Source organism: Lipophrys pholis (genome assembly GCF_963383615.2).
Source record: "Lipophrys pholis genome assembly, chromosome: 9".
NCBI lineage: Eukaryota > Metazoa > Chordata > Actinopteri > Blenniiformes > Blenniidae > Lipophrys > Lipophrys pholis.
Genome location: NC_137639.1, coordinates 7,892,468 through 7,964,556, shown reverse-complemented (window position 1 = coordinate 7,964,556; position 72,089 = coordinate 7,892,468). Strand labels below are relative to the sequence as shown.

Sequence of the window (72,089 nt, the reverse complement as noted above, 5' to 3'; positions counted from 1 at the left end):
AAATAACATTTGTCAACGCGGAAAAAAAGGAATTTCCCCAAGGAGATTAATGAACTACGATTAGTTTAGTCTAACTACCCTACGACGGATGAAGATTTACCTTTAAACCAGCATCAGTTTTCAAAAGCATTACTTGTCCATAGCTGATCTGTAAACATGGCGTCTCTCAGTGAATTCAGACCAGCGCCGATATGATAATGTTGACATCAGGACTCAGTTGGAGGCCATACCATCTGCTGCGGTACACCTTGTCCTTCTTGTTCTTCATGAGCCTGCCTGGATGTTTGGGAAAGGTTCTGTGGCGCAGACTGATCAGACGCCTCATGGATGGCAGACGCGCTACAAAGACTTGATATGCGATGTGTTCTTTTTCAGCGATCGGTGGGAGGGCAGTCATGTTCATGGAGGTCAGTAAAAAAATGACTTGCATTGTGAAACACAGAATAGGGGATTGATGCAGACACACCAGTACGCCGCTAAGTTATGCAGTCATTGTAATAAAATCAATCTCAAGCAGCGTGCACCTTCCTGACGATTTCATGTCTAACTAAAGTTTTCAAAGAGAGACTGAACGGCCGAATTATAAACTACCAAGGGTGTTGATTGCATTATTGCTGTGTTTCTGAAGCAAATGAGGCCGTTTCAGTTATTTTCTCCCATGGCGACAACAGGTAAAGTGGCTCAAAAGCACACACACACACACACACAAACACAGACTCACATGTTCACACACCGACGCCCAGCATTCATCTCTCACTAATCTAACCACGGGGATCCCTCACAGTTATGGCCCCCAAATAGCAGGAGCTGTCAATATGGACAAGGTTAGTGAACCCAGGGTCATAACAAGCCAGACCTCTACCACCCACTACCATGCAAACACACACACGCACACACACACACTGCCTGGTTCTCCATCACATGCATAAACATTAGCAGTCAAAATAGCGACGAATGTGTGGACTGTACTCGCGTTTTAATGCACCTCGGACTGATACTAATTGAATTTTATCCGTAATACTCCAGGCTCCTTGGTGTTATAAGGCACAACATGGCAAATAATTAAGCTTTCATTCTTGGTGACATAATATTATATGGATGCTATCACGAGGCCTCAGCCAGGGGGATTGCATTGATGAACTCAATAAGCTCATCTGGAGCGAAAATCTGAACGTATAGAGAAAGTGCATGTCTGTCAACGATTTTCTCTGCCCATAATTGAGATTAAATTCCAATGAAATAAAAAAAAAAAAAAAGTCAAAAGAAGAGGAATCATCAAGCCGATAATAGGATTATTGTTTGTTGTTTGTTTGTTATGGATGGCGGATTAAAAAGAAAACCAGGGTTAAACGCGGGGAAGATTAGCACAGCCTGCGTAGTTATCGCCCTGCCGTTTCATAAAATTAGCAAACGCAACAGACTGAGAGCTCATTTGCATGAGGAGATAACGCTGGCATTGTTGTATGAGTGTTGCTGCTAATTAGAGGTTGTGCGAATACTGTTATGATGAATTAAACCCTTCATCATTAACACTGAGAAAACTCACAAATGATTGGACAGAGGGGGAATAGCTGAAACGGGAGCTTGAAAGAGTATTTACAGGGTGTCAACTTGACTGACACCCCACCGCCACCCCACCCCCCACCCCTAAAAAAAGCGTCTTGGGAGGGGCGGCTTTCGCTTTTCGAATATTATCAAAGTCAGTAAAGCCCCAGATTGAAATATTATGGGCTTTAATAAGACTTGGGGGGTGTGACCTGCTTCTGAGCAAGGGTTTTTTTTTTGTGTGCAAGTGTGTGCGCTGTCTGGATTGGCTTTCGTACGTGTGTGTGTGTGTGTGTGTGTGTGTGTGTGTGTGTGTGTGTGTGTGTGTGTGTGTGTGTGTGTGTGTGTGTGTGTGTGTGTGCGTTTCTGTACCATACTGTATGTGTGTTTGCTTTATCTAAAGTGGTTAATTAAATAGCAGAGTGGAATTGTCATTTAGTTTTAATTATGTGCCATAAATGAGGAGCGCGGCCGACTCGCTCTCCTCCTCTCTATGAACTGGTCCTTCAAAAACATCAGTGAATAAAAACCTAATATACGGTTCAGTTCCAAGTTATGCAATCTGACGAGAGTTGGGGAGGCGGGCGGGGGGGAAAGTGGCGAGTCGAGGCGGTGGGAGACGGTGGAGGGGGTGGGGGGGTGGGGGGGTGGGGGGGTGGGGGTGGGTAAAAAGGGAGATGGTGCTAATTAAAGTCAGCTCTCTGTCAGTTCTGGTGGATAAACACTTCAAGAAGCTTTGCAGATAGACGAGAGATGCCTTTGTGTCAGGGAAATCTCTCTTACGTGGAAACGTACTCCGCAAAGGGTGACAATCCCAGGGGAGGGAGCGTCTGATAAGGACCTTGTCTCCGTTTTTTAAAAAGCCTGAACAGGCCTCATTAAGGACCAAAGTCATATAGATATGCCCTCTTCCTACTCTCTATACCCGGGACTTTGAAAACAATGGAAACGCCACATGATGATCACCGTCTGATTTGATCAACTGTACAATATCATTGCTGCTTGTATAAATCTTTCTCCAACATGGCCCAAATGGGATTCTAACAATATTCTGAAGTCTCCCTCGAAACACTTTTACATTATGTTTGTTTCTTGCAACATCTTTCACTTTATAGGGAGGCACTCAGAAGCACGAGCAATGCCTGATAATTGCTTTACCAACTTGCACTGCGACAATACAGCTTGCTCACATTTAATTTGTTTGGTTCGTTCGACAGATTTCTTGAGGCAACGAGGAACGTGCCAGGAGAACCACTCCAAGAGCTCTGAGTCAAGGCTTGAATGACTGATTTGCTCACCGACACATAATCACAAATACCCGTGATGTCCTTGTATTTTTTTGACTCTTTCCCCGAGTCAGACAGACAGATGAGCGAGAAGCAGAACTTTAAAATGGGGATATGATCCATCTCACTGCTTAACTAAGTAGCAATCTGGCTACACTTATTTAAAAAAAAGAAAAAAGAAAGAAAGCACAGAGGGAATTGGCTTGGATTGACACAGCTGAGCAAAGAGATTTTTTTTTTAGCGTTAAATGAACAAGTGTAAGGATCCGGATAAAACTGCCAGTTTGATGGCGAGAGGATGGGAGCACAGCGTCTCCAACACTGGTGGTCAGTATCTCGCAAAACTGGTCCAACGAAAGACAACAAGAGAACAAGCATCGTTAGAGACCATGTCCATCCTTTCATAGAAACAACAGTAAAGTCTGGCAGGCATCCGTAATCTGCTGATTTCAGAGTCATGGAACATCTCTGGGATGTTTTTGGGCAAACGAGTCCGTTCCATGGCGGCCACAACTTCCCAACTTCCAAGACCTAAAGCATCTTCTGATGGCATCTTAGTGCCAGATACCACAGCACACCTTCAGAGGACTAATAGATCCTCTGCCTCGACAGTCCAGGACTGTCTCACCAGCAGAAGGGGGACCCACACTGAATTAGGCAGGTGGTTATAGTGATGTCTCTGACTGATGTATGTCACAGGCTACTAATACATTTGGACAAAACAAAACCACGTATCCTCCCGGAACTTAATGTGAAATCAGCAGTTAAGTGAATGAAGTCAAATAATTGACTGTTTGCGCAACAACACTTTCATCAAAATGCAAATTTGTGAAACAACTACTCCTGTGCATGTAAACGTAAAACTTTTCTGAAAATGAAAATGCTGTGTTTTTACATACAGTATTTCTATTCAAATATTAATACTATGTCCTTTCCGTCAATCCAATGCATTCAAACAATTAGCCCACAATAAATCAAACATGTTACCTTTTAATCCTTGGAGAGCAGCAGAAGCGTCAGTGTCACATATTTGTTTTTAAATGATTTTGGGATCACAACCATAAAGAAAGATAAGAATAAGTATTTTTGCATTTTACACTTACATATCAAGAGCATTGTGTGTCCCATCGTCTCTTTCCTTCTATTGAGGGGTTTTGGGGAAAAGCCAGTAAAAAGCAGCACTCACTACACAGATCCAGGCTGTGGGTATTTGCAGCACTTTATTTTGGTTGAACTATACGGCTTCACTGTGGTGAGCGTGAACTGTTATTTGGTTTATTGCATGTCACTACCTGTGAGACGACCTGTGACACCCTGAAGTGAAATCACTTAAGCAGAAAAGTGTGTTTTCCATGATAAAAACATTTTGCTTGTTACTTTTGACTGCACAGACACTTGTACTCTGATGTACATGTCCCCCCCCCCCCCCCCCCCAAATGTAGTTTTTCTGTATATTTTTCTGTCTGCTCATCTGTTTCAACATGGTAAAAACATTTTTTTTATTATAAATGATCATGATCTTATTCCAAAATATCATTGCTCATATGCATCTGTTACACTGACATTGTGTTATTCTAAATGCATTTTAATGAACATGCTGTTTTCTTTTGTGCACGATGTGCTTTTTATTTCAATAGAAGTTAAAACAAATGAAGTCATTGCATCTGAAAAGGCAAGTAAAGGAAACACTCAAAACAAAGTCCATGTAGTTTGAAAGGCTTTTGTGTTAATTTTTCACGATTAAAATTTTGAGTGATACAATCTTAATTTGATATTTAAAAAATAATGGTCGAAAAACAGTTATCATTCATGTGGAAGTAAATGTTCTACAGATATAAAGAACCGCCTATCAGATTTTAACTGGCACTTTTTGCAACAGCATCTTTTTCATAAACTGCAGTTCTAAAACGCAACTATTCCAGTCAAAGATCCAACATATAACACACCTCGCAACCCTCAAACTACACCGCATGGACTCTAGTTTCTTGCATTTTGGCCTTTTAAACGCAGCCAAATCTTTAGGTCAGACGTCATGAGCCGGCTCAGCAGCCCTGTCTGCCCAACAATTGTATTACTAGGCGATACTTCAGCATTACATCTACCTCCTCATTTAAAACTCGTTTCATTACGAGCAATGACCGAAAAAGACTACATTGCTCAATTGGAATGACAAAGGCAAGATATCCAAAACTCAATGGTTAAAGACTTCTTCCCGATCATTCAAACCTGCACAACACTAACAGCAGTCTCAAATAACAACCCTGAATCCTGTGAAAAAATAAATAAAAAATGTGAAACTGAGGTGTCAAGAAAAAACCAAGAACTAAAAGTACCAACAAGAGCTACTGAAAAATCAACGACCCCCCCCCCAAAAAGAAATAATTGATGCAAACATTTTTTTTAAAAAAGCAGCAGCAGACTGCAATATGGAAAAAATGAATAACGCTTTTATATGTGGTTGATTGCATTTTCATCATTTATGGCATCAATATGTAAATAACTGTACATATTGATTTATAAATTATAAATCGACCGTAGTCGCTTCCAGAGACTCAATGCACTGCATGTTTTAGATTCAACATGCCTTAACATATCTAATGTCTTTAATGTCATTTTATTTCTAATCTCTGAAGAAAGCCCAACAAGAAACCCCAATTATTGCAATGATGTGTGTTACAGCATAGAGACCTAAAATCTGCAAAACTGCACTTTTTGTTGGGATAATGAAAGAAAATGCAGTAGCTGTAAGTTTAAATTGGCAGATTACTTCAAGTTTACAACAAATACAGTGAACACACACACACACACACACACACACACACACACACACACACACACACACACAGGTACATAAATGACATTAGTTTTGGGTATGGTGAGGCCATTAGACTCAAAACAACAACTAAATAAAATTATGTTTGCTGACATACCTGCATTCTCAATCCAAACTGAAGCTTTCATCACTTCCTGGTCCTCCATTTAAAAAAGAAAGACAAAAAAACAACACCAGGAAAATCATGTGTCTAAAAACAGGAAGTTGCATAGATCCAGTGACCCACCTGCTCTGGTGCTCTGGGGTTGCCAGATCTGACTGTTTCCAGCTTAAATAAAACAAAACTCCTGCTCAACTAAAAAACAAACAAAAAAACAAACAAATCACAAACTCTTTAGAGACACGTTAACTTAAGTCTTCACAGTGAGCGCAGTCGTGCAACCAGACAGCCAACCCACATAGTTTCCACAAACATGGCATCATTGCAACCACAATTAGCGAGCCCATACCGTTATCAAAAGTCACTAACTAAACACCGGAATCCAGCTTTCACTAACTTCTCACACACATAGGCATGAAATGCAGATCCACCAACAGCCACGAATCAATTCAAGTCTATCAAATAAGAAGGAATCAGCCACAACTGTTAAATAACTCACAGCAGTACAACACAGAGTTCCATTGATAAAGACGCTTTTACCTGTTGCCTTCTCTTGGAATGTTGAAGATTTTAAGTTAAGTCACGGAAAGCAGGTTAATTACATTGTGGAATTAAAAAATGTACGTCTCAGCTCAGCCTGGTTGACCTCATGACTGATCAGACAGATTTTTCTCATTTCAAAGCGAAGAGACCCATTTTGCCAGATTTTGTCATTAAATGAGAAACATTTGGTTAATGTATTGCTTGCGGGGGGCCTCATGGTGATGCAGTGGTTAATGCTCTTGCCTCACAGCGAGAAGGTTGTCGGTTCAAATACCGACTGGGCCTTTCTATGTGGAGTTTGCATGTTCTCCCTGTGTGTGTGCAGGTTTTCTTCCACAGTCCGAACACGTGCATGTGAGGTTAATTGGTGAGCTCAAGTTGTCCATTGGGATCTGTGGATGGATGGATTATATGGAATATGTTCTGAAAAACCCAGCTGATGTTGTGAAAAACTGCCAAAGCGTTTTAACAACTTGCCCAATTTCTGTATTTTCTTCCTCAATGTGTTCCAGAAACGCCAAACTGAGGAGAAACTCAACCAATCTGGCAAGATTGCTCATCTGGTTACTTGTTTTCAACCAACTACCAGCATTACTCTTGTTTAAAAATGTACAATTTCTGTGAAACTTTTTTTATTAAATTCTTTTTCCTACACTGTATTCAGTAATTATTCAAAGTATTGAACAGTAGATTACAATGAATAGTATTGTAAGTGTGTAAAGCAATCTGCTAAATGGTGTTTTATCATCTAGTGTTACTGAATACTTTGCAAAACGCTGTAAATATCTATCCCAGGTTAACACAACATGACCTCCTTTACATCTCCCGACATTGAGTCTGTCCTCGTTTGTTTGATGTTATTGTGTTACTTCCTGGTCAGCTCATGAGCCAAGGCCTCAGTGCTGCAATATTTTGCTTTAAATGTGAAATCAGAGGTGGCTGTGGCTCTGATGGAGGGGAGGGGGGGGTTGGGGGGGGCCCCTCCCCGACGTGCCCGCAGGCAAAGCTGACCCCGTCGTCCTCCTCCGACTGTCTGCGATGAGGCGCCGATCCTCGCTCCAGGCTACAAACATACAAGAGGGGAATGGATGGATGAGGGAGGGGAGGGGATTGGGGGCTGTGCGAGGCTGCATGGGGGCAAAGGCTTAATTTGGCTGTTTTGTCACTAAATTCAAGAAGGGAGCTGCTTAGAAGTGTAACATTTTACACTGTGATTAATCCCACTCTGTCACAGCAAACAAGGGGCTAATGGGGAAAATCGGGGTGAGGGAGTCGGGGTGAGGGTGGAGGAGCGGGGGGGCGGGGGGGGGGGGGGGGGGGGGGGTGTGGTGGTGGTTTGCGTGAGCGTTTGCTGCCACATTCACCTGCGTTTACACCATGAACAAGCATATTCAGTTTAGAGTATATATGCTGATTATTCATGTTATAGATTTCATAAAAGCCACTGGTGACCAGAGTTGATGCTAAACTTATAACAATAGGGCAGAGGGATATATATGGTTAAAACAAAAGAAACAAATCACCTTTCTGAGAAAACAATGTAGGACATTATTACTCTGTGGCGTTTCAGATGAGATAACAGGATTATGAAAGCTTTTTTAAGACAACCATTGTAAAATTTTAGGCTATTTGGACATTTATAAATTGTGAAATGCAATTTTATTTTTGATAGTTTTATATAGGTTTTTTTATATGCTTTCATTAATTCTGACTCTAAAAAGTCACAATACATATATATATATATATATATATATATATATATATATATATATATATATATATATATATATATATATATATATATATATAAAGTATATATATGAAGTATATATATAAAGTATATCTTAAAATAATCTTTAGCAAACTTTCAATTTAGTTTCAGTATTGCTTCGTGTGAAAGACTTTCTAACAATATCATAAATTATCATCTGCACCCTTTTTTTTTTTTTTTCTTTTCTAACGCCACATGCAAAACTAGCCCGAAGCTGCATGTCGAAGTAAAGTGCAAAACCAAATGGTCTCAAAACAAACCTACAACTATTTCAATATCAGTCTGAAACTCCTTCAAGCCTTCTTGAATATTAATCCAAATCTTCTTCAGGTAAAGTCTAAATCTGATATAAAAGAATGTATAAACAAGACAGATCTGTGGGAAAATCAAGCGTAAAACTTACAACCTGCTCTTGATTCTTCCGCTTAGGATGAGAAATGTTGAACTCATCACTCATTTGGTGGAAAATTAAGGAGATTATTATGAGACACTTTATTGTTTTGTTTCTATCACTTCTTGTATTTACTATCACAGTATATACATAGAAGGGGAAAGCTCTGGATAATGAAGTGATCTAGTTTTCTAATAGCAATTTATGGCAAAAAATGTAATAGATGGACACATCACAACCAGAGGGTCATGGGTTCAAATCCCGGCCGTGCATTTCTGTGTGGAGTCTGCATGTTCTTCAACTGTGTAGCGGCTTCCTCCAGGTCCTCTGGTTTCCTCCAAAAAACATGAATATGAGGTTAAATAGTGATCATGAATGAATAGATGAAAAGTTTTTTTCAGACGTGGGCACAAATGAGATTATTCAAAACAATAACAACTAAATTGAGTAAAAGCACAAAAATGGAGAAAAAAAAAAAACATAACAGAGCAAAGCAAAGCCAAAAATAAGCAATTAAATATATAATTAAATAAATAATGACAAACCATATCCGAAAAGGAGTAGGACCAAGCATGAGCTTGTTTACTCCTACCCCTTCTCCACCTCAACAGTTAATCATCTCATTTCTCGCTGGCTGTGTTCATCATAAATTGACCTTAGGTGTGAATGTGAGTGTGTGTTGTTGTCTGTCTCCGTGTGTTTGTCCTGCGATGGACTGGCGGCCCGTCCAGGACGTGAACCGCTCTCGCCAATTGTTAGCTGATTGGATTCAATGCCCTGCGACGGACGGATGGATGGATGGATGGATGGATGGATGGATGGATGGATGGATGGACGGACGGACGGACGGACGGACGGACGGACGGACGGATGGATGGATGAATACAGCAGGAGGCCAAATGGTAGTTATTAATATAACTCTGTCTCATCAACACAACAAAAATCTTCTGAGGAACCTTCTTGTGCTCATAACAGGAACTCAAACTACACACATTAGAATTTGAATAAACTGCTTTTGGTTTCGATTTGACCCAAACCATCAGCGCTTGACTCACTTGAACAGTTAAGGTTGGTACTACAGTGAGCTTCCTATTGCTTCAGTAATTATTATTAATGTAGAATGTATTCCCGGTTTTATTTACTACTGTCCCCGTGGCTGTGAAGGGAAGTGATAGCAAACAAAAAGGTATTTGGTGAAGGGCCTTCTTTTGGAGCTCCAGCACATTTCTCTTTGAGTGACAGCCAGCAGTATTTTCAAGGCTTTCCTTCCTCGTGAAGCCCGGGCGACAAACTGCACATCACACGCCGGCCAAGATGGCATCCATCGCACAGCCCTGCCACTGATCTCACAGCCATCGGCCGCCAATCAGACTCATCACATAGCTGCCTTCTGCTTGCTGACAGCAGCCAGGGCCAAAAAAGTTAACTCTTGCACCACCGGTCTGGACAACAACGTCAACAACAACAACAACAACAAAACTACTAGAAAGTGTCTCTTTCTCTGTCTCCCGTTTCCCTTTGTTTCTGGTCAGATTTTATCTGCAGAGAACAGGATTGAACCACTGCAAGCGATCACTCTCTCCAGGATCCACCTCAGCCTCCTCACTGTCACCGGGACAGCTCTGCAGCTGCATTGCTTTCTTTCCTTTTCCATTTTTTTTCTTTTTTTTCTTTTTTTTTTTGCAGCTAGACCAGGCTTATCATCTCCGTTTGCATACACAACACTGTGCTGAATTTTTGTGTGAATGTGCATCGCGAACATTTCTAACTTAATTGGGAATATTGAATAGCAGATAATTAGATATTTGATGTGACACGTGGCGTCTAATGGGCTTGATGCAGTGGTCTCATGTTGTTCCCATAGCGAGAGGGATTTTTGATGTGTTGTCAGGCTCCAGTGTAAAAATAACTGAAGTGACAGCAGTGACTTGGTTGTCAGTGTTGTCGAGGCTGGTGCGGATTTTCACAGCCGTGGGTCCTGTGTGTGTATGTGTGTGTGTGTGTGTGTGTGTGTGTGTGTGTGTGTGTGTGTGTGTGTGTGTGTGTGTGTGTGTGTGTGTGTGTGTGTGTGTGTACGCCTGTGTATATGCGTGTTGTGTGTGTGTGTGTTTGTGCACAGCAATGTTGTGGGTGACAGTGCTGATCGTTGTGTGATGACAGCCTATCATTGTCGCTGTGCAAGAGTGAGAGTGGCAGGGGGGCCTTTTTGGCATGTGTTTTCTCCACGCCTTCATCTGTGTCTGTGGCACTCCGAGCTTGGCTTAACAAAGGAGAGGCAGGGTGGCGAGGTGGAGTGGGGTACTGGGTGCCGGATGCCGGGGACTGGGTGGGGCTACTGGCTGTTGAGAAAATGTGTTGGTAACACAGTCACATGGTGTCACTTCCATCCTCGGTTCAGGAAGAGGAAGCACAATCCACAGTATCCATGAGAAAAAGAAAAGGAAAAAAGTCTCCAAGGCAACTTGCTTTTCGGAAACTTTTCTGCTTGTACGTTACCATGTTTCTACAGCAAGAACAAATCCAAGTCATCAGTTACACACAACCACGTGAAGAGCATTTTGGCTGTATGTGCACATTGCCTTGCGTCAGCTGAAGGAAGATTTTGCAAGGCGAGATTTTCTTGCTATGAAAGCAAGCCGAAAGTAAAAACCTTTGATACGTTGTTATATTGGTTTCAAGTAATTTGAAGTGCCATTTCCACATTTTGTTCGGAAAAATTAAGATTAAATACACTTAAACGGTTAAATATTGAATCACACAGACACAAAAAATAAGAACAATCATACTTTCATCATAGATGATACATACTACCTTCATGTATATCTGCTTTACAACAGGGAAAGGTAACGCTTTTTAAAAACAACCATCATATTGTGACCAAAGGTGCAGTTTTAAGTTGAAAAGGCATTTAGACATTTGAACTCGTGGCCTTATCTCTGGTTACATGAGCGAAAACACATCAATGACTCGACTATTCAAGATTTAAATTGCTTAAAACTGTTGAAAATGCTGTTTTGGTGTGATGTGCTGGTGATATAACATTAAAAACAAATGTGGGGTGTATTTTTTTATTCAGAGGTAATACTTACAGCATGGTGGATTTTCAGTTCCCAAATCTAAGAATATCAACATTTTGTGCATGAACAGTTTGCCATTGTCAAGCGGTCTCAGTCCACCATCGTGATCAAAACTCAGCCACTACTACGTCACCGACAAACATGATGTTGTAGAAATTTCCAACAATTTAATTCAGCTGCATTTCAATAATGCTGGCAATAAACCTCTGAAGAACCAGACACGGGTGATGGTTTTCTTCCTGCACCGGTTATAGTTAGAAGACAGTATTGAGGACGGAGCAGAAACGAGAAGATGGAAACAGAAATGAATAGGTTGACATCAGACAGCAAGCTGACCAGCATCTGTCTTTCTATCTTCTATACCACTTATATCAGGGGCTCCTGGAATCAATCTCAACTAACTATGGGCGAGGGTGGACGGACGTTTTAGACGTGGGCGCTTCCTCCATGGACATTTCAGACGCGAGCCATATTCCAAAGTACTTTTATAATTCATTAAATAACACTTGCTTAGTTTGATGCCAGACTTTTTTTCATGCCATTACCCACAACCTACACAGTGGGAAGGTCAACATCTAGATCTAATAGCTTTCTTGTTCATATATTGTGTATTTTGTCTATTTAGTATGCATTTCTCTATGACACACTGCAATAATAAAGTGTGATACTGTAACAATGTCCCCGGTTGTACTTCCATGTCCAAAACGTCCTGCAATCATGGGTGAAGGCAGAGTACATCCTGAACACGTAGCAGGTCCATCACAGAGTAAACAATCACACACATCCACAATCACACTTAGGGTCACGGATTAACCTCACATGCACTTCCTGTTGAGTGAAAAAAAGAGAGACACTCACTGCAAAAAGTAGGTTCTGAAAGCAGTCTAAACCTAACTAAAGGTCCAAAGTGACCTGAGCCAGCCAGAACTGTAAGCTTCATAAAACAGGACAAGTGAAGCCTCATCTTGAAAGTCAGGTCTGTATTAACCGTCCTAACTTAAACTGGGAGATGATTCCACCACAGAGGAGCCTGATAACTGAACGCTCTATCTAACATTCTATTTTGAGAAACTCTAGAAATGCCCAATGAAGAGAAATCTGCTGCTGAAGTATTCTGATTGGACAATGTGGTACAAACAGCTCTGTAACATGTAGTGGAGCCTGCTTATTAAAAGCTTTCAATGCCAGGAGACGCGTTTTGAACTCTTTTCTAGACTGAGACTGGGAAGAGACCAGAAACATACGATCTGTCCATCTGGTTCCTGTCAGGATCCTCACATTAAAGCTTTTTAGGGCACTATGACCATAGGTGTTACAATAGTCTAGTCTAATGATTCCAAATCCATGACACAGTTTACTGCTGCGTTGCACTGGTCAAAAAAAAGTTTCAGGATGGGAATGAAGTTGTGTATAATTTTGCCTGAAGCCTTGATTCGCAGTGTGCTTTAAGGACACCAGTCACATGAGTCCATGTCAGAACAAAAGGCTGCAGGGGCTGCTTTGGAAACACTCCACAAATCCTTCGCCTCCCTATTGTTGGTACCGAGTTCATATTTGGGATGAATAAACCAAAATAGCATTCAGACAGGTAATAATGTGTCTCAACTCCTGAAGAGTACAAATATTCCCAGAGAGGTTGGCCTTGGAACCAGTCCAGTCCGTTGTGCACACAGTGCACGCACACAGTGGGTGAGGTAAAATTATCTGGGTGAAGTGACAGGGAAGTGACAGGCTGTCCATTAAATCAACACCTTGGAGCTGCAGGTTCCTGCCTTGGTACCGCCACGGTGATGCGTGGCCATTAAGTGGACTGTCTGCTCATCTGTTCTCCCCACACCAGCTCTCACTCATCTGCAAAATAAACTCCTCCAGAAGGAAAACGCTGTGAGATGAATCATTATTCGATCGGCTCTAATTGTTCTCTCGGGCTGACGCATACACTTACAAATTGCGTTAAATTTACGGCTTCCTGCCTGGTTATTTATACCGCGCAAACTGTGACAAAACCTGTCGTTCGGCGCTCTGATCAGGGAAGCAAACAAACTTTTTCCGTCGGCGACGAGCCGCCGAACGCTGCAGACTCGGGAGGATCGTGAGAAACGTGCGCTTCATAACTGTGGAGGCAGTTAACCTTTAATAAACAGATGGACAACTCCAACTGGTGCTGTGAAATTAACAGGCTTGAAATAACAACAGGACCATTACATGCAAGCTGCCTACAATGGCAGTCTGTTTCATTTTCGCTCCCTTTTACTTTTGTTTATTCAAATGACTACCACAGTGGTTGGCGGTGGCGGCCTCGCTGACGTCAGGAGGTTCAAAGGTTTCGCTGAGATAATATCAGTCTCGCTTGATTATTCCCACATCCATTTTCTATACGTGCTGCATTCAGGGGAGAAATGTGGGTGGCTGGAGCTAATCCCAGCTAACACCAGGCAAAACAGAGGGTGTGCACCCCACACAGATAAAGAGACAATCCCACCTGTGCAAAACAACAATTATCCCAACATTCATGCCTTTGGCTTGTGTGAGGAGGAAAGAGTAAATCCCAAGCACAGGGAGAACATGCAAACGTAGAACATAGAAAGGGCCCGGGCTGAACAACAGATCTGAATCAGGAGATTTGGGGGTGAAGAAGAGGTGGCGGCACGAACCGCTGCTACGATGTGCCACACCACCGAGCGCCCTCCACATCCATCCATTCATCATCCATCCTGTACACTGTACATCCTTTATTGAGAGGAGTGAAGGGTGGATGATGGAAACTCCAATGCAATTTGATAACAAGTACGGTACCTTTAAACTGAAAAGCTGAACATGTCATCCATCCAGCTTCTATTCTGCTTTATTTAACTTAGGCCCTGTTTACTCAACAATGTTTCCATGTGAGAATAGAAAACGTGCTTTTTGGGTGTCTGCAACCACTGAAAACAACATTTTTTGAAAACAGCTATAATAAATAAAAATAAATAATAAATAAAATAAAAAAACGTAGAATAATGCAAGTTTCACAAAATGCTGCTACTGCACATGGGGCCGTAGTAAATAGTTCTTCTGCACATTCGTGAGTAGATGGTCAATAATAACAATGGCGGCCTCCACAGTGTCATGACTCCCAATTCATATTCTCCTGGGACTTTTATAGTATAATAGTAGTCTAACTTCATCGTCTCTCCATACGTATAGACGTGTACTCGCTATTGTTAATGGTTATAGTTTACTGTTCTCTGTGTGCATGTGTGGATGGTTTCATGACAAAAACAACCAACAGCGCAAACACATGGCCTCGCATTCCAATGACGTAGTTTTCACCGTTTCGGTTGTAAACGGACATCAATTTCAAAGGTTTGCCCTGTAAATGCAGAATTTTTCTGAAACGAAAACACAAAAACAATGTAGTTTCACTTGAACTGTTGTCGTGTACGTGGAGTCTGTGGGGTGTAGAGGTTGGATCCGTAGCAGCTGAAGGCCGAATGTTCACTGAACAGGTCTCCAGTCAATGTAGTTTTACAAACAATTTGACAACAAATTTTAAGACAAAAGTCAACGACACGTTTCCGGATTAGTTAACATGTATTTTACCAAAAAATTTCCCAATAAATTTCAGAATAAAAGTCTAACATAAATCTTCAGACAAATTTTTAGATAAATGTAACATGTATTTTCCGAAATACTTTTAAACTAAATTCTGTCATCATCAACCACACATTCTTTTGGTCTTTGGGAGGAAACTGGATCATTCGAAGAAAACCCACACACACGTATACCGGGATAGCCAAAGGGAAAGAACCCACATGGGCACAGGGAGATCATGCAAACTTAATTGAAAAAAAAAATAATAATAAAAAGCATCTAGTTTTTAAGAGAGTGTTAACGCTACTCCACTGCGTCATCCTCCACCACAAACTGTTTTATTTAGAATTTTTTTTTGAAGTGCACATTCACATTAAATGCTTTCCTTCAGATTGTAGCGCTGAGTCATAGCTGGCGTGACTTTTTGAATTTTCGCCCACAAATTAACACTCGTTTACAGCTGACACATGGAATCATACATAACAACCGCGCCATTCATCCCAAACAAAAGCCCATATGCACTGCAATGAGCACGCTTCCCTTCATAGTCGTCCTTCTGTGGCTGTCCCCCCCCCCAAAAAAGCCCTGTCGGCACTTTTGACTACAAAAACTTGAACCAATAATGTTAATGGGGTGTCACAAGGGAGCAGTGATTGGGCTGGGAGTGGGTAACGCAGAGAAAAGGTTTCCAAGCAAACACATTGTCATCCTTCGAAAGAAAATAGAACTGAATGTACAATCCAGGCCCCTGAAGGTTAAATCCTCTGGGAAGTGATTGGTTTATATAAGTCTTGGAAACAGTACTCACTGTTTTTACAGGACATTAAGAATCTCTATTAAAATCCATTAAAAAAAAAAAAAAGAAAAGTTTTCTTTGCAGGTTTGGCAGGCTAAAAAAAGAAAAAAAGTCTCGCCTTTTAACTGGAACCGCCAATGTGGCCACTCGCCGTATCTTTAAGTCGTATTAACCAAAACATATTGACTAGTTGTGGTGAGCAGACAAACCGCCGGGCTGCAAAGCAGGTTAAATCGATTCAGGCCTGTCCTCTGCCAGTTCTTCCGAGGGTCCTCCTCAACATGAATGCTGGGTTGTCATTCCATGTTTCTCTCTTTTTTTCTTTTTTCTTTTTTCCTTTTTTTTGCAACACAAGAAAACTTGTATTTGTCGGGCACCTCACTGACATGCTGTATAAACAACGGGCAGCTTTGTAAACACAGGCCTGTTTGTAGCCCGTGAAAAGCCCACGGCTAATTTTCAAAATTCCAGCAAAATCTGACGGAAACAACCTTCCAATTGACAACATGGATTTTACTGCCTTTGAATTGCCACTAGTCGTAGACTTTAAGGGTTTCTCTTGAGAGATGGGGCCATTTAAATGTTCAGTTTGGAGAAATCAGTTTAAGAATTTCCACATTGTGACTCGTTCTGAGAACATTTTCTTTTTCCCACAGTGGTGAAAAAGACACTTTTCCTGGATGTGTTGTTTTCTCACATATTCCACAATTTAGGGTGAGATTAATGCTTTGGAAATGTTCAAATATTGTGCAATCACATGCTATTGGGTTGCTTTTTAGATAATGAAGCATTCATTTTTATTAAATGAATTAATTCAAATGTTCTTTATTTGGTTGTGTTTTTCTTAATCGTGATAATTTTTTGTCACAAAGGGACAAAGTTTGAAGTGTTGCGGTAAGATTAGTTAATATTTCACCTTTTTTGTTATCGCCTCTTTATTCTTCCAATTCATCACACTTCAGAGGGATTATCGCACTTATTTACAGCTTTAAGTATTTCTAATAAAGAATGAATCCAACACCGGCCAATCTGCTGCAACAGCAACATGTTGTGTGCACTAATGTTTTATAGATCCTGAAGAAAAAATGCCTTTTATTGTCAATAAATCAGGTCGATTTAGCAACTTTTTTTTCTCCGGTGCTTTTTCTTTTTTCATTTCTGCAGTCATCTTGTGTGTGTTGTGTGTCCTTTGACACATGCAGAGGGAGAACATGCAAACTCCGTAGAGAGTAGCCCGAGTGCTCACCGCTACACCCTTCTGGTTCATGGTCGTACAAGGTTGTTGTGGCCTATTAAACATCAAACCAACGGACGTAAACAAAACACCTGCTGGTTCACTGCTGTGATGGATATCTGCCAAATAACTTACATGACATGTTGAATTAATATTTTTTTCCCCCGCCACGAACTCAATGACAGTCAAGTATCAAGACTTCTTCATTTGTGCACTTCACAAACAATACATAAACAAACCTCCAGGTTTCCAGGGTAGGTTTCCAGGTAGTTTCAGGACTTCAGTCTGATCAAACCACCATCGCACTTAATCGTGCTTTTTAGAAAAACTTGGCACGCTTATTTGATGGGCCAGGATGGAAGCAGTCAGCTTCAATGAATGAACCACATAAACCCACCGATTGAACCATTTAGTATGAAAACGCCTTTAAATATCCATCAAGGATTCTGGTAATACAGCAGTGTACTCTCTGTGTGAAACCTACAAATAATCTTGACTGTACCAGCATGTTCAAATAATGGATGGAAGCATTTTTGGATGGACCACGTAGTACTGTAATGAATACATTTCTGGCATCAATAAGTTAGTTTTCTGACTTGATGATTTGAATCATGAGTATATCGCCTGCTTCAAGTGACACAATAAACAAGACTTCACCACAATCCTGCGGCGAGGGAGCAAATCAACCACAGTCTGGTTACACCCAGAAACTCACTGTTCAGAGACAGAAATGCCTGTAAGTACATTTTCAAAAGTGGCTACTGACTTGATGTGAGTCACACTCGTATTCGCCTTCGCTAATTAATTCTTGTTTAAGATTATCAATAACATGACAATTATTCTACAGGAAAAAGAACCTCTTCAAAATTGCTCATCATAAATCTGAACAGAACTACTTATGTATTCCCAAAATATAATGGAGGACTCAACCGTATCGATACGACTCAATACGATTCTTACAGCACACGCTCATTGTTTCGGTCGTTAGTCCTCGCTCTTATTCCTGGATAGCCCTTGGGGTTCGTCGCATCGGACTTGGCTGAAGTGAAATTAATATTTCCCATCAACCACCAGCATGAGTACAGTAATATCAGCAGACAGGTGACCTGCAGGACCTCCAGACCCCTCATCCATGCCTGCCCAGGATGAGTCCTGTCCAGAAGAGAAAAGGCCTCGAGGGCCCGTACTGTACCTCACAGTCATATCTAATCTGGTTACCGCGGCAACAGCAAGGATTAGCAGTGTGATGTGGGAGGGGCTCCTCTAACGAGACTGGTCATATGCATAATTCATGCAAACAAGCCCGGCTGGGGAGGGGAGGGCAGGGAGCTGATGAACAAACACACACACACACACACACACACACACACACACACACACATGACACAACAATTCACCAATAATACTAAAAGACAACCGTAACATAATTATGTATCTCAGTGCAAAACTGATAGTGGAGCACTATCACACTTGTATCTTCTCATATTCTACTTAAATCTATTGTAATCTGACGATATGCAGCTGTGTCAGTTCAAACTCTGGTTCTCTGACGTAATGAAAAACACAGTAGAAAAAAAAAAAAAAGAAGCAGCACAAACACAACTACAGGCTCATCCTCAAACGCTTTATTGAGTCACTGGAGCAAAAATCATGTGAGTCTGATGAGATGTGGTGTCAGCGGCGCTTTAACAACACGCTGCAGCCGAAGCCTGGAAAACAATCACATCCAAACAGAATGACACGGGGTCATTTCAACAGTATTAGTCATTTTCACTCATGAACAGATGTCTTAAGGGACAAGATTATGGCTGTGATTTCACTGTGACTCAACATGCATATCAGCAAAGCGTGAACGTGCACGTGCGTATGCGGGTGCGTGCGTGCGTGAGACAGAGCGCGACAGAGAGAGTCTTGGTGTCTGCATTAGTAATTTGAATGTGGTTGTTTATGTGTATGTTGCTTCTCAGTGGACATGACAAATGTGTCGCCCCTTCAGTGTGTGCTACAGCAAGAAACACCCACACACACACACACCCACACACACACACAGACACAGTCCCTGCCACCTCTTCGCCCCCACCCCACCCCACCCCACCTGCATAATAACCCCCCCCCACTCTACTTCCCCCCCCACTTCTGTCTTCCCTGCCAGAGCGCCCATGTCCAAACCAAACACAACAGATCAACAACTCGACATGCAGATCGTGTCACGGGATAAATTATGCGCGGCGTGTCAGCTTCATACGTGGGCTCTCGGCTGGCTGTCCGTGACATGTGTCAGGGTGCCCCTGCGTCTCCGCCGCGCCACGCTAATGACGGGATGCCGGGTTAGCCTCAGATTGCACCCCGCCCCGCCCCGCCACCCCAAACCCCTTCTTTCCCACCACACCAGCCCCTCCCTCCACCCATCACCAACCATGAGACAGTGTGTCACCTCCAGGAGGGCGGAAGATTTAAAAATTCTGGTTTTAAGGGCATAAAGATGGACACTCGTGTTTAAGGGGTCCGTGGTTGGATGACGGCCTTTTTACAGATGAGTTTGGATTTCTGAAGGTCAACAGTAGGAAGGGGAAGCTCTGCTAAACACAGGGGTCCATTCTGGTCTTTTTTTTTTCTTCTAAGTTTTCATCAACTTAATACTTATTTACAGAAGCGAGGAATGAAATTGAAGCCCAGCCATAATCCCATGATCATGTTGTCCAAGAACAACAACCTGAGCAGCAGCATCAATGGTGCATTGTCAATGCACATGCATGCATTTTTTTTTAAATTTATTTTGTTTTTGCATTAGGCGCATGCAACACAAAGCTAAATGCCAAAGGCTGCTATCAGGTCCGTATATCGGTCTAACCCTTTTATATACACAACATGACATGCAAGACCTTTTTAAAACAATTTACCGGTCTCCCCTTCCTCCCCCTCCCCACCCTCTCCTCTCAAATCTCTTCAGTCTTTTCCCTCTCAAGATGGTGCATTTTTTATTTATGCCCTCCTTTTTTTTTTTTCCTGTCTTTTTTTTTTTGTTTTTAGTCTTTGTATGCAAATCCTGTCTGACTTGTCTGAATTATGTGTGTCTGTCCGGGAGCTTCTGTGATTCGGAGTGACTGAGGATTGCACACACGGTGATTGCATCCACTGGGCCCACTCTGAGCCTTGCATAAGTAATTGAGATGTCAGTATGTGTTCTCATATTCCCACAACAAAACTGTAGGAAAACATGCACTGTTGAAGGTCATTTGAATAATTCCTTAATGGAAGGGAGGCCTTGTTTTTCGGGATGCATGAAAAAGCAAATGTCAATGATCAAGATCAAGCAGCATCATATCTCATGGAGGCAGCACTGATTCCTGGAGCACTTCACCCTCTATCTCCATCTCTTTCTCTCTGAAAAGATAGATAAGGGATAAGTGTCTTTGTGCATATCAAACACAGCACAAGCCACTATTTCTCAAGGGTCTTTTTGAAACACAAATTGGTTTTGAGACATTTTCTATGTTGACCTCTTTGATTTGAAATGGGAAATGACAGGAACATGGTCGTCATCACACTCCAAAAAAAAAATCCCTGAGAGGTCAATGATTAAATCATACATATCCACACACTGGATAATGGGAAAGATGTCATTAATCTTTAATATGCAGAGTATTATTGCGGCTATTGACATGTCCCCAGGTGAACAGGAAAATAGAGATAGATTAGATGCTACACAAAGAAGGTTGTGTATAGAAAAAAAACATGTAACAGATACAGCATGTCTGTGGCTCAAAGAGGAAAAACTGAAATGCATATTTCATAGAAAGGTGGATGGCTCATAATGTATATTTTAACAGAATTCAAAGACACGAAGGTTCACAAAACAAACATCTCCACTGTGCCCCAACTACATGAAAAGAGAAAATATGACAGGTTAAGAACAGAATGGATAGGTATAGTATCTTGTTTTGTAAAACCACATCACTCATCCACCAAGATGGAGGAAACATTTCATCCCCCCGTATGCTTTGTGTTTTGTCCGGGCTTGTGATGGATGAAGGGCCTGGCGACACACACCTGCAGATCTCATCCACCGCCACATCATAACTAAAGGCTTGGCAGACTGAGATGATCTCCTACATCCGTTAGCCTGCCGCTGTCAAATACCATCACTCTCCCAAGACAACTCTGTCACATCAACCCTCCCACCACCAAATAAACCCACCTTGATGAAAGAGTGCCGCGTGTCCATCAAAAAGGAAAAAAAAAAAGAAAAAGAAAATACAAATACTGAGAGTGACTGAGCTGCAGTGGCAAGAGAATCAAACTGTGCTGCCTGAGAGGTTGTGTCATGGTGTCAATAAGCAGAACAAAACATATTCCAAAGGTTTGTTTTTGACAATTAAATGAATGTGGTTCACCTGCGTGGCTATTCAAGACTAACCAAACATTCCATACAGTTTTTAGGTTTAAGGTCGCTTTTAATGAAAGAGGACAAGAAAAGCAAGAAAAGGGAACCACTGAATGAACGTGTGTGATCCTTAAAGACCCTTTGTGCTAATAAAGTGGCCTTTAACATTGTTCCTCTCTTACATGCTATAGCCTTGTGTTTCTTGAAGTGTCCACAGCCCCTCGACCTGCTCTTCTTTAACAGAGCAGTGTCGAGCACTGAACAAAACCCCTTTTGCTTCATGTACGCGGACCCTGCAGGAGTCACAGATCCTGTGTGTTATACAGAATGAAGCCTATAGCAACCTAATCGAATCACAAACCGACTAAGATGAACATAAAAATAGACCGAGGCAGGTACGCTCTGCAAAACGTGAATACTGATAACTCCTTCCCCGAACGCAATTTCCACAATGAGCCGTTTTATCAGGATCCAAACAGATTTCTGCGACTTTAGTTTCTGATCCAGCACAAAGGCTCTCAGCCGTCGTTGCTTTGTTTGTTGATTCTCTGTCAGACATTGTTTGCTTGGTTTGAGGTATTTTGGAAGGGTATTAAACCTTACGTTGGAGTTTCTGTGCAAAGTTGGAGGTGGTTTTTTTTTTTGTTTTGTTTTTTTTCCCCAGACTGCAGGCACACACACCGGGATCCTCAGCAGGAGCTTTGTCTTTTGTTTTGTGGCTGGCGATGATCTTCACGCCGCCGCCGTCGTTCACAAACCGTGGAGCGACGACCAGGAACATGCGACGCCAAACAAAGGGACTTGTCAGGAAAACCACAGGTGCGTTTCCCCTGAGCATACATACATTCTGAGGTAATGATATACCTTGAAGCTTCAGAGGTGAACCGCAGAGAAAAGATCAAACGTACCCTGACACCTTATCTCTTTTAGCCCTAAAACATAGCGACACCTCTCTATCATTGTCTTTAGCAGACCGAGAGAACTGACTGCTTCATGTGATGTACAGATTCTGGGTACGTACCTCTATGGAAACACCAAAATGCGCCTGTTCTATCAAGGCAGAGGCAGATGTGAGTTATGGAGGTTAATACTTCCTCCCCGTGTTCCCACCAGCCCAGGTAATTTTGTTATTCCGTTTGTGCCCTGTTTCTACACCCACCCCTGTCTGCTGTACATAATGGTCCCAGCCCTGGGAGGAAGCAGGCATTTACTTATACAAAACCTTGAGGAAATCCCTACCAATCCTCAGGGCTCACGTTCAGCAGCGCCCAAAACACAAAGGCTATGCAAATCTGCCCAGCCTGCGTTTATCTACCCTCGGTTTCCGTTTGCACCACGGGAACCAGCATTGTGCCGTGCGTGGCGATTATCGCATGTAATTTACATAGAATACGCACAGGAAACAGTGCACTGATCTCTAACAAAGCAGGAAAGAGTCTCTATCGGCTCAGGAGCTATCTGACGGCCCAGCAAAATTACAGGTTTAGCTGTGGGGTATTAAACCTACAAGGTGTTTTTTATTTCTGGTGTGCAGGGAACACTATCTCCTCCAAATGTTGCTTGTTTATCTGCCTTGTTTGTTTTATAACCCAACTCTAGCAGCCCCTTTCCGAGGAAGCTGCATCTTCAGCCGGGCTAATCTGCCCTCCGCCTGTGTTTCCTTTGTCACTGAATCCATGTATCAACACAGCGAGGTGCAGGCAGATCGAGGAGGTGTGTAATTGCACAAAGACACTCCATGTTAATATAGCTTGGAAGAGTGAGTGTGTGTGACTGACTCAGCTGACACGAGACATGTTGTGAGTGTGAGGAATGGAAGTCATAACACTGCAGCATGGCTTCATCCATACAAAAGCCGGTACAGTAAGTACTCTATCAGTAACTTGAGTCATGTGGGCGAGATGGGAGATCAAATTCCTGATGCAGACACTCGGCTGGCAGGAGAGCACGAGGAGCAAAAACCCCCACAACCTGGCGCTCACCTTCGGCCGAGGTCGCGTAGAGGTCACTGTGTGCGACGGGTAACTCTCAACCCTCGCGCCAGCTGAGCATATCATGGCAGCGGAGCACATTTAATGAGTTTAAATCTGCAACATAGCAGGAACAGAGCGGCACACAAAAGGTAAAAAGTGGCGTGAAAAAAGCCCGTGGCCAAAGTGCAACAAACTCGGTAGAACGAGTCTGACAGTGCAGAAGCTGTTTGATTAGTCCAAAAAGAAGAAGCCAAATTCTTCCGTCACGCTCTGCAAGTAACAATGCAAACATTCATTGAGAGGAGATGAAACCAGTCAACGAAGTGGAAAGAGAAATGGCAATGGCTTTCTGCAGCAAACGGCTCCATATTTGATTGACCTCAGACAGTCGGAGAGGAGTCCGTGGAAGTGAGCCAATAAAACCTACACGCACTGACAAATGACACTTCAGCCCGGAAAGACTTGCTTTATGTGCACAAATCAGCTAAATAGGAGTCCTGGAATAACATCTCCACCTGCACACATGCGTTCGTTATATTCGGTTGTGATGAATCTGACGATTAGTTTCTTAACTATCACACTTAAGTTATAAGTCACTTTTGATTATAGCCTCCCTGTTGCCAAGTTTCACTTAGGCAGAACAGACACCCATCTGATTTTGTTCCAAGAAGACAGGCAAAAGTACACTGCCGTCATTAATATAACACTGATTCTTTCAGAACGGCCCTCCGAAGGCCAGTCACAAGCCTAGCATGGGTTCCTCACAGCACAATAGGCACTCTTACAGGCTTATCAGCCCCATCATCTTCATCATTATAATAATCATTGGCGGTATGATGTGGCTCAGTCATCAGTTGTAAGTATGACACCAGTGACTGTTCTTTAGGCAAAGATAAAAAGCAGGCCTTCAAATGTGAACTAATAATAAAACATTTTGACTCTCACCTCTGCACACACGAGGAAATCCTGTTCCACGGGGTTAGGATTTCATACGGGTGTGAACAACGCTTTCATTTGCCACACAGCAAATTCTATGCAGACACACTTTACACATCTCGAGTTTGGTGATCCGACACGAAAGAATAAATAAATAAAGATGAAGAACACACCACCAGAAATATGTGACTGTTAACAACTGCTTTGGGGTTTATTTTACAGTTGAGAAAGAAATGAAACAAACTAATCGGTGCTAAAAAGTTTTTTTTTCTGTTTTCGTTTTTACAATATTGTCGATAAAACATTGAAATGTATAGTCATTGTGCATCGCTTACTTTATTTTCCACACCATTTCATGCATCAAATTGGATGCAAGTATAATTAAAATCATTTCTGTAAACCAAGCCAAAGAAGCTAAATTTGTATTTTCTTTAAAAAAGGACATTTTTGTAGCTCTACAGCATATATCTATATACATCATCTGTTTTTATTTTTTAGCATTTTTGTATATAAAATGACAATATAAAAGTTAGAGAATGCACACACCTTAAGATACAAAGAATGTTGAGCCGTTTCAAATGGTAAGATATGTCTTATGGAGTACTGACATTTCACTGGTAATCATTTACACATAACGGACTGTTCTCTTTACAGTTGAATAAAGCGACACAATTTAGAAAGAGAAAGTTGTAACAAACCATACAACTGGAAAATTGCTATAAGGTGATACTTCACAACAAGGAAAAGTTTTTTTTTTTTTTTTTTTGAGCAAACTTGCATACTGATGGCCATTCATTTTTCACTGATTGACTCAGAACCAGAAGCAGCATTTCAGTTTTTCCAAATGTTCACATGATCTCTTTTTTTCTAATACACTGACAGATTTAGGAGCAGGCCATTCATCATCAAAAACATTGCAGTGACAGAAACCCAAGAAGGAAGGAGGAGGGGCGGGATGATAATCCTTGATCTTTTAAAATCAGATTTTGACATATGCAAGATATTTCAAAACATGTCCTCTTTACAAATTCATAATTCAACTGTCTAAGGTGCTACTTCAGTCTTTCAGGGTATTCTTTCATTCGTTTGGTGTATACATTTAATTTTCACCTTCTTCATATCAAGTATTATACAGTTTTCTCCTCCGCCAGTTCTTTCCGCTCGCCACTTTTACCATTGAAGCAGTAGTTGTATTTGCCATGAAAAGATTAAAATCTTGTGTTTAACCTTGATTCACTAAAATACATGCACAGATCAGGACAAATAGCATATAAATATATTACAAAATAAGTGTAAAAAAGCTTGGCAGAACAAAAACAAATCAACATGAAAAGACATGGTCCAGTCAGGCAGTTATTACAACAAAAAATAATAAGACTGATTTCGTTTTTTTTTCTAGTGGCTCAGTTCGGCCCAGTGCAGTAACTGTGAACAACGTCTTTTTAGTGCAATGAAATTCTAGTCAGTTCCACAGCTGTCAGTCTTTACCCTCAGCTCAAGACACGGCCGCTTAAACCTTCTCCGTTTTGTCCAGCTTCTCCAGTTTCTCCAATGCAGTGACAAACACCAGGTGGTCCTCTGGAGACTTGCCATGGGTCTTGCTGAGGTGCAGTTTGACTGCGTGTTTGCTGACGAATGTCCGATTGCAAAGTCTGCACTGGTACACAGAGCCTGTGTCGTCCTCTGGCGTGGTCAAGGCTGACAGGGGGCTGCCGAATGTCATTTTGTCTGTGATCACCTTTGAGGCAGCCTGCTGCTCCCGTAGGTGCTCAGCTGACAGTTTGGACAGGTCCTTCATGCTGAAGCCCAGGTGAGACTCCAGGTGGCTGATGTAGGAGGAGGGAGTCCTGAACTGAGAGGCACAGTCACCACAGAGGAACACGGGCTGGCACGAGTCCATGTTCTTGAGAAACTTGGTGCCGCCAGTCCGTCTGAGCTGGTACTTGACATTAGCCAGCCAATGGGATATGGTAGTCATGGAGAGGCCTGTGAATTTACAGATGTGGACCCTTTCCTGAGGGCCCAGGTCAGTCATGGCGTAACGGCCCTCCGGGGTCTCCCTCAGACTGGAGGCAAACTGGGCCTGCAAGATGAGGAGGTGCTGAGGGTTCCAGTTGGATTGCCTCCCTTTCCTTTTCTGCACTGGTGAGAGGTCCTCGAGAGCGTCCTCGAACGCGCTGCCGTCGGCGTCCGACTTCTCTGAAATGGAGGATGGAGTCGAAGATTTGGGCGTCAGTCTTCCCGTGAGGTTCTTTACCATGTCTGAAATGTCCATCAGAGCATTCTCCCTCAGAGGGGAGGAGACGGAGTCAGGGAGGGAAATGAGGGGTTTGTTGCCATTCACACTGTTGTTGGTCAAAAGCACACCGCTATTGTTGTTATTGTTGTTGTTGTTGCTATTAATGTTGGCCTTATTTTTACTCAGGTCTATGGGCTGGTCATTGTTTTCATAGAGCTGAAAGTGGTTGACGGACTCAGCTGGCTTGCCCTGAGGAGTTGGGTTGAAAGCCGGCTTATCCATCATGCTGTTGCTGATTTTGTAAAGCATGGAGAGAGGATCTGCAGCTGGGCTCACCGGTTTGGAGGCCTTTCCCAGGTGCGTGTTCATGATTGACTGGAGTGCGCTAAGAGGGTTGATGAAGGGGCTTTCAGGTGAGTGATCAGTGATGATGCCAAGGCTGTTGCCATTAGTTACAGGTGATTGGCACGCCTCAGACCCATTCTTTGAATGGTTACTGTGGCCGTCTACCAGGCTCTCTTTGGGCTCCTTCTTGCAGATAAGCTCTGAGTCTACACTGCCTGGACTGCTACTCCTCATACCAGATGGTTTACCCACAGAAAGGTCATTGGGAGATACTAATTGCTCTCTCTGCTCTCTCAGTACAGGAGATGGGGATTTTACTAACGACGGGGGCCGGCATCTATCCTGACTAACCACCTTCTCCTCCTTTTCTTTCTTCACAGTGGCAGCTTTTCCTGTCACTTTCTCCACAAGCTCCTCCATGGCAGTGACGTTGCTTCTGAGCGGAGTAGGGGAGGAAGGACTCCGAGGTGAGTGAATGACTGAGTTGGGGTCACTCACAAGACCTCGTAGGCTACTGTTAAACATTGGCTGCATCTGGACACTCTGGACTGTCGGAGGAAGAATAGTAGATGAGCTCTTCATTGCGCCCTGTAGCTGGTAGGCTGCATGGATACTAGGGTAGCCCCCCCAAGTGGGTGTGCCTGTCTGGGCCTTGCTAATGGCACTAGAAACTGTATTCTCTAGGGATTTTAAAATATCTAAACCCTCTTTAGGTGTTTCTTCAAGATCTTCTTCTCTAAGGTATTTATACGATGTGGTGTCAGTCTCAGACTTCTCACCCGAGTCATCTCGCTCCTCCTTAATTTTCTTCTCCAACAGATCACCACCTTCAGCTTTCTCATCATCCCCTCCTTCCCTCTTTTCCTCTGAGCCAGAGGAGAGGGCGGGGGACACTGGCTGGGACTTAACACTATTGGGAACAGGGAGTCTGGTCGTGGTCGGGGGCAGTGGGATAGACTGAATCTTTTCTTCCACTATTGGATCAAAGACAAGCTGTTTGCCTTTTTTGGATGCAGAATTTGTGACCTTCAAAAAGTGACCCGTAACCATCATGTGGGCGGTCAGCTGTTGTAGTGTATCATGCGAGCTGCCACACTCCATGCATTTGAGGATTTGCGCTTTGCGAGCTTCGAACTGCCATGTGTAGCTGGCACCATTCTGATAGCCGTAACGGTTGTTTGGTGTAACGTAAGGGTTGGCTGCGGCTTTCATGTCTTTGCCAACATCCCCAAGAGATACACCTCCACCACCACTACCAGCATGGATCGAGTCTGGGGAGCAAGGAGAGATAATAGCGTCTTGGATAGCACGTTTTTTAGCTGAAGTGGATACCAGTTTTGTGGCCAAGGCTGGCACTGGTTCTTTGAGAGGCACTTTCTGGTAATGCTTGGTCTTGATCATATGAACGCTAAGATCTTGCAAAGACTCAAACGAGTGGCCACAGTACATGCACTTCAGCACTTTCTGTGCATCCTCTTTTCCCTCCATCTCCATCAAGGAACGCTTGCGTGGCTTGGACCAGCGTTTCCCGTGCTCTTCCTCCTTGTCCTTGTTGTCATCTCGGTAGTGGCCCGTCTCATTCATGTGGACTGTCAAACCCACCAGCGTGTCATAAGCCGCACTGCAATCTTTGCAGCGAAACTTGCTGGCACCGGTAAAAACGGAGCCGTACAGCTTGTTGTTCTGCCTGTAGAGCTGCACTGTGCTGAAGAGGCTGGGCTCTGGTAAAAGATGGTAGGGGGTCTGCTGAAGAGTTTTAGCAAGGGCAGCCTGGTGCCAGTCATACGCTACACCGCTACCATTGCTAGCACCACCAGGACCACTGCTGCCCCCACTGCTGCTGGTTGCACTGTGGCTGCTCACAGAGCTGGCTGCTGTGCCGTTTGTATTGCCACTTGCGCTGCTAGTGTGGTTGACAGTGGTGCTGGAGCTCCTGCCATTGTGGTGACTGCTAGCCAGGCTGACCACACTGCTCTTGTTTACAGTTGCAGTCGTGGAGACAGAGGCAGTAGAGACAGGCTCGGGAGTGGCGAGGGCACTGTTGACACTGCCAGCTGCAGCAGGCTTAGATTTCATAATGTCCATTGTGATGCTAGACCAAGAGGCATCTGAGATGAGATTTGCATAGACGGCTTTCATCTGGGCCAGGCTGTCCTGGAAAGAGAGGCCATTGTTCGGACGGAAGGGCAAAGCATTGCCTTCCCTCTCCTGGCCATCCCTGGAAGAGGTGCTCTTGAAGTCCGCAAGCCGGTCGCTGGCGTCGCTGAGAGGGGACCCGTATCCAGCGTCAGGGTTGGTGCCATTGCTGAGCGGAGAGTCTCTGTAGCTTGGCGGCTGCCCTCCATCCACGTCTTCCTCTTCCTCGTTGCACAGGAACTCGGTGTCCTGGCCATCTAATGAGAGGCCGTCATCCTGCAGGTGCTCTTCCTCATCGTGAGCGTCTGCCTTAAGCTCATCCTCGGGCATGTAGGCTGGAGAGCAGAGACAGAGAGAGGAGAAAAATGGGGGGGGGGGTGGAGAGGAGATAAAAAAAAAAAAGAGGTCAGCTCAGTGAAATTAAACATTTACAGCACACTAACAGGACCACTGTCAAAATAACATGGAATGAATACTCAGTGATGGGAAATGTAGGCTTTTATTCTCATCCAGTGTGTGTGTGTGTGTGTGTGTGTGTGTGTGTGTGTGTGTGTGTGTGTGTGTGTGTGTGTGTGTGTGTGTGTGTGTGTGTGTGTGTGTGTGTGTGTGTGTGTGTGTGTGCGTGCATGCATGCATGCATGCATGAGTTTGTGTGTACTTTACACACATGTGTCTCTGAAAGCCAGTGGTGAAAAAAGCCTCCAAGGGAAAAATAAATCACTGAGCTTCTGACAGTTGTCCTTTTCCCTCCCAACTATCTATTCCTCCACACATGCCTCATGTTCCCCAGGAAATGACTGGCTGTTTGGCCTTGTTAGCCAGCTGCATGCTTGCATGTTCATCTCCCCCTCTTTCCCTTTCATTCTTTCATTCTCCCTCCCTTCCCAAAGCTTTACAGAATCTCACACATGTAGTCTGTGAAGTTCGGCCCCTCACATGTTCAGGTTATGCAACTCATCGGGGAGAGTTACAGACATAACACTAATTTGGAGATATCACAGCTTTGCCGAACCCACTCTGATGAGCCGAAGGTCATTTTCATTTGCGCTAATAAGCAGGAACTGGCAAAACAATGGCACTCGGACTGAGAATGCTGCACTGATTGTTAGAGGAAGGAGTCTGCAGCAGACGGTTTACGAGTCTGCGCCACCGTCGCGCTGTGATCCACAACAGCATGGACAATGCAAACAAAAAAGAGACCGATTAAACAAGAAAAGTGAACAGATGATCAAAGGTAGAGGCCTGGGGAAAAGGAACTAAACAAGGCTGGGATGTAACAGGTTTACCAGTGAAACGTGTAAGGGCAAATGAGATGGAAGGTGAGACTATGTGGGTTCATATGCATGCTAGGAAGACACAGCGAGCATCAGTAAGTAGGAGAGACAGGAGGTGGTTCGGGGGGAGAACAAGTGAGTGAAAAGAAGATGTGGAGGAGAAAGAAAAAGTGAGCAGGAGGTGGTGGGCTTGTTAGGGGGGGGGGGTGGGGGGTGAAGGAGAAAAGAGAGAGAGGGATGAGAGAGGGAGAGAGAGGGTGAGGGAGGCAGGGAGACAGGAAAGACGGCCCCCTAGCTTCTTCCTTTATCTCCTTCCTGCATGGTGAGATGTGTGTCCTAGATGCCAGTATCAGTCTCTCCTGATGAAACAGATGTGCTGTCAACTTCAAACGGCACGCTAACCTGTCATATCATAATCTAAGTGGACATAATACCTGATATATATACACTGGCACCATTTACTGCTGCCTGAGAGGAGATGGGTGGAGGGGGCTGGGGGGTGGGGGAGGTGAGCAGCTGCACCATCAACTGTGACTGTGCGATGATGTGCATGCGTGTGCGTGTGAGTGCCGCGGTAAGTGCCTGTTTGCGAATGCCCGCACGCTCACCTTCCCGTGCCCGCGTGTGTACTTTATGCATTTTGCAGCTCATACACATTTGCTCTTGCGCTGGAAACCCACCGACCATAATATTGCCTATAAGTCTGAGTTCGCTGTGTGCTACAGATACACCCTTCTCCAAATGAGCAACATACTCCCCTAACGCCTGACAGGATTTCTGTGAAATGAGAGCACTACAGGAGAACCTGGCTGCGCTTCAATCCCACTGACAGACTGAGACCGAGACAGTTTCTAAAACTCCTGAAAATCCCTAACACAGCAGATTAGCATTATGTGCTGTACTCTCTACAACACATCTGCAGAGTGTCTTCTGTTACAGTGCCTTCTTCCTCACTAACCCGCTTCCAGAAGAGGAGGCTATCAATACGCATCAGCCATTTAATATACAAAGCATCCTGCAGAACGGCTATCCGTTCTCCACAGAGCAAAACATACAGTAGGAATTACCTATGTGAGTCACTCGTGTCAGCCATATCCAACAAATAGCTCTACCCCAATAGCTGTGGCAGTGTTTAACACCCACACACACACACACACACACACACACACACACACACACACACACACACACACACACACACACACACACACACACACACACACACACACACACACACACACACACACACACACACACACACACACACACACACACACACACACACACACACACACACACACACACACACACACAGAGAGAGAGCAGGAATGAGAGGCAGCAGATCAGAAATATTCCTGGGTGAGTGACAAAACACAGACTGCAGCAGGGAGGGGCTTCGAACGATGAGCAGGTCGCCAGGGAACCCTTTGACGATCCCTGTCAATCAATTCCTGTCCTGCCACGTTGTCATGGAAACAACAAAGAGGGAGATATCAAAGGCAACCAGACAAAAGACTGGCAGAGACAGACATCTGTAAAAATCACAGGCAGCTAGTGGACGTTTTCGCAAGCCATAAACGCACGGCATTAGTGATGAAATGTTGGCTAACGTGAGCCTGAAATAAAACGATCTGTCCATCTGCTTTTTCAGACGCCGCATCCATTCTGACAGGACGCTCAGAAAAAAAAAAATCTGAAGGGTGAGGAAGGAAAAGTATTAAGAGCTGCACGTCAACTCAGTCGGGGCAACTTGAAGATGTGTGATTCTGACTGGCGAGCAGATTAAGCTCCTTCTCCTGTCCTGGATGCACATATGCGGTGCAACACCGGCAGCGAAGGGGCGGGCTCCAGGAAGGGGTAGGGCAGGCGCGCCGTCCCTGGCGGTTTGGTTTGCCGAACGGGTGATGGCTGTGAGCAGGGCCATCTGCACGGGCGCCAAAGCGCCTGTCACTTTTGCTCGGGGACGTGCCGCCATCAAGGAGACAGGCGGCAGTGTGGCCGGGATAGGACTGCAGACTCACTGTCAAAAACAGCAGCGATCAAGCCCACCACCAGCCACGCCAGATCACCCACAACACACACCAGGAATTAGCATCTCGCTCATCTCCTCCTACCTCCACCCAGGGTAAATGTAATATAAATAAAAAGCAGTATAAAATATGTTAAGTGCCAAAATGGCTTTGTAGTATCCCCTTCTGGATGTTAAAAAGAGCTCCTTTAAAATGCATAATGCACAAATACACTGACATACACACTTAATAGAGCTGTAATGCATGTTATCAAAGGTTTTCCTGTCTCAGGCTAGCAAATATACTTAAAATAAGCGCTTACAGACCCTTATTTGATTAGAGATAAGAGCTTTAAAAGAGCTGGAGTGTGTGTTTTGCTCCTATCCGCCTCATTTATTACTATTCTTATTTAAATGAGAGGGCTTCTGAAGGACGACCCAACTAATGTACCCACGAAGCACCCTTGATCCCAACTTGTAGCTAATATTTTAAGATTACGGAGCACTATGTGTCATTGCAGTTTTTTGCATTAGGATTCTGCCCCTCACAGCAGCATTTAGAGGCCACACCAGAGGTGGGCGAGTGCAGTTTTGATATGTTTTGGTGGTATTTCTTTTGGTGAACGCCCCTCAACACACCGCCCGACCTCACAGCGGGATGACACGAGCACAGATCATGTCCAAAACATTCTCCCTCACACAGAGAACAAACTTTCTCAGGTTTTTTTTTTTTTTTTTTTTAAAGCAAATGATACTGAGTGAAATACAACCGGCAAACACGTCAGCGTTTTGGCAAAGAGCGCAGGAGAAACATATCACTCCTTTTCAAAACTTAGCTATCTTCCTCCACCCTTCCATCTTTTTTTTTTTTTTTTTTTTTTTTTCTTCGCCTTCTCCCTTTTCTTCACTGAGAGTCTGCTGGTTGTTAAATCAATAAAACTCTCTGTCAGGCTCGCAGAGCTTCACCATTTGGCCGCTGTCAAAGCCAAACAAACCAGATAAGAAAGGCAGAAAGGCGATGAAACGAGTGTGTGAAATAGAAGGAGAGAGAGAGAGAGAGAGAGAGAGAGAGAGAGAGAGAGAGAGAGAGAGAGAGAGAGAGAGAGAGGGACGAAAAAGAAGGGGATGAAACCAGTCAGCCTCCCCTCGCCGGCGCCCCCGGTTCCTCCAACACCCCTCCTTCTATTTATTTACACACATTTCTTTATTTATTTGATGTGAGTTTGGGAAGAGGGGCAATCACGGCAGTCATTTGCGGCACTAATGTCCAATCACGGGCCCCTTCACTCATGTGATTTAGGCAGTGCAGGAGTGGGTGAGTCGGTGGTGGCTGTTGGGGGGGGCACGGAGGCCGTTTAGGCCGGTCCCTAATAGGAAACTGGCAGTCTTATTCCTTCCCCAGATTCTGTTTGTCACCCTGCTCTCCATTACGTGCCTCTCAACCCTGATGGCTTTGGACAGGAGCTGATCAAAAAGCCATCGCTTGACCTACACGCCGTGGCAGAACGAGACTCGCACCCCGCACACGGCGAGGGGGAGATGAGACAGGGGGAGGAGGAGGAGGACGAAGAGGAGGAGGAAGAAGGGGGGGGGATATTGTCAGTGGATGGTGCAGAGAGGAGAAAGGAAAGGGGAGAGGAGGGGCGGGGGGGTGATAGCTCTCGGACCGGGACAAGAGGGCTGTAAATAAAATGACATTATTATTTCCTCTGTCCCGTCATGTAGAAAAGCCAATTATGGTAATGCTGCTGCCGGCGTGTCAGAGGGAATGCTGGGATGTGCTTCCCGTGAAGCGGCTAACATGAGAGCAATGCCCTGATCAGGAGCACGGGCCTCAGTTTGACGAGAGACTGAACAGATAGGAAGAAGAAACACAGGGAGGAGAGAGCGAGAGAGAGAGAGCGAGAGAGAGAGAGATATGATGCTAACAGCAGAGCCGTGTGTGGGCCTTGTTTCCTTAACAGATAAATGTTAAGCCACACAGTTTGCAGGGGAAGAGATTTCAGAGGTCAAAAAAGTTTGTTTCTCGTTGTCCTCTCACGGTTACTGTAGGTTAAAACATGGCGCGTGAGGAATTCTGCCCAACACACAACCTGCGAGGCAGAAAAGGTTATTATGTCAAGCTTCTTCTAATCACAAGACGCGACTCCAACGCTCTGGACCTGAGAAAGTTCATGAATTATACTCTCAGAATGTGACGAGATGAATTATGCAGAGACGAGTGCGAGCGAGCCGGATATTGAGGAGCGAAGGCGATCATTTGCTTTAGGAGCTAATTTGTTCTCATCTCATCGCAGGCTTTTCCCCGGTATCCCGTCCTCCAAATTCCTCCTTCGCTTGATAGAGGGGCTCTCCTTAAAATAATTCCTCAGCTACCTTGCTCAGTTGACTCCCCTCCATTACCCCCCCCTTCTCTCTTTTCTCCCACCTTCCTCCTCCTCCTCCTCCTCCTCTCCAGCCTTGCTCACACGCCCACATGGGCCCCTCCCAAGCGGAATAATGGGAGCATATGGCCTAGGCAGCACCTACAGGGCCTTAAATAACTGCTGCAGCATTCCAGCTCGCTGTACCAATTTATCTCCCACTCACACCGCTCCCCCCCCCCCCACCCCCCCACCACCACCACCGGCTCCGGCACCCCATTTCACAACACTCCCAGCCTCCGTCGAGCCCGGCAGACGGGACGCGCTCTCATTCAGATGCCCGGCTGCATAACGGGCTGACGTAGAGGAGCGCTGTGCAAACAGGATTAGCTCTGAAATTCGGGGTTTATTGGCCGATACGCAGACGGCGGACCCGCCGGGCTCCGTGCTCGGAGTCATGTTGAGTTACAGTAGCGCCGGGAACGTTATGCAAAGTCACTCCGCTGACGCTTTAAATAGCAGGTTGTGAGTTTTGTTTCGACTCCCGCGAAGCTACAACTGCTCAGGTTCAGTGTCTTCATCGGCGTCGGCTCCTATTTTAAAGAAGCCGTCAATGAGCGAACGCTACGGCTGAATTCTTAGATCACTGCCCTGTAAAATGAAGGTGGGGGTCAGAGGTCAGACAGGTAGCCCGCGCTAAGCTGGGCCAGGTCACGCTCCCATGTAAATATGTCGATAAGTCCCACAGACATCCTTCCTTTTGACCTTTAGGGAATGATGTATTGAGTGAGGGGCGACCTGGGAGGGAATATTTGTGCGTCCGAGCAGGTGTTAGATCCAAATGGCTTGTGTGTGTGTGTGTGTGTGTGTGTGTGTGTGTGTGTGTGTGTGTGTGTGTGTGTGTGTGTGTGTGTGTGTGTGAGTGTGTGTGTGTGAGAGAGAGAGAGAGAGAGAGAGAGAGAGAGAGTGTGAAAGGTGCTGCTGTTTTATTTATAGAGCGAGCGCTATTTATACCTAACTCAAAGATCAGTTCAGAGAAGCTGCTTGTGGGCCACAGCCAAGATCACTCTCCATTGCCGAGTATGCACAAAACCAATACACACACACACACACACACACACACACACACACACACACACACACACACACACACACACACACACACACACACACACACACACACACCACATACAGTGTGTATTTATATATACAAACACACATTCGCAGTTATGCATTCTGAGTTTGTGATCGTCTTTTTGACACATGCATCCTGAGACCAAGCCAGGTTAACTCCGTGTTGGCTGGTGAGAGCCGGGGGTCTGAGGGGATGAGGGCGTGCAGAGAGGGTGAACCCACACTGACTGAGTGTTCTTCATGGAGTACAGCAGACTTTAACATGCTGGCGGATCAATACAGTGAACCAGCGCCGATCGATTGCAATTCATCTGGCTTTTTTTTTTTTTTTTTTAATTTCATTCTCACCCACTCACACTGCACGGCGAACTGCTGCCGCTGTCCTGCGAGGCAACACATAAATAATCATACACACATTTGCATACACAAGAACACAATAACACACATGCGCACGCACGCACACACACACACACACACACACACCTGAGCGGCTGGAACGATTGCACCCTCCACGCAAAAGCGGGTTCAATAAACCCGTATGGAATTTATTTATTTTTATTGAGCATATCAGCCCATCCTGGTCCTTTCTGCATAACAAGGCCTGTATAATTAAACCATAAATTTCAGTGCGCTCCTTTAATTACCACAGACAATGTCAGGAGGCAGCAGAGTAAACAAATGGCTTTGAAGTGAGCAAGAAGAAAAAAAAGCTTCGACACAGCAATGGAGAAGCTGTTCATTTTGGTGGGGATGTTGTTGCACTTAAAAAGGATGAAATGTTCAAAAGAATGCACGTGTACGGGGAGTACAGTATGCATACTTCCCCTTGCGTGTTTTATTTTTTTCTTCTTCTTCTTCTTCTTCTTCTTTTTCTTCCCAGGAACGCATTTGAGGCACGAGATTTCGGAGTGAGAGGAGGAATAATCAGCGTATCGCTGCAAGCATGACGATGTGCAAATATGTATATTTGGATGAGCAGAGCACGCCTGCAACTACTAATAAGGTATGTACAGGAGTGTTAGTGTGTGTGTGTGTGTGTGTGTGTGTGTGTGTGTGTGTGTGTGTGTGTGTGTGTGTGTGTGTTTAAGCCTTTGTTTTCCCTGAACACACAGAAGACACAGAAGGTGCATTTGTGCTTGGATGTAATTTACAGGAGAGCCAGAGGTTCTTGTCCCTCTTGACCATGACTGGAGAACTGTGTCTCGTACAGTATATATATATATATATGGGAGTGTGTGTGTGTGTGTGTGTGTGTGTGTATGTGTGTGTGTGTGTGCTGACTGTGCACACGTGCGCGTTTCAGGTCAATGTCAACACGCGGGCCTGCTTCTCCGCAGCTTAGCTAATTACACAAGAGCCCTGAAGGCCACTTAGAACAGGTTAGCTAATTAACAAACAGGCTGATTGCAGATTAATTGAGAGGTGTTCCTAATCTTCACCCCGAAATGCAATGACAAATGCTAACTGGCGCTAATTAGGCCGGTATGGAGAGCCGAGAGTGGAGGTTGTATTTACAGTTTGCCGGCGCTCATATGGATGTGTGGCTCGGATCCAGCTGCTTCGCGCCGAGCTGCCAACAGGTTAAACAAATGGAACTACTGGGAAGTTAACGTGAAGTGGAAACAACCACATCTGCAGGCGGTGTTTACATTTCATTCATACTGTTTTTGTCTGCCAGGATTTTAGTAGCTCGATTATAATACGTTTACTTTTGTAATCAATATTATCATGACGATTAAGCAAACTAGTAAAACGTTATTATAATCCACTTTATGTTTATGCCCTACCGTTCATCACTTTTGCTAATTTTTGGGTCGTTTTAAGCGTCCTCCCTTTTAGAATCCTTTCCTGTCCCTTTTCTGCGTGTGTGTGTGTGTGTGTGTGTGTGTGTGTGTGTGTGTGTGTGTGTGTGTACCCGTCTGCAATGAATGGCCGTGCACGCTGAACACGCAACCTGAAACGGCATCCACACAAAGGGTTACGGTGGAGTACAATGGCCAAACGGAGAGAAAAAGACCCCTCAGTGGGGATCTGAACCAGCACCCATCTGTGGGCTATCACCTGCCAATAGAAAATCAACCCCCCTACACACACACACACACACACACACACACACACACACACACACACACACACACACACACACACACACACACACACACACACACACACACACACACACACAATCTTGCAATTTTCACAGCCACTAAAACTAGTCCCCGAGGCCCGACTTCTTCCAACGTCCATCTGCCTGGATAAATTTATCATACAGCGAGCCTGTCTATCACCACACACCTGTGCCTTTTAAACTGTCCACCCTCCCCATGAGCACGCACACACACACACACACACACACACACACACACACACACACACACACACACACACACACACACACACACACACACACACACACACACACACACACACACACACACACATTCTCAGATTCCACCTGGCCTTTTTCAACCTCTGACCCCACCCTCACCAAAGTCTCCCTCCTTCCTATAATCCTCTCCTCTATCCACTGACTCCATTCACTTCTGTCTTTCTTTGGCACCACCTGTGCTTTTAAATCCCTACATCAAGATCGACCATTTTACCTGAACACACACACGCGCACACACACACACACACACACACACACACACACACACACACACGCGCACGCACACACACACGCACACACACACACACATCCCAGGATACACACAAGAACATAAGTATGTACAAACACACACACACACATGCACTGGCCCTGACAAGACAACAGCCAGCAGCAGCTGCTTCCATCTCCTAGCAACAGCGAGCCTGATAGATGACCCAACGATGGATAATTACCGTAAATCACCGCGGCTCACACACTAAAGGGGAGAGAGGGGCGAGCGAGCTCCAGAAAGAGTGAAAAAAGAAAGCGAGGGAGACTGAAAGGGATCAGAACCGGAGGGCCGGGGCTTGGTCGTGTGTGTGCTAATGCACCTTGATGAGCTCAAATTCATCTGCCTTTTTAAGCGCACACAGAGTCGAGTGCATAAACACACTGTCTCAAGTATCAAAACACACACTCACATAACCATAATTCACATACACTGGTAGACACACACACACGCACACATAGAGCCCCCCCCCCCCCCCGCCGTTATGTGTGTACTCCTTTTTGTCGTGCAATCGGCACACAAACGCACACGTACGCACTGGCAGCGTTGCAGCTGTAAGCTGAAACCACAAGCCCCGCCCTCCCCGCGGAGGCGCTCGTCTATCACAGGTTCACGTCTTTCGCTCAGAGGCGCCAATCAAAGGTGAGAAGGTGCTGCAGGGTGAGTTCAGACACTTCCGTGGAAAACTAACACACTGATTTATAGAGACATTGTTAGGCCCTGTTTACGTGACAGTGCTCCAAGTGAAAACACATCATTCTCACGTTTTTTAAAAAGTTTTCAGTGACGCCGAGCAACGTCGTCGCGTAAACAGAACGCCAAAACGAAAAAGACCGCTTTGCGTTTCTCGCTCGTCGTGTAAACGGGACCTCAGTTTTGACCTCACCTTACCCACATCTTCACCTGAGGCGTCCCTTTGAGCGTCTCCGCCGTTTTCACTGTTTTACTGACTCGCTCGCTTGCTGACACAAAGTCAAGCCGCAATCTCCATTTCCATAAAATCTAAATTTAGCAACATGACAAACTAGCTCCAGAAGTTTGAAATAATTGCACTCTAAACAAAGTTTACTCCAAATTATCACCAGATCTTCGATATGCACACGCAGCTGCTCCATTTACTTCTCCTTCATTTTCAGCTCTCCCAGACATGCAATCTGTCCCTCTCCTTCCCCGTCTTTCCCCCCCGTCCCCCCCCTCCCCCCGCTCTCCCCTTCCCTGTGCGAGTCCTGGCTGCTGCAGACATTTGATCTGGCTGCCTTGTGATAGATTGACAGGTAATGAGGAGGTTGAAGGGGCGTTGGAGACAGGAGCAGGTGTTCAGCACAGTCTTTTTGGCCGGCGCTAAGCTGCCATGTCCTTCACTGCTGCACCGCACTCCGTTTCCACCCTTCTTCCCCCCCCCATCTCCTTCTTTTCCTCCTTCGTTCCTTCCTTCTCCCTCTGTGTCTTTTCCTCTTCCTAAGAGAAGAAGACCGCGCAATCCATCACACGGTGACACGGTCGGACATAGACTGTCTCTATATGGGGAGAAAACGCACGGGCCGTGGAAATAAATAGAGAAACGAACATCGAGTCCCACGCTGGCAGCAGCAAACTAGGGCTCGGACTGATCAGTCAAACTGTGTCGGGGAGACGAAGAGACTGATTTGGAACATCCTGAGTAAAATCGTGCTTTGAATACAGCAACGCTGAAGGTGACATAACTCCCCCAAAAAGTTGTGTGTTTTTCTGTAAAAGGCGATCTTAACAGCCTTGCAGCAACATTTGACCACACTTACATGATTCCTGAAGTCTTAATTGCATTACATCAAAAAAAAACGTGTCTTACAAGCTCCTGAGTCTAACCCTGCACCGATCCCAGTTCCTCCACATTTTGACCTGTTTCTGTCCTGCTGACACAGCAGAGCACCGCCGAGCATCACACCTCTCAAACTGAGGAGGGGGAAGGGGAAGAGGGGAGGATGATGGCAGGAATCTGAGGGCGAGGTGAAGAATTGCAGCAGTGATTGTTCCCTTTAGGTGTTTCTTTGATTAAATACTAGACCATCCAGAGAAAGCCAACAACGAAAAAGTAATTGTTTACCTAATTCATGGCAGGTTTAACCCAAAATGACCTCATTTCACTGTGGTTGAGTTCAGTTTCTCTCGCTTTCTGTGTGGAACGTGTCAAAGCGACAATATGGAAACTCAAAAAAGACGGAGCCTGGGCATTTTCAGAAAGTTGCATTATCGGTGTCTCCGACCACCGTTGTCATGTAAACGTACACCTAAAACGCAACAAAGGCTTTGCATCTTCACTTGAAAACGTTGCAGTGTAAATAGGCCTGAATTAGTCCCTTTGGCTTTATTTCAGAATTTGGATTAAAGGTGAGCTGAACCCTTAAATGCATCTTGCACAACTCTCACTTGACATTTGCACAACAGTGGCTCAAGAATTGCAAAATATTCACCAAATGGAATTATGATTTGTTGACGCTTGTGGTTTTTCTGAAAAAAAGAAAAAAAAAAGGCACTAAAGTTATGTGCGGTAATTGACAATTTATGACCAAATAAACTGGTCTTTTCCCAGTCCAGCGATCCTTTTTCTTCCATTGGACATCAAGAATGCAGAAGCTGCTGGTTGAGGTGTCCAGACTGTGAAGCTGAAGGCTTATTTCTTATTAATACCATCTTCAAATGGTAGAGTTTGAATAAAGGAGGGTTAGGGACAGGTCAGAGGTGAAGACTGTCACACTTTTTAACCCCTAAAAAAAACCAAAGAAAGTCATGCAGATTTTTTTATTTTTTTTCTGAATTACAAACTTATGTGAATGTTTTGACATATTTTGGAAAACTCTTTACAGTGTTTTGCAATTTGTTGGAAGAATGGAGTTTGAAGTCGTGTATCTTCAAACTCCATCTGTATCTGGCGGTGCGGCGAGGGGCGGACCTGGGACTGCCGTCATAGGAGCCGCCGGACACAGACAGCAAGAGGAAAAATAAGGCTTCAACCTATAAATCCACCCCTTCAGTTTACTACCCAACATTAAAAGACATGTCACCCTCCTAAATCAGCGCCAAGAGAGGAGACAGCCGGGCTAAAACAGGGAGCATTTACATGTTCCCTCAAACATTCCTGAGAGGTGAACGCACGCCGCTTGACCACCTTCCTCCAGTTGTATCAACATGGAAGCTCAAAGTATTTCAGATTACGCGCCGCATGATGGATCCCATTGGCTTGCCGCTACGACAGAGGTTTCTGAATCAAAGCGAAAGGGGAGAAAGTTACGAGTCGCGTTATCTCGGTATTTAGCAGCATTCCTACGAACGCTGAGATCCAGCACCTGGGCGGGTGTCCGCCCTCGTCTATTCTTTTTTTACATTTTTTTCTTAACTCATACGGGGCCACAAAAAACAGCCTCACCTGGACAGTCTCACACAGACAGTTTAATTATTTAAAATAACGCCAGATAAGAGAGTGTAGAATTAAAGAGGACGCCACCAAGCTTAAAATTAGCCTTTCCCAATTGTCACCCTACTCAAAGAGAACCTGTTTTCTGTGAGAAAAAAAAAAAGTCATTGACGTGCAATCACATTCAAACACACTCGCCTGTCAGTTTATAACTCTCTCACACACACACACACACACACACACACACACACACACACACACACACACACACACACACACACACACACACACACACACACACACACACACACACACACACACACACACACACACAGACTGCGCGACACACAAATAGACACCCACACGCATACACACTTTTTAAGCCCTCGCCTGGCATCAGCTGTCACACAACCTGTCTCGGAGAACTAAGCAGAGACAGACGCTGTCAACTTAGAGTGCCTCAAATGCCCACATCCAGCCAGGCAGAGGAGAAATCAAGCCTGTCTCCCAGTATAATTTGCGCTAATCCTTCATGGGAGATAGTAAAGTCTATGGCATATCTGCCTAATAGCATCAGTCACCGGCAGGTTCTAATCTCATATTTAGACCCATTTCCATCACGGACTGACGACAAAAGCAGCAGCACAAAGTGTGATTACCTTCTTATTTTTTTTACATTTCTGCATGGCTTGACTCCTGATAATGGTGGTGGAGGAGGAGAGAGAGGAGGAGGAGGAGGGAGGAAGAAGGGGAGCTGATTTTAAAAACACGAGGAGTGAAAACTTCGAGGTTCGAGGAAGAAGAAGAAGAAGAAGAAAGTCAATCCAGGCAACTCCAGAAGACAGGTGGGCAGGGAGAAAGGGAAGAGTAAAGTAAGTGTTGAACTGTATCAAGAGAGGAAAAAGTGGAGGTAAAGAGAGTGAAAAGCTTTCAGTCAAGAGCCTACACAGACTTACACGCTCACATTAACACATCCTCACGCACACACACACACACACACACACGCACACACACACAGGCGCGCGCACACACATACACAGTCCTTTTCAAAGCGTTTACAACCTGTGGTGTTTGTCCTGCTCTGCTGGCTGCTTTACCACGTGCATTTGAATGCCGACTGGAGTGCATCCCTCTCTTTCAGACAGCGCCATAAAAGAAGACACACACAATGAGGGCTCTTTTCAGCCGAGTGGGGCTGCCTGGGGGTAGGGAAGCACCTCCAAAAAAAAAATGCCACGGCACTTCAACTCTCAAGGCACAATGAGGTGCTAAGCCTTGATGAATAACGAGAGATTATTCTTAAAGATGACAAACACACCAACAGAAACAAACTATACAAAGTATAGTTGTGTGTGAGTGTGTGTGTGTGTGTGTGTGTGTGTGTGCGTTGATTTTCTGAGTGCAGGAGTGACCTGGCGAAAGGAAGGGGGCCAAGAAGAGAGGGGGGGCTCGAGCGGGGATCCTAATGAAGCTGTAAATCAGAGACCGATGAGAACAGACGCTGAAGGAGGATCACATCAGTGGAGATCAATGCAGACAGTTACACACACGCACGCACGCACGCACGCACGCACGCACGCACGCACGCACGCACGCACGCACGCACGCACGCACGCACGCACGCACGCACGCACGCACGCACGCACGCACGCACACACACACACACACACACACACACACACACACACACACACACACACACACACACACACACACACACACACAAGAATAGAGATGAGAAGCAGCCAGACACAAACATATGCCAGAGTTCCCCAAGTGGGGCAGACTTATGAAGGTAAAATCAAGTACATGAGCATTAGCACACCCCATTCATTTCCAAATACATACTAAGACATCACACACATACACACGCATTCATCTAAAATCTATTAAACTTTCCCCCATGCCGGCCCCCTCCCCACCTCTTCACCCCCCCCCCCCCCCCCCCCCCCCACAAGAACTCACCAATGGGCTCAGAGTCCCACCGCCTTGTTCAATCCTGCTCGTCTGAATAATATCTGCCGTGATGAATGGCGCCATAACTCTGATATCCACAATCAATCTCTGCTTTAAAGACACATCCATCTTCTGTAATGCTGAATTGTGAGGTGGGGTGGGGGTGGGGGCGTGGGGGGCGGGGGGGGTGGGTGGGGGCGTTGAACAGAGAGGGGTGGAAAAGGTGCTGGGGTGGCTGCCTGACCTCCTGGAGGAGAAGGGGAGCAATGGAGGGAGGGGCGAGGGCTGCAGGGTGCTGATGGAGGGGAAGAAGGAGAGCTGGGTGTGCGGGTGGGGGTATGGTGGGGGGCACTGAGTGATGTCTGTCAGCTCACATCTGGCTGCAAAAATAAATGAGGCTTATGAAGACAAATGAAAAGGGGCTGTCTTCCCGGTCTCAACCCTCCCCAACTCCCTGACGTGCGTGCGCGCACGCACACACACGCACCCACACACACACACACACACACACACACACACACAAAGACAGCCAAAAATGCAGCAAGCGGATGGAGAAAGGAGGTGAAAAGACAAAGGGAAGAGAGGAGGAGGCAGCTGAACAGGAGAGGTGACACCAGGCAGAGAATCAACAACCGTCTTCTTTCATTCTGGAGCTTGTTGATCCTCGGTTCGATTCCCCATTTTAAACTGAGACGTTGTCCAGGACTCAGGCCCTGTTTACACGACGACGTTTCAAGTGAAAACGCATAGTTTCTGTTTTCTTTACAGAAAAGGTTTGAAAACAATGACCATTGACACGGAAACGGTGGTACAACAGAAAATTATGTAGCGCATGTCAGGCCACGCGTTGGCGCTGTTGGTTGGTTTTGTAATTAAACCACACACACATGCACAGAGAAAATAATATGCTAAAACCATTAACAATGGCGAGAAAATGGACAATCATATGGACAGACGACCATGTTGGATTGCCATTCCCGGTGACTCTCAACTATCAAATTACAAAGTCTCAGGGGAATATCGACTGGGAGTCATGACACTGGAGGCCGCCATGTTTGTTATTGTCCATCTGTTCACACACGCACAGACAAACTATTTACTACAGTTGTGGTGCGCCTGTGCAGTAGCGCCGTTGGCACTGTCTACACGGAGACGGAGTCTAGCGTTTTGAGAAAGTTTTCGTTTCTCCCGTTTCCACGGAGATGAAGCATTTACAAAATGTTCCACCTGGGGTGCTGTTTTCGAAAAGTCTCGTGTCCAGTGGCTCCGAGCACGGCTGTTGTGCAAACGGACACCCAGAACGCAACAAAAGTTATGCATTTTCAAAGTCAGTCTGAGGCGAGCCGTCCACAGACATTATATACGCTTGAGAACTGCGGCAGAGCGACTTGATCATTTTCTCATCAATGTGCGTTCCAATCAGTTACAGGCTCCTGCGGCTGAATCTGCATTTAGTGAAGAAAAAAAAGAAACAAAGACGGTAAAATGGCCACTGTGTGGTTAGAAAGTCAAAGATTCACACCTATAGCTGAGTGCAGAGGAGTCACAGGGGGAGGAGGGGAGGTATTTAGTGGGCCGGCCGCTTTCAGAGGGTTGAACTATCCATGACCTGCGAGGAGGGTCACCCCTGGGTGACACTGCCACTGAATATTCTTCTTAATGATGTACCACGTCTTTTAACCCCCGCAGACAAAGCAAGGAAACATTAGACTGTCAGGAGGGCTCCCCCATGTCGTCTTGGGCTCTTTCCCTCTCGCTCCCATCCCTCCGTTTTCTCCCACCTCGTCCTGCCCCGAGTTGGATTTTTAATTATTTAAAAAAAAAAAAGAGAGAGAGAGAATCCCACCCAGGATTTCTGTTCTGCCAGGACCTGGCTGGATCGTGAGTGAAAATCCACTCCGTTTAGTCTGCTATTAGAAAGCAAAAGCACAGTTTTCAAGGAAAAACGTGTGCTTGCAAGATGCATCAAAACTGTCTGCGTTTGAAAAACCCCGAGCATAGTTGTTACCAACTATTAACCGCGGAATCGTTCTTACGTTTCATAAAGACAGCCAGTGAAAGCTGGTCGTCTCAGCTTCCTGTTAGCTCCAGAACAGGAAGCTATTATTCAGCACGATAAATGATTCTTTTAGCTCTACTTTAAGGACAAATTCGTGTCGGCATTCGTTTGAAAACTGGCTGTATTTGCACAGAAGGGTCCATCGAACAAGACGTCACTCAGAGGTGAGCAAACATAGCAACAATAGCCGGCGTTACGGCGTCTAAACACAGGTAAAGAGGCGGATTACAGCGGCGGAGCTGGAGCTTCTCAAAACGTCTAATCTGAGCGTGTTGGAGGAAGGGAAGGGCACCCAGGTGAGATAGTTTATTGATTCTGGAAGTGGCTGGAATGGAGTTAACCCTAGCCGAGGCTGATGATGGGGGTGGATGAAGGGCTGGGATGAAAGGTGAGCCGATGATGGATGAGAGGAAGCTGGAAATGGAGTGCATGCGGTGAGGTAAGACATTAACACAAAAAGCGGTAGATGGGCATGCCGCGACTGGACTGACACCACTCGCTATTGTAACCGACACATCGGTTACAACAGGCATTCCTACGTACGAGCCGTTCTGCAAAGTAATGCGTTCCCGAGCCGTGACCCCCCGCGGACCTCCGACTGGGGCCCGAGCAGCGAGGAACGCTGTAATCTCTCTGTCAAACAACTCCTCAGTAGCAGGTATGGAGTGTGTCCGCGTGTGCGCGTACACAATTCCAGACCACAAAGAAATAAAATGAAGAAGAATGATAAACGCAGCGTGCAAGGGACGTTTTGCTATGAGTCTACAGCCAAAGGTTTGTCATGAAATACATTAATAATGTTACAGAGAGCTTTATGAATGACTTGATTCATAATGAACAAACACTTTGAAGTTCTGGCTGTAAGGTACAGTCACTGCCGTTAACCCTGCATGCAGACACTGTGTGAGTGGGGTCGGGGGGTTTTGGGTGGGTGGGGGGGGGGGGGGGGGGGGGGGGGGGGGGTAGAAAACATTACAGAGCCCTTTTTTTTCGACACCAAGCAAAGTGAGCAGAGGGTGGAGGTGGTCGGGTGGAGGAGGAGGGGAGGGAGGAGAGAAAACGAGGAGGAGAGTGAACAGCGGGGGCGGGCTGAAGGAGTAGAGATGAGGGAGGGAGGGAGAGAAGGAGGGAGGGAGGGAGGGAGGGAGGGTTGAGCGTTGGAATGAACTCTCTCAGGCTTTGTGGTGCACGTTTCCCAAGGCCCCCGCCTGGCCCCTTTGATAAATGACACATGTCATTCTGTCAGCTTGTGACACTGCAGCTGGGAGGCCCTGTGATGTATGGCTCTGCTGAAAAAGGAAATCAACTTTTTTCCCTTCCCTCTCCCTCTCTCTCTCTCTCTCTCTCTCTCTCCCTCTGTTTCTGTCTCCCTCTCTCTTTCCGCCTCCCTCCCTCCCTCCTTTCCTCAGCCCAGGCTGAGTGCATGGCCTTTTTATATGAGGATTTAGGTTTCCTCTGGTCCAGTAAGCCCCCCCACCTTCTCCACACACACACACAGACACACACACACACACACACACACACACACACACACACACACACACACACACACACACACACACACACACACACACACACACACACACACACACACACACACACACACACACACACACACAGTCTCGGTGACGCAGCTATTATGATCGCGCTCAAAGCTGTAACCTGAGGAAAAGAGGGCAACGCCACCATCGGAGGTGGATCCAGGATTTATGGCTAAAAGCCGAGGAAGTAAACAAAGTACACACTTTTAATAGGCGAGCGGGGTGGGGGTGGGGGGGTGTGGGGGGGGTGGGTTGTATGGATGCAGGGGAGGAGAGGGAGGGGGTTAGTAAGATTCCGGTTGGGCAGGATGGCTTGTGTCTCCCACTGGGTCATCTGTCATCCATGTGTCTGACTCTGGTACGAGCACACACACACACACACACACACACACACACACACACACACACACACACACACACACACACACACACACACACACACACACACACACACACACACACACACACACACACACACACACACACACACACACACACGCACACGCACTCCCACAGGAACTGGGATGAACTGAGAAAAGTATGCCACACACACGCACACGCAGAGGTGCATGCAGGGTAATGTACATTGCGAGCAGATAAATATTCGCACACTCGAAAAGACTTTTCAGAGAAAATACACCGCACTATCAATCTTCAAACGGCGTTGGGAAAAAAAATACAGAAAATACAAAAAAAACAAAGACACGATGAGATTTTATTTCACAGGGCAAATGAGTCTAGCCAATGAGCTGCTCCCGCGAGGGCTGCCCTAACCCTCCCTTCCTGGCAGATTAGCCTATCACGGCATCCTATTGACCTCTCCACTCCACGCACCGCCCACGCAATGGATGAGCCGCTATAAAAAAGACCAATCTCTCCTTCTATCCCTTTTCTTTCTCCCTCTTGCATACACACTTTCTTACTCTCTCTCTAATCATATCCTGCTTCTCTCTCTCTATATCTCTCTCGCTCTCTCTTGCTCTACCCCTCCTCCCTCGTTTCTCTCTCAACGGCTGACCTGTTATCAGTGCACTGGAGATTTAACGGCCCAAAAAAAAAAAAAAAAGAGAGAGAGAGACAGCGTGAGTCAGGCGTGACGGAATGACGTTTTTCAATCTTCATGACCTCTCCCACACACACACACACACACACACACACACACACACACACACACACACACACACACACACATGATTCACAAGAAAAACACACTGATTCCAAATCAAGCAAAATGTACAAATATGTTCCCTGGTGGTCACAGTGTGCAGTCAGGTAAAAAAAAATAGAAACAAGAAAACAGATGATGAGAAGATGGTGCTGTTGGTATGAAATCACAGGAATGAGGAGCACGATTCAGGCCATTCAGCCGGCTGCATACACACTAATGAGTAAGAGTTCACTATGTGTTGCTATGGGGACTAGGGCTACTTTGAATAAAGGAAAAGCAAAAGAGCAAGAGACACAGGGAGACGAGATATAGAGAGAAAACATTTAAAAAAAAAAAAAAAAAAAAAGGAGGACGGAGAGGTGGTGAGAACCAAGGAGGGAAAGCATGGGGCACGGCGAGATGTCTGACGATTCCACAGGTGGATTTATTCTTAAAGAGGAATTTAACTACAAAGTTACGAAAGGTTTAAGTCAGATCTTTCATGGAATTACACAAGAATACAACAATATTGCGAGAGTCATTAATCTGGTGAAAGCATATCTGGACATTGTGTTGTATTCAGTTGTAATTACTGTACATGATGAACACTATCCAACTGCCTTGGTTTATATTTGAAAGACGGCTAATCTATTTGTAGCACGCACAGAGTTCATATCTGCACCCTGAAAAAATGCTGGCTTAAAGTGGAACAAAAAAAGAAAGTGATGCGGAATGTAGCGTTTCATACAAGTTCAATGTGGTCGGTGTGCTTTGAGATTACAAACTGACTGACGCGGAATACGAATAGCTTTTATCACAATATGTATTACTTTATTATATCATTTATTATGGAAGCAGTATTCCACAGGAGTCCGATTGTTTTTCCTCTTGGTAAAATTAGTGGCCCGCTCATGGTTCGGAGTGTTGGTTTTTTCTTTTTTTTTTCTTAAGACATCGTGAATACAACTGTAAATATATTGAATCATGAGGTGCATGCAAATCGCCAAATTAGCACCAAGCGGCGTTTTTCACATTTGCGATTTGCACCTGTGAAACAGTGACGAAACAAGAGAATCACTTTAATGGGTGCAAACTTGAGCAGAAGTCTGCTGAGGAGGAGAAAAGAAGAGCAAACAAGAACCTGCACGGTCTGGACTGTGGCCACCTGGGGGTCGCGACCTGCCTTCGACCCCGTCAGATGTGCACGACAGAGGGGGTTTGCAGGACGGGGGGGGGGGGGGGGTCTTCTCTCTCTGCGTGCAGCAGGACCAACACATTTCTAAATGCCAGAAGGCCCTCACAATGCTGCCAATGGCACCAGTGCAACAACTTTTGAGTGTGTGTATCTGTGTGTGTGGTTAAAGAAAGGGGATGGTGGGATGAACCACCACCAGTTTTAGAACCCCCCCCCACCCCCTTCCCGACACACACTAACCCCCTCCTTCCTCCTGTCTGTTAACAAGCTGCCTCTGTGACCCGCAGGATATTGCTATACACACGTAGACAACAAACACATTGAAAACACACAGCGGCGCTGCCACTGGAACAACATTCCTGCCTCCCGATGTCCTTCCACATGAATACTGTGGCCACTGTAGCCATTTTGTTTTTGTTTAGTCTCTCCTTCTTTTTTTTTTTTTTTTTTTTGCGCCGAGTTTGGTTTGCGCGGTCGAATTTTTCCCTTTTATCACAGCTGGAGGAGAGGAAGAAAGAGTCATGAGGAAATGAGGGAGGTGATATGACAAGGGGGGCAGTGTCTGGAGCCAGGATCCTGGGACTGTGTGTGTGTGTGTGTGTGTGTGTGTGTGTGTGTGTGTGTGTGTGTGTGTGTGTGTGTGTGTGTGTGTGTGTGTGTGTGTGTGTGTGTGTGTGTGTGTGTGTGTGTGTGTGTGTGTGGTTGTAGCCAATACTTTTTTTGGGAATGCCACAAGGTCAGCCGATAAAACGCCACATTCACGAGACTGAGGAAGGTGGAGGAAGGTGGAGGACCCCCTTGTCCTCCTCCTCCTCTTCATCCTCCCCCTTCTCCTCCCCCTCCTCCTCCTCCTTCTGTTCCCCACCTCTCACTCCTCCACGCAACTCGCCTCGATTAATCACCGCCGTTGTTACGCCACGGTAATACCGTGGAAAAAAACAATCTCCATGATCACACGCACAAACAAAATTTCAAATTGCTATCATCCATCTCACCTTCCACTTGTTAAGAGCAGAGGTGGGGGGGGGGGGGGGGGGGGGGGGGGGGGGGGGGGGGGGGGGGGTAATGGTGGTGGTGGTGAGGGGGGTGGCTGAACCCATCACCTCGCTCCAGAGGCCTGGCCGGTGAGGTGATGGTGAAAAATTAACGGCAGGAGCGGCCAAACGAGTAAAAAAAAAAAAAAGGTTAACGGTGCGATGGGATCAATGTGCGTGGCAGAGGGGTGGGTGAGGTGGGGGGGGTGAGGTGGGGTGGGGTAGCTATGTAAAACACTCGCCTTAAGTCAGCTGCATCGGTTAATATTTAATCCCTCCATCCATCTCCACAAAACGCGTTTCCTTTTAGCTTTAGCTGCCGTTTACTTTGATTACACACAAACGTTTCTAGGGGCTGGCTGTGTGTGTGTGTGTGTGTGTGGGGGGGGGGGGGGGGTGGTAAAGCAGGGGGACTGATAAGAGAGCACGGTGGGGCGATTTGCATGGGGGATGGTGAAAAAAAAAAATATATATATATATACATATATTCTCAGGTTTGATAATGGCTCAGAGCAGTCTGGAGCCAGTGTGAGACAGAGGAGCAGAGGTAGGCCTGGAGAAGGAAGGAAGGAGAGAAAGAAAGAAAAGGTCTGTGGTGACCAGAAAACGGGGGAAAAAAGGTGAAGCAGGCTGGAGAAAAAGACAAGAACGCAAAAAATAAAGCCAACAACAAACCAAATTTCACTCCGAGGGAGCTTTGCCTTATTTAAAACAAGAGAAATGCAAATAAAGCAGGGAGCAGTGAAATAACACTGATATTATCTTCCCCGGTTATTTTCCGTGGCAAATGATTTCTAGGGAAGGAATCAAAAACTGTAACTCCCAAGTGAACATGCAAATCCATCTGTGTGTTCCTGGGGAGCCTCGTCCCCGCGCTCGCTCTCATGTTGCTTTTCCGCGTTGCCGTTTTCTTTTTTTCCCCCCCTCCCGCTTCCTCTTTCAACCGATGCGAGCTTCTCGTGTTTATTCTGCGCCGGAAAACTGCATTTATTACGGGGTGTAATAACCACGCGGAGTCAAGCGAACGACACGCGAGCGGATGATGACTGTAAAACGCGTACATGTAGGTAAATTAGAAAGAGCCCAACTTTATTTGAAGCTGCTTCGGCCTGCTCGAAATCCACGTTTCACGCACGCGATGCTTTCTATTAGGCTCAAGCAATTAAAAGGAAATTGAACTACATGCCTCTGCGCTGATTTAAACCCTTAAAAATTGAGAAAATATGGCAAACGGAGAACAACCGCCACTTAAATTTCCGCTTTTTTTTTCTCTCTCTCTGCCCTCTTTTTTTTTTGGGTTCTTATTCTTCCCAGACTCGCTGTGAAACCCAAAATGTGTTTGTCAGCCAGCGGCTTCACTGGAAGGAAGCCTTCAAGATGGGCAATGGCAACTGTTCATTTTCTCTCTCACTGACCTCAAGTCCCCACTTTACAATGTGGAGTAAAAGCAGCTCTGAGTTCGCCAGCAGGGCGGCGAGCGGCGGGGAGGTTGGGGGTTGAACCGCCGTCGAGGGTTGTGACAAAAAAAAAAAAAAAAAAAAAGGTTTGCAATGACGCACAAATGCATCCAAACACGGAGATAAGAGGAAGTTCTAGGACGGATATAAACACGCCGACTTCAAGATTGATAATTCATTATGCCTTTAGTGCGATGACGTGCGTTTCTATCGGCTGGTGTTGCGAAGGCGCCACCACCACCGGATGACGCTTCCGTCGAAACGTTAAAAAAATAAATAAAGTATTCGTTCATCCAGTATTTTTAGCTGGTTTTAGTGGTTTTTCCGGGTTTCAGACCCTCCAGAACCAAACTACCCACCCGCCGACACACCGCCGCCACCACTGATACGGCGAACCATCGATCGCCAATCGTCTGATGTGATCCGGGGCTGCGGGGCCCGTGACAACGCTGACAAGGGTAAAGTGTTATTTCTCTCACACGCCGACAGCTGGACGCGGGAGGAAGGGGGGTGGGGGTGGTTGGGGGGGGGTCTGCAGTCGGTTGGAGGGATGCGAGCAGGGAGGGGCATTCGGCCGGCCAGGCAGTAATTCTTAATTGACACCTGTCAGGATAATGGCGGCAGTCACAGCTGTTGCGGGAGAATTTGTCCATCGTCCCGTTCATCTGTCAGGTTTAATGCCCATCCTAAAAGCTGCCCCCACACCTCCCACTCACCCCCCTCTGCCACACACACACACACACAGATTTCACCCCTCCTCTTTCAACCCACCCTCTCTCTCTCTCTCCCGACCCGGAAGTTCCGCCTTCTCTGAGACGATCAAACCATCAAACACCAAAAGCTCCTTCCTCCCCGCCGCCATCAGACTCCTGAACTGCTGACGGGAATCGCACACGACCCCACTAATAAAAACACTGGGACACGAGTCATGCTGCTCTGGTTACTTCCCATTTGTACATAAAGACTCCTTTACCTCATTTCGCACCACTTTTTACGGGCTATTTTCCTGATATACGGATGACAATAAACTTGATTTCTTCCATCTCAGAATAAACCTCCAAGAGAAAAAGGCCGATATCGTGATCTTGTGCGGTGCGTATTCACTACTTGGTCGTAAACGCGCTCAGCAACACTCCTTGTTTTTTCTTTTTTTTTTTGTCTCCACCTGTGATGAGATACATCCAACAAAAAGGAGAAAACACATATTTCATCCTTCACCCCTTTTCTCCACCACTTCTCTTCTGAGTGGGAAAGAAGAAATCAAAAAAAGGGTATTTATCCAAGAAGAGAAGGAGGATGTGAGATGAGAAGCATGCTGGAGAAGGGGGGGGGGGGGGGGGGGGGGGAGATAAAGGGAAGAGGGAGTGCCGTGAAATGAGAGGAGATGAGAGAGAGAGAGAGAGGTAGAGAGGCGGGTGAGGATAGGGAGGAGTGAGCAGGGGTTGGGTGTCCCTGGATGGGGCTTTTCGCTCTTCTGTAGTGGGCCCATCTCGTTTGTCTTGTTTGTTTGTTGGCATCAAAGAGCTGCCTCTCACTCCCCCTGCTAACTGATGTAATGAGTGGGTAAGCTACATGTTGGGGATTTTTTTGTGTGTGTGTTTTTTATTTTTTTATTTTTTTTTAACCCCCTTTCCCTGCGCCGAGGAATTCAAATACTTATTAGACAAAATATCCCGTAATTGCTCATCTTTTATTGATAGCGATAACATGTTAAATTTGGCTCTCGCAGACTTTCCCATGGCCTCTCGAGGAGGCACGGCACTGATCAAGAGAGCAAATTTACCCTCGGCAAATGTAATACTTTACTTAAGAAAATTTGAGATGTCAATTTTTGTGCCTTAAATGTTGCACGACTACTTCTCTTGAACGCTTCCCCTCTTATCTTCCTCACGTCTCGAATTACGTGCCAGAGAGAGGAGGGTAGAAGAAGAAGGAGAAGAAAATAAAGAAAAATAACACAACATATCAACAGATTTTCATTAATGAGCTTTTAAGGCTTACATCCCTTCTGTGGAACCCTTAACAAAACGTAATTACTCAGCACAACACTAATATTACATAGTAATTAAGCACACTTAACAGCAGGCTGATAACAGCGACAGCAAAGCGTTCATCAAAGCGCAGAGCCCCAATCTGGATTTCACGAAAGTTTAAAAAAAATAAAAATAAAAATGCGAGTTTGTTATGTTGCTGCAAGACTGAAAAATGAGAACAAAAATTCTTTATTTGGGGGGGAAATTGTTTTTCTATGGCAGTCAGGAGTAAGACTGCTTGTCAGCGCAGTCCCAGAGGGCTGCTTTCTATCTGTTTCAGGATTTTTCTTTCTCCCTTCTTCTTCTTCTTTTTTGGATCCCATGACTTGCTGCTGTTTTTTTTTTTTCCTGTTTTTTTTTTTTTTAATGTGCTGCAAGGCAACAAAGCACATCTGGCTGCTTTAATGATATGATTTCCCATCATGCTAAGCCACCACCATTATGACCTCCCACAGAGACATGCTGGCTGCACTTAAGCATTGGGTGTAGGTGTGTGTGTGTGTGTGACTGTCTGTCTGACTGTCTGTGTTTACGGTTTGACGGGGTGTGTGTGTGTGTGTGTGTGTGCGTGCGTGTGTGTGTGTGTGTGTTTAAAGTGCAGCGAGGGCAACACACTGCTGGCGGTGGTAGCCCCAGTGCCCTGAGGGCAGCTTTTGTTTGCGAGTGCCCCAAAAAATATCAAGAAAGAGGGGAAAATAAAAAAAGACAAGGAGGGGCATTAGTTCTAACACGCCATCCTGCGAGAAAAGTGACTTAAAAAAAAAAAAAGAGAGAGAGAGAGAGAGAGAGAGAGAAAAAAGTTGACATTACCATTTTATTTGGTTGAGCAGGGATTCGGCAATAATTAAGATTTGAGGAAAAGACCTGTTGAGCTTGAAACTGTTCAAGTTTTTGTGTGTGGAAGAATTTCAAGGATGACACACACACGCACACACGCACACTGGGGGCACTTGTGGTGACTGGAGGCATTAGAAGAGCAAGCTGAGCATGTTTGACCTCTGACTGGCTCAAATCCCAGATGTAAATTTAACTATTAGTTTCGGAGGGCGGCGCAGGAGCAAAAGTGGCTATCGACGAGGTCGATCGATACCACCTGCTAACGACACCGCCGCTCCAATTAGCGTAACCTCTAGCTGAATCTGACCGCCACACACACACACACACACACACACACACACACATAGAGAGGCTCAAAAGGGAGAATGCCAGGGAAGCGTTACGGTACCACCGAAGGGTGGAAAATAAAAACCGTGGATCAATACGTGTTGCTGTTCCCGTCTGACATCGCTCCGTTTGATTGGGAATTTTGCGGAGATATGACAGGAGTGAGAAACATGTGGCACTGCTGCTCGAGGTTGTTTTTCCCCTCTCCTGCGGGGGGACCGCAGAGGGGATCTGAAGGCAGGCCGGGCTAAAGAGGATGACTAACGCGGCGTGGTTACCGTTACACTCGTTTGAGTTATTCATTCCAGGAAAACTAACACCGGTCAGTGCTAAGCTACAAACACACACACACACACACACACACACACACACACACACACACACACACACACACACACACACACGCTCCCTTAGCCTCATCTCGCTGCCCACTTCTCTCTCTCACACACACTCTTGCACAAACATACTTTTTTTTCTTCTTCTTCTTCTTCATTAAATTCAACATAAACTTTGCATTTCTCTGAAACCGCGGAGCCTTTAAGCCATCGGAAGTTATACGCTGCTCTAACTTTCAGGCCGCAGACACTGTGTTCCTTTGCTGGAAGTCAACTTTTCATCAGAACGAGACTGTTGAAATTCTCAGGGAGGAGGGTGTTATTCAGATCGGGCAACCTTAAAACTGAAACACACACACACACACACACCTAGAGGCTACGCACTGCTGTATTCCTCAGGACGCAGACAGAGGAGTGGGGTGTGTGTGTGTGTGTGTGGGGGGGGGGGGGGGCACATAAATTTCAGCATGCTGATTATTTCGAGGGGAGAATATCACATAACAGCATCGTCAAGTAAGAGCACAAAGGTCGCTGTGTAATCTTAGCTACCCCGGGCATGCAAAATCATTAATCCCTGGGCACTGTGATTCTCCTGCTCGGAATAAACCGGAGGCCTTCAGCCAGGCAGCTACAACACCGAGCTGCAGGGAGGGTGGTGGTGGTGGAGTCGGGGGGGTGGTGGGGTGGGGTGGGGTTGGGTTGGGGGGCATTCGGGCCCCAAAAAAAGTAGACGGCGTTGTGATGTGGTGGTGAATGAGCCGCAAAAATAAAACAAAAATAAAAAACGTAAGTGTGAAAACTTCATCAGAAAGTGGATTTTTTTTTTTTTTTAATGGCTCCCGGGATGAAGTCTGGTTGGAAGAGGCCCGAACCGTGTCATTAATACCAAAATAAATAAATCTCCATGCCACTGTTTCCACCGGGACATTCCAGTTAGGGGACTAGGAGCGCAGGTGGGGGGGGGGGGGACTTGAAAAGGCAGCGTCGTTAGGTGAAAGAATTCAGGGGGAAAACAAAAGGACGAGATGGTGGAAGATTAGAGGAGAGCGGCGTGCGATGTGCTGCGGAGGGCCTGGCTCGCTTATTACAAGGTTATAAGAGAGGTGGGGTGTGGAGGGGAGGGGTGGCGGCGGAGGCCTACAGAGGTCATTAACTGGCATTGTCTCCTGACGTGATTAGTCAGGTAGCAAAGTCCATTTGTCACCTGCACAGGCAAATTGAGTTGGTGCTGCACTAGGGGCTATGGGGACTGTATAATATCAACTTGATTACATCAAGGCAGCTGCGGACTTGACACCTTACTGAATTTGTCAGCATTAATCGTTAGGGCCTGTCACAAATCCATCAGCTCCACAGATAATTAGGGCTCTCTCTAATGAAGCCAACGGGAAGCAACCTTACCACCACTACCCTTTCCCCGCTACACGCACACACACACACACACACACACACACACACACACACACACACACACACACACACACACACACACACACACACACACACACACACACACACACACACACACACACACGCAATGTCTTTCTTATAATTAACCATCGTGCTCCGCAGAGCAAACTATCTTATCTGCTCCTCTTCCTCCGGCCCAGAGTGGAAGAAGTGGCGCCACTCCTCTTCTGTCCTTCGCCTCGTTCCTGCATCTCCTCACCACCTTTTAATCTGCTGTTTATTCTGTATTTTTTGTGACGAGCTCATGCCTGTTTGCAGGAACGAGCCCTCTGTGTGTCGCACGAACTCTTGCTGGTGCAGGGATTCAAAGTTTCTGTTGGGATTTTCTTGTGTTAATCTACGAACGTGTAATAAGCGTAACGTGTGCGACGATTGTTTCATCTGGCAAGAATTATACTGAACACGAACACACACACACACTCACACACAATAGTTTTTTTTGAATCGCTTTCAAATAAAGTTTTGTAAAATTGCTGTGTTACTGAAAAATAAATCGCTTCAAATATTTCTGTAGAAAATTGTTGCATTTGGTTAAAACACCATTTTTTCTTCTTTTTTTTTTTGTCCACAGAACGCTTTAAGAAGTAGGAACTGAAAATAACACTAACATTTTCTGATTATGAAACAGATTAAATCAGAGAGGGTTTTTGTTTTTTTCTGTTGGCGTATGCTGTTTACAAGATATTTTTCTGTTCATGCTTTGGCCTTGGATTCCTCACATAAAACACAACATGTGTGTATGGAGACTGTTCTCTAAATAAAGTGGAAGTACTTATAAACCTGCGTGGACACATTTTAAATTGTGTGACTCCTGATTTCAATGCTGTGTCTCTCTGTGAGCAGAGAAAGCCACAGGTCAGGACCGAATCCCAGTGGAGCATCAGGCAAGCCCAGTGTGAGAGAGTGTGTGCGTGTGTGTGTGTGTGTGTGTGTGTGTGTGTGTGTGTGTGTGTGTGTGTGTGTGTGTGTGTGTGTGTGTGTGTGTGTGTGTGTGTGTGTGTGTGTTTTATTTATTCGCTGGTGGGATCGTGGAGCAGAGGGTGTTATCTCTGACCGAGTGTCGTGTTCATGGAAGAATGGAAAACATCCCGTTTGCCAAGCTGTGATTGACCATTACGAGCCATGATTTGCATGGCACTCAGTGGACAGTGTAATGGATCAGTGTGTGTGTGTGTGTGTGTGTGTGTGTCGCGAGGGATCACAACGATGTCATGTTTTTCATGCCTCCATCTACACGCTGCAACCTATCGGGAGTCCCTCTGCTCCCACTGTAGACAACCTTTTCCAGGGGGAATATTTCACCAAAACAACAGCACTTACTCTCACTCTCACTCTTACAAACACACACACACACACACACACACACACACACACACACACACACACACACACACACACACACACACACACACACACACACACACACACACACACACACACACACACACACACACACACACACACACACACACACACACACACACACACATTAAGGCAAGCATGTGAACTCTTGCTTTCTCGGTGTGAATCAGAAATCATGTGAAGACTGCTTTGCTCAAAAGGAGAAAGAGATAGACGTTAGCAGCGAGGACCGGTTGAATGCTCGCCATCCTACACTCCTTCTCATCCTCCTCCTCCTCACCCTCACCACCACCACCACCACCACCACCATCATCATCACCAGCTCCCTGCTTAAAATGATAAAACCTGCTGAGTTCAAAGTCTTCGTCGGCTGGCCCTCCTGTTCGACCCGCTTTGCACCTCATATTTCAAAATCTCTTTAAAATTCTGTAACTGTCTTTTGTTCACTGCAGTTGTTAATGCCTAACTTCAAAGGCTCGGCCTCATTAGCACAGAGGTAGAAACCCCTGTCACTCATTTACATTTGTTTAAAGGCTGCAGGGAGACCAGAGGAGGAAAGGGGAGGAAAAAAAAAAAAAGAGGGGGGAGTCCAAATCCAAACCACTAGAAGTCAACCTTGTCGGTCCTCTGCCAACACCTGGTTTTATCAGTTGGTCACATTGCGAATATCACACACAGCCCTCCAGCAGTGGATATTGATTTCAATACTGGGCCGATCTCTACAGCGAGTGTGGGATGAATTTAGATGGGAACGTGCAAAAAAAAAAAAGGAAGAACCCTCCACATTTATCTCTAAGAACATAAAGGAACAAGATTCAAAATCCAAAACAGCTGATTTCTGGAGGAGTGTTTGGGTTGATTTTTGCTTTTTCTTTCAACATACACAGGTTCATTTCATGGGCTGGTGTAGAGAGCACTTATTAAAATCCAAGAGGTGATTTTCTAACATAACTCACAACTTTTTAAAGCTTTTCAGCTCCTGGTTGGAACAACAGGAGGGTCTGTTGTGTGTCTGAGTGGCTGAACCCACCAGAAACACGCTTCTTGCCTTCATGGAGGGATTTATTGATGTTTATCAGGGATGAATAGATCAAAGACTGCCACATGACAGGCGATCAATCACGCATCAAATCAAGAATGGCAATGCTCTAATAAAACAGAATGAAAGGGGGGGGGGGGGGGGGGGGCGGCTCTCACCAGTTGTCTAACCCCCTTCTTCCCCAGTCAATTATTCATCATTACTCACTCTTGAACCTCAAAAACTCCCTTTTATCCCCCATAACATGCCATTTAGTTTATCTCACCGTCGTTATTAGAACTTTCCTGGCAAAGAAGGATTAGAGAAGAAGAAAGAAAAAAATAAACTCTCAAAGTGGCATTGCGCAGATTCGTGCGTCATTTGCGCAATTAGAAACATTTAAACAACTGTTTGTTTGTAGGGGGGAGAGTTGCGCGCAGTGGGGATAAGACAAGGAAATTACAGAGTTGCAAAAATAATAAATGGCAGCATGCAGCACAAGTGAAGAATGCTGTGTGTTCCTGATTGTGTGTGTTTTTCTTTTCATTTGAGACACTTGTGAATAAAAAGTAGTTGCAGTGGGGAGGTGCGGGTTATACCTGCTGATCGCCGCGGCTCTTGCTGCTTTCTCCTCGGCATAGTGACCGTCAAGTTCCACGGTGCTTCTCATGCAGGAATTACAAACAAATCGAGTCTATTAGTTTGAAAAAATCATCCCGTTTTTTTGTTGGTTTTTTTTTCGGGTGGAGGGAGGCAGAGGAGAAGAGGTGGGAGAGTGTTGATCTCGGAGCTGAAAACGTCTCGTTTCGTCTCAAAGCCGATGCTCTCTTTTGGATTGAAGAGCTGGGTCGGCTTCAGTGAGAAGGAGCTCGGAAATTACGAAGGGATTCGGCCAGCTCCTGACACCTTCGTGGCCATTAAAAAACATCTTCCTTCATCTCTTTCATAGCAGAAAAAAGAAAAAGAAGACAACCAGCAGTCTCAAACCCAAGTTTTTAGTTCACTCCGTTTGGGAAAGAAAGAAAAAAAAAAAAAGAAGCCCCCCCTGATCTTCAGTGCTTGTTCGGAGAAACTGTGCTGCGCTTCTTTTTTTTTTTTACGCACGCAACAAAACTATAAAAATAAATAAATTCTGGCGGTGACCAAACAGATAAGTCCCCTGTGAGCGCAGCGCGCACCTCTGATAAGTAACGTATCCGTGCGTTTCCTTCTCTTCTTGTGCCAGGGACCTGGAAGAGAGAAGGGGGATCGTGGGGAAGAAGACAGACAGGCATTAGACGGGTTAATGTCAATCCCGTCACCACCACACCACGCCACCTCAGCCCGGATCCAGCCTCAGCAGTCCGGCGGTGACTTTTTCCTCCCTCCCCTCCTGCCCTCTCTCTCTCACTCGCTCTCGCTCCTATTTCAAGGAAAAAAAATAAATGGGACGAGCAAGGCTTTCTCTCTTACTTACGTTTTAAGAGTCGTGAGAATGATTTCCACCGCTCATCTCATCGCATCTTGGACAGAATCCGGGTTATTATTATTATTATTTTGGAGGGGTGGCTGATGCGGTGGAGAGGAGATCACTTGGGGGAACAAACAAGACGCATCCACAAGCTTCGCCAACAGCAGATCAGATCGACACGGACTGAAATATTAAGTCTCTTGTAATAATAATAATAAAAAGGAAAACAGGAAAAGGCGTTAAAAACAGAGCGGAAGGGGGGAAAAGTCCAGGAGCTGATCCGAGGTCTCTCAGAAAAGGGGGAAAATGGAAACGCGGAGGATCCAGAAGCTGTTTCAGACAGTCTCAACTGATAGACAGACGCATCGAGTGGCTTTTCCTGCTACATTTTTACTCCTCCCCTCTCCACAAGCGTCACCCCTGACAGAGGAGCCTACCTGTCAATCTTTTTAATTGTCTTGTTTTCCCCTCTCTCTCTCTTTCCCTCCCTCTCTTTCTCTCTTCCTCTCCCTCCGCTTTAAAAATCCCAAAGAATAAGATCCACTCGGAACTTAGTGGGATCTTCAACTACAACCAAACTCATTTCAAGATCTGTGCAACTTGGATGTCACAGTTTACAATAGCGTAACACACTGACATGGCACGAGTTAGGGGATTGGGGGTTTGGGGGGGGGGGGGGGGCGGACTTGACTCCCACTGAGGGTGGGACGTGGGTTCAATAGTCCAATATGTTCACGCAGCACTCTAACATGATCTGGAATCATCCAGTAAAAAAAATAAAAAAATGACACCGGATTAAATGAAACGTGCCAAAAAGAAAAACGCACAGAAAGCAGCAGTCTGGATCAGATCACCGACAAGAAGGGGGCTTTGGTTACAGGTGTAAGCAGCAGAAAGAACGTGTGGGCACAAACACGTCTCAGTCCGCCGCTTCCACAAACACTAAACGCAGAATAAAAAAAAAATTAAAAAAAAACGGAAGAGCGTTTTGCGCAGCGCGCCGCAAACACCACGAACGATCGCTTGTTATTTCCAGAAAACTGGGGAAGGATCCGGTGGGCTGGTGTTGCTTTTCGTGGGAGGAAAGCAGGCTGAGAATATTAGGAGATGAGGATTGATTTGTTTCACCTTACTAGGAAGTGAGTGTTGTGTCCGGGAAGGGGAGGGACTCCGACGACAAGTCTGGGGCGCTGCTGTGCGTCTTACTGGGCTGCACCACCGCTGCGGGTTTCATCCGAAAAAAATAAAACACCAATATGTGCTTCTTGGTTTTCGCTGGAGCAACTAAGGGGAATCTAAGAAAACCTTTTGTTTAGATTTTTCTTTTAACCTTTGAATGCGCGCTCGGTCCGATCTATCCCGGCCCGGCTCGGCTCGACTCGGCCTGCACGCGTGTGTTTAGGGAAAGCCTACAGCGCAGGCTAATGGCAAGCGGGTTTATTGCCCTCTGCTACGAACGCACGTCAAGTTGCCCGTGAACTTTGTCACATTTCGGGAGCCATGTCCAGCCGGCTGCTGGCGAGGAGCGGCGGCAGAGCGATCGGAGCGATCGGCGGGGGGCGCAGAGGCACCGACGCACTTTCTGGAGTTCATCCGGCGGCGAGGCGCTCCATCATAGACATGTCCTACTCGGCGCACTTCATGGATTTCAAAGGATCCTCCATACCGAGCGCCATGAGGAAGCTGGTCGTCACCAAGCTCAGTCCTAATTTCAGGGAGGCCGTGAGCGCGCAAACCGCCGCCGTTCCCACACCCGGGGACGCGGACTTGCTCGTCAGAAATCGGTAAGTTGCTTGTTTTTGAAAGGTGGTCACGATCGCGATGGAGTAGCCGACGCACGCGCTCCCCAGTCTATTTCGTAGATTTGAAGCCGAGCTATTGTTTATCAGAGATAAGTTTTTTGGGGGAAAAAAACGTGATCCTCTTACCTCGATTTACCCATGTCCAGCACCTGCGATCATCACCATCATCACAAGATGGCAAAATACGTGAAGAATAAGCGCTGTTCTGTAATTCCAAGTTCCGCCCTCTCTGCATTTGTCTATCAATCCATCTCGGCATCTCTCTCTCCCTCCCTCCCTCCCTCCCTCCCTCTTTCTTTCTCTCTCTCTCTCTCTCTCTCTCTCTCTCCCTCTCCCTCTCCCTCTCTCTCTGTCCTCCTGTCTCTCTCTCGACGTCACCAACCTGCAAACACAAAGTCATGGGGGGGCTCAGACTGGCACCAGGAGATGGAGATGATGGAGAAGGAGATGCAGTGCTACACGGTGCTGCATCATTTCTCCCCATTCGCACATCCACAGCAGACAACTCCTGCAGCCTCACACAGTCCGAATCTTTCTTTAAAAACAAAACAACAACAAAACGTTGCAGGATGAACATTTTTAAACACAAATGGTCAAATTTGTGATTGCGTGTTTGATCCTGTCAGAATAAGATCTTCCCTCCTGCTTTTGATTTACAAGCACACGTTTTTTGGTTGTTTTTTTTTACAAGCTTTGTGTGTGCCTCATGTGGTTTTTATTGTTAAATCAGCTTAACACAAGCACACTGGAGGGTTTATTATTGTAGCTGCTGCCAGTAAAACACAGTTTTCTCTGAGTGTGAGTGCAAAACGGACTACATTACGAGCTTACTGGCTCGTACGACGGTGATCGGGTGCCTGTGAACTTTGTCAGTTTGATAATACTGATGCATGTGGAAAATAGTTTGGAAAGGGTAAAATAAGTACATGTGTTTGTGGATATTTGCAGCTTTGGTAACTAATGTGAAGGTGATCATCAAGAGACACAGTTTTGTAGATTACTGCAACTTGTCTTTGTACAAATAATCATTGACGCTCATGTATGTTCTCCCATTGTTGACGTCAAACACACATTTTGTTGTAATTTTTCAACATGCAATTGTCTTTTTTCCCCCCAAAATATGAACTTAAAATACACCTCGACCCAAAACAAAGCATTAAATGCAGGTCGATTTATTTATTTTTTTAATCCCAATTCCAGGCCGATATCATGTCTCATATCTCATGTCAATGTTGTTTTTTGATGTTACCTGAACAAGTATTGCCTTTTCAGGTTTCCAGGATCACTCACATGAGGGTGAATGTTGTGTTACCAGTTTCAGAAGTTTTTCAAAGCTGTAGGTAGGAACAGATTGTGACTCTGCCGCAGATGTTTGCTCATTCCGATTCATTTCAACTGAAATGGCTCGGCAGTTTCCACGTTGTCTACATCCGAACCCTTGTACCCTTTGATAATGCCGTAATATGTCTCTGCGAGGAAACTGATGTAAAGAAAGTCAAATCAAGGTGTTTTGTTGTATCACCGCTACCCATCTACGAACCGCAGAAGCATTATCTTGCGAGCTCAAAGTACACGTGTGACATGCACGATAATGAGGCGCAGCATGCACGCCGCTCTAAAAGACAGTAAATGATTTATTTATACGTCGCTTTCTCACATATTTGTTTCCAGCATGTTGCAAAAGTAAGATGAAAACGGCCGTCTTCGCATCAAGGCGGGGAGAAACTGAGATTTTTCAAAAAAAAAGTGCAGTTTGTTGTGGGTGTCTCTGAAGACAATGAATCATGACATCATGCAATGTGTTTTGTGATACAAGCCTTTCGCTGTCAGTGCAGGACTGTACATTTCAAGAGAAAAGGGAATCATTGCCAAAACAAACCAGGAGTGTTTGCGCCCCGTGCACACGTGTCTGCTGAAGGAAGCTGAAGCCTTGACCTGCTCGGTTTTAAAGGAACGTGGGTTTAAAATAATGACCGTGTTGCACAAAAGCTTTTGTTTACTGAGGTGAGCGTCAACGTTTTCGATGTTCCCGCCCTTTACGTCTGCTCTCCTCTCTGTGTCTTTCAGTTACGTGGGAGTCAACGCCTCCGATATTAACTACTCGTCAGGCCGCTACGACCCCTCGGTGAAGCCCCCCTTCGACGCCGGTTTCGAAGGTATCGGCGAGGTCGTCGGCCTCGGCCTCAGCGCGAGCTCCCGTTACACCGTCGGGGACTCGGTGGCCTACTTCGCCAACGGCGCCTTCGCCGAGTACACGGTGGTGCCTGCCAAGGAAAGCGTGCCCGTCCCCACGGTGAGGCCGGAGTTCCTCACCCTGCTGGTCAGCGGCGCCACCGCCTATATCGCCCTCAAACGCCTGGGCGACTTGGCCAAGGGTGAGACGGTCCTGGTGACGGCGGCGGCCGGGGGGACGGGGCAGTTCGCCGTGCAGTTTGCCAAACAGGCCGGCTGCCACGTCATCGGGACCTGCTCGTCCGACGAGAAGGCCGGATTCCTCAAGTCCATCGGTTGCGACAGGCCGATCAACTACGCCACGGAGGACCTGGCGAAGACGTTGAAGAAGGAGTACCCACAAGGCGTGGACGTGGTCTACGAGTCGGTGGGCGGCAGCGTCCTAGAAGTCGCCGTCAACAGTTTGGCGAACAAAGGCCGTCTGATCGTGATCGGCTTCATCTCGGGCTACCAAAGCGCGTCGGGCATCCCGCCTTTCAGAGGGGGGACCCTCCCGGTCAAGCTGCTCCAGAAGTCGGCGAGCATCAGAGGGTTCTTCCTGCCCCACTTCCTCGGCGACTACAGGGAGGCGCTGAGCAGCATGATGCAGATGTTCGCCAAAGGGAAGCTGGTGTGTGAGGTGGACGGTGGGGATTTGGCACAGGAGGGGAAATTCGTGGGCTTGGAGTCGGTCTACCGGGCCGTGGACTACATGTACGCCGGGAAAAACCTGGGCAAAGTGGTGGTGGACGTGGCTCCACCGCCTGCTCCCAATAGTAAGCTGTGAGTTTAAACTGTGAATGACTTGAATGAAGATAATCTAGCAGAAGTTCATATAAGCTCTCTATTTTTCTAAGCTGATTGATGCAACTCAATAAAACTTGAATAAATATATTAAAACTTTATTTTGCTGTCAGAGTTTTGAAATTCAGATGGATTTTAATGCACATAAGGATAAAAGTGGGTTTTCAGGTTTGTTATAACATTTCTTTAGTCTCTATATTTCACCTATAAACATTTTTACGGCGCCTCCCGATCTCGCCGTTTCGCCGTCTCTCCACCTCTGAATATATTCTGGACCCGCTGCCATAACGCGCCTGCTTTTGGCACTCGCAAGCACTTTATCTACCATTAATGTTTTATGATCGACTTCATTGTTTTTTGTAATGTGGAGGGAGGAAAGGGGGGGGGGGCTCACATCAGTATGTGCTTGTCAAAAGTGAGTGCTGCTCCAGGTGTGCTTGGCATTTCATTGCCTGTTTGTGGGCTGACAGAAACAGCATTCACACAATCAATCTTTTCATTCACATGCCCCGAAGCTGCACATAATAAAAAAGGAAAAAAAAGAAAAAAAAAGAATTAGTCCGCCTAACCAGGAGTCGGACTAGAAAATGTCATTATGTTCCCCCACAGTGGGTTAAAAAAAAAAAACCCTCATAGTGAATGCTTTCTTCAATGTCCTTTGACATGTTTTTTTTTTTTTCATTTCCATTTTCTGTGTTAAATGTAAAGTTTTACAATCGGCCACATGAAGTTTACCCACTAATGTCCAAATAAAACCCAGATAAGTTTGAATAATCTGAAAAGTTTGGGAGATTTCAAACTTCTCTCCACGCTCTTTTCCACGAGGAAGCAGGAAGTGTTGGAGGGGACGTACCGGACCGGTATCCGCCGTTGCATTAGTGTTTCTGCGTGTCACCTAAAACAAACACCTGTTCTACCTGGCCAGGAGGGCTGCAGCCTTCATGCGCTGTGAACATGTTATTTCCTCATCCAGGTGGCTCCTCGAAATATAACCCAGTGTGAAATACGTTACAGGTGTGACCCCAGCATGCAAAGCTGCTGCCTTCACCAGACGGTGCAGGAAATCAGAAACACACCAGGCCAAGGCCCTTTTTCTGTTTTGTTTAGTTTTTTTCTTTTCAATACGCGGTGGAAAAAGTCAGGAAAAAGCACTCAGAAGTCAGCAGAGATGGTGGACGTTTAGAAATGTTGGGTTTGGACTTTTAGGCCTCAATTGTCTTCCATTATGCAGATTTTTGTTTCGTGTTAAGCAACAATATATGTGTATTTCAGCATTATTTTGTGTTGATGTTTCCCTTTTTTTTTTTATAATAATCACAGATAAACACTTTCTTATACCACGCTCTTCCTTTCTTCCTCAGTGTATTTTTATTTGAGAATTGCAGGAACATTAACATAAGGAATAAAAGAAAGCAGATTCAAAGAATTGGCCGGTCCAATTGAATATATTTTTGTGAAAGCTGAAAATTGTATTGCTTTAGAACAAAAATAAACCCATTAAATCTGCATAGATAATAAAGCCTGACGATACTGCTTATATGTGTTTTTTAGTCTAATATAAATGCTCTTCACTCTAATATAAGACTTGCGACTGTCTTATAGCTGTTGAGTTCTTCCAGAGATTTGCATTTATTTTTGCATGCAACAGAGTGAGATCTCTAAATGTTCTTCCATGTGCACAGGAGTCATTTATATTGGTATAACGCCCAACAAAAAAACCCTGTTGATCTCGTAAAACTTGCATGTTCACATTGGCTCTTTTAAAAAAATACTGTCACTTATATTGTCATTGTTTAAATTCCCCATAATCTCTGAGAAGAAGCCTCTTCTTTCATCGAACATCTCTGACTAATCACATTTAAAGTTTCTCCTCACAAGAAAAAGATGGGACTTATATTTTTCCTTGAGACTATAAATAAAGCAGAATCCGAGGCTTTTGAAAAGCAGCGAGTTGAACTGACCGAGAGAACAAGCGGCGTGTAAATGAACGCCGTCACCGGAGCTGCGCCGATGTTTGCTCAGGTGTTACAATGCAAAAGCAAGCTCTTACATGCCTGCTGCACGGAGGGGTGAGAGGCGACGACGCACGCGTGTGTGTTTAGATGAATTTAGCATGCTTGAGTACTGTGTGTGCATTCACTTTAAACTGCGAGGAGGAGGAGGAGGAGGAGGAGGAGGAGGAGGAGGAGGAGGAGGAGGCCAGGTTTAGCATCTCTTCAATTAACAGGAGAGGCCTCGTCTGGGCGTCCTCCAGGGCCTACCTGTACCTCCGCTGATTAGTGAGCAGTCACAGCCCCAATTAGAGAACACAGGAACCTGGAGAGACAACACTCTTTATTTAATTGGATTGTGTTGCAGTCCTGGGCTGCTAACTGGCATCGCGTAGAAGCCAACCTGGAAGTGCGGTGCGTAAACAAGACATTAAAGATAGAGGAGGAGTGTTCAGGAAACCGGGAGGCGGAGAGGGTCTCCGTTTAAGACATTAAGCAAAGTGAGACTCGCGTTTTAGCTGAGAGAGACTGTGTCAAGAGGTCAACCACACAGGAGGAGTATTTAAAAAAAAATAAAATGATGTTAATAGAAGTAAACTTGAATGTGATGAATGGGATGTAAATCACAGATTATTTGGAAAGACTGGCATTCTTATTTTTCAGGCGTTTTTAAGTAACTTTTATAGAAAAAATAAATTTAGGCTTAACCCTTGATTTCCTCATTTCGGAACTGTCGCGGCCTCTGCAGGTTCATATTTAGCCTTAAACGGCACATTTGGAAGCATGATTTGTGATATTATTGATGTGGCTGATCATTGGATGCTCTCTCATCTTAGTTACCTCAGGTGAAGGCAGGCCCGTTTCAAAAGATCCTTTTGTTTAAATTTATCTGTGGTGACATTCAATATAGTCCAATTCTCAAAGGTCTGCCCCTCTTTTTCTCTTCCCCTTTTTCTCCCCAGTAAGCCCTTATTTTTCCACAGCCCCCCCCCCCCCCCCCCCCCCCAACACCACCACTTGCTGGATTATGTGGCACATAACACAGACATCACCTCCTTGCAGTTGTGGGACTGTAGTCTTCCTCCAGGCGCCTGAGGGACGCTGGCTGGCTCGGTGCTGCCAGGATCCAGACACTAGTCCAGTTTCTCTCCCTGCAAGTCAGTCAGACCCCTTCAACTCCCCAACTCCCCGAGCCCCCATCACTCCAACCTCCGCCTAATTACCAAACCTAAAACCCCACTCAACTAATTAGCCACAGCAGACCCAGGAACTGTGAGTAAAGGTAAAGAGATGGCTTCATTCAGGAGAGTGTGTGTGTGTGTGTGTGTGTGTGTGTGTGTGTGTGTGTGTGTGTGTGTGTGTGTGTGTGTGTGTGTGTGTGTGTGTGTGTGTGTGTACTAAAGAGAGTGAAAGAAGGAGACAAGAAGAAAAGGAAAATTCAAGCCTCCTTTCGCAAGCACATCTCTGCAGCCAATTAAAGTCATTTATTAAACTCTTTGCGAAACCTGACTTGTGCATGACAGAATGATGGGCGAATGTGTTTGTTTGTGGCTGTGCATGTGTTTCTGGATACGTGCACATCCTGTCTTGCGCTCTCCTCCACACACAGACACACACACACACACACACACACACACACACACACACACACACACACACACACACACACACACACACACACACACACACACACACACACACACACACTAATGTCCACATGTGTCTCAGTATGGCTGGCAATCTGTCGGCTTCTCTGTCTATCAGCGGCGCGAGAGCTCAGTGGGACATAAATTACAATATGCAGCGGCACCACTTGTGTAAGTCTCAATGAAGGGGAGGAATAACTTTCTTAATCAAGTCCCCCTGATTAATTGTAATAAAGGTGTCATCTGTAAAATGTGTCCTCCTGATTGAGTAATTCGGGGCCGGAGACAGTAAGCACATCCCCGGTGATTGGGGGGTTGGACAGAGCGGAGGGAGGAGGAGGAGGAGGAGGAGGAGGGGGAGGGGGAGGAGGGAAGGTTTGTGGAGGACATACTGAGACACAAATAGCTCCTGGGCACACTGGCAGCCTTCGCAAAACTGACAGTTATGAAATACAATTATCAGTGTGATCTGCTTAAGAATTCATCAGCGGCTCCACCGGCCAGTGAAGACGTTCACAGAGAAGACAGAGGGAAGGGGGGAGGTGGTGGTGGTGGTGGTGGTGGGTGGGTGGGGGCACGAGAGGGGAGAAGGCCTCACTGATTAAATGAGCTTTTTATTTTGTCTAACAGATTGCTCGCATTATGTTACACTGTTGTGGAAGGATTATCTTTACTATTATCGCCTCTGTTAAAATGTTACATCGGTTCCCACCAACTGAATCAAACTGCCGGCGCCTGTTAGACGCTTCTCTCTGGTTTCACAAAGGAAGCGACAGGGTAACCTCTGTAGGTCACCAATTAAAACACTAACAGCATTTATCTTTACTGCTTTGATACCATTTGAACCTTTAACATATTGTTTAATCTGTAAACTAAGATATCCAAAGGGTCTGATTCAGAGAATTCAGGTTTATATTAGAGAGTTTGAGCTCAATTTGAAGAGTATTATATACAGTGGCTGGCAAAAGTATTCATACCCCTTGAACTTTTCCACATTTTGTCACATTACACGTCACAAACCTAAATATATTTTATTGGAATTTTATGTGAAAGACCAACACAAAGTGTCACACAATTGTGAAGTACAAAGAAAATTATACATGACTTAAAAAAAAATTTCACAAATAAGAAACTGAAAAGTGCAGCGTGCAAAAGTATTCAGCCCCCCTGAGTCAATACTTTGTGGAACCGCCTTTTGCTGCAATTACAGCTGCAAGTAGTTTGGGGTATGTCTCTACCAGCTTTGCACATCTAGAGACTGAGATTTTTGCCCATTCTTTGCAAAACAGCTCCAGCTCAGTCACATTAGATGGAGAGCGTTTGTGAACGGTGGTTTTCAGATCTTGCCACAGATTCTAGATGGGATTTAGGTCTGGACTTTGACTGGGCCAGTCTAACGCATGAATACGTTTTGTTTTAAACCATTCCATTGTAGCCCTGGCTTTATGTTTAGGATGGTTGTCCTGCTGGAAGGTGAACCTCCGCCCCAGTCTCAAGTCTTTTGCAGACTCCAACAGGTTGTCTTCCAAGACTGGCTCCATCCATCTTCCCATCAACTCTGACCAACTTCCCTGTCCCTGCTGAAGAGAAGCACCCCCAGAGCATGATGCTACCACCACCATGTTTGACAGTGGGGATGGTGTGTTCAGGGTGATGTGCAGTGGTAGGTTTCCGCCACACATAACGTTTTGCATTTAGGCCAGAAAGTTCAATTTTGGTCTCATCTGACCAGAGCACCTTCTTCCACATGTTTGCCGTGTCCCCCACATGGTTTCTGGCAAACTGCAAACAGGACTTCTTATGGTTTTCTTTTAACAATGGCTTTCTTCTTGCCACTCTTCCTTAAAGGCCAGATTTGTGGAGTGCACGCCCAATTGTTGTCCTGTGGACAGATTCCCCCGCCTGAGCTGTGGATCTCTGCAGTTGGTCCAGATTCACCATGGGCCTCTTGGCTGCATCTCTTGTCAGTGCTCTCCTTGTTCGGCCTGTAAGTTTAGGTGGACGGTCGTGTCTTGGTAGGTTTGCAGTTGTGCCATACTCGTTCCATTTCCTGATAATGGATTGAACAGTGCTCCGTGAGATGTTCAAAGCTTGGGGAATCTTTTTATAGCGTAAACCTGCTTTAAACTTCCCCACAACTTTATCTCTGACCTGTCTGGTGTGTTCCTTGGACTTCATGGTCCTGTTTGCTCCCCAATATTCTCTTAACAAACCTCTGAGGCCGTCACAGAACAGCTGTATTTGTACTGAGAACAGATTACACACAGGTGGACTCTATTTAGTCATTAGGTCAACATTCAATCATTCAGCAGTCATCAGGCAACTTCTGAAGGCAACTGGTTGCACTCAGAGAAAAGGGGGCTGAATACTTTTGCACGCTGCACTTTTCAGTTTTTTATTTGCGAAAAAAATTTAAAGTCATGTA

General features: G+C 45.6%; 2 protein-coding genes across 2 annotated transcripts; one reads left to right on the top strand and one right to left on the bottom strand.

The window, feature by feature from the left end:
- Positions 1 to 24,635: 24,635 nt before the first annotated feature.
- LOC308114855 (teashirt homolog 1-like) lies at positions 24,636 to 60,440 on the bottom strand. Its single transcript, XM_080472080.1, has 2 exons — positions 60,360 to 60,440; positions 24,636 to 29,497 (listed from the first exon to the last, which is right to left on the bottom strand). The coding sequence occupies exons 1-2, from the start codon at positions 60,397 to 60,399 to the stop codon at positions 25,953 to 25,955; spliced, it is 3,585 nt and encodes a 1,194-aa protein (XP_080328206.1). The 5' UTR covers positions 60,400 to 60,440; the 3' UTR covers positions 24,636 to 25,952.
- Positions 60,441 to 62,374: 1,934 nt separating this feature from the next.
- Positions 62,375 to 66,550, top strand: LOC308114854 (prostaglandin reductase 3-like). The gene is made up of 2 exons (XM_080472079.1): positions 62,375 to 62,994; positions 65,080 to 66,550. The coding sequence occupies exons 1-2, from the start codon at positions 62,711 to 62,713 to the stop codon at positions 66,008 to 66,010; spliced, it is 1,215 nt and encodes a 404-aa protein (XP_080328205.1). The 5' UTR covers positions 62,375 to 62,710; the 3' UTR covers positions 66,011 to 66,550.
- The last annotated feature ends 5,539 nt before the right edge of the window (positions 66,551 to 72,089 follow it).

What these genes read in the sequence shown, in the direction of transcription:
- LOC308114855 (XM_080472080.1), bottom strand. Translation starts at nt 60,399, where the DNA reads ATGCCGAGGAGAAAGCAGCAAGAGCCGCGGCGATCAGCAG. An exon ending in AGAGCCGCGGCGATCAGCAG is followed by an intron (nt 29,498 to 60,359) that starts GTATAACCCGCA and finishes TCTGCTCTCCAG; the next exon opens with CCTACATGCCCGAGGATGAG.
- LOC308114854 (XM_080472079.1), top strand. Translation starts at nt 62,711, where the DNA reads ATGTCCAGCCGGCTGCTGGCGAGGAGCGGCGGCAGAGCGATCGGAGCG. An exon ending in GACTTGCTCGTCAGAAATCG is followed by an intron (nt 62,995 to 65,079) that starts GTAAGTTGCTTG and finishes TGTGTCTTTCAG; the next exon opens with TTACGTGGGAGTCAACGCCT.